Here is a 72089-nt window from a genome sequence, read left to right as displayed (position 1 = left end):
TCTGATAAAGGGAGCCCCGGGGTGGTCCCGCCAGTACATTTTCAAAGGAAAAAGTCACATTACCATGGCCAGAATTAATTGTCCCTCCAGGTAGGCGACCAGTCACTGCTTTGACCCTATATATTCAATCGTTTGCTCCTCAAATGGAGATTTTGCTACTCTGAGTAACTATTTCTTCCAAAGAACTTGGTTCTTGGTGCTAGTTCTTCCGTTGTTTCAACTCAAAACCCTTTCCCAAATCTATACCCTCTTTTTCTTGTTTTATCATAGTCATGACTGCTACGTCGACATCTGCCCATCAAGAAGAGGGGAATTCTGCCTTCGTTCCGCGTCCGTTCGGTGGTACACCACCGGTGCCCGGCGAGCGTTTTTCGAGGTGCTTTGTCTCCAGGAGAGACTTTCCGTTGGAGAAACCTCCCAACATTCAAGGACATTGGGATCATGCGCCAAAGTTTATTTCATCAGTAGGGGAGGGACACCTCGAAATGATCAGAAAAAATTTGTGGATGGGGAGAGGGAGTGGTACTGCAAGTACCTTCCTCTGAGGAGAGCATCATGACCCACGTCGAGGGATTTTTGAACGTGTATACATGTCTCTGTATGTCGGGTCCCCCCGACTGGGTCGTGCTTGAGTTATTTTGGAGATACTAGGTTACTTTGGAGCAGGCTCACCCTTCCCTTTCGAAGATAGCCCAGACGATAAAGTATTTTGCAGATAAGGCCGGGCTCGAGTTCACCCTGAGTCATCTCATGAGGTTATATCGCCCATTGCATTATGGGGGTTTGGTTACCCTACATCGTCGATCCACCCGGTCCCCTGCTGTTAACCGCGAAGAGGATGAGGACCGGGGATGGATGAGGTAGTTCATTCGAGCATGGACGATCGATATCATCACCAAAGAGTTTCTGTCCTTTCTTGATAAATGGAATTTCACATGTAAGTGGTCTACCTGTATTTTTATCACTTTGTCCATAGTGGAGGCGGGCTCCATAACGATATTTTTCTATTTCATTTTCTGTAGCGACTCCTATGTTGCTGAACGAAGTCCCTGATTTGGCCGAGTGGTCTCGTAAGCCGGCAGCTTGTTCGACTTATGGTAAGTGCAGGTGGCGAGACGTGTCCAAGGGGAGATGGGAGGCAAGACATCATGGTAGGCGCTTAGTGGCTTATTTCCCCGGAATGGTACTTTTCGTTTTAGCATACTATCTAAGTCGTCGCAGGTATTGGAGATTTTTTCGAGATGAGGTTGTGCCCCCTCGGGAGAAGGAGAGACTGCTGACCTTGGGGTCGAGGGTCAATGATAAACGAGAAAGGCCTCCAAGGTTTGAGGAGGCTCGCAGCGGGGCGAGTCCTTATCAGAGGTTCAATAGAGGCAATTTGACCAATCATCTGGCTTCGGAGGCCTCCGTTCTCGAAAGAACATTCCCTATTTTTGCTGAGAGTACTTCGAAGAGCGAGGAGCACATGGTGCCTTCTTCTTTTCCTACCAAAGGTGCTTCGAGGGACACTAATACATCAGACTTTGGCTCAGACTTTGGTGAGGCTCAGCGGCTCGGTTTTTCGGTAAGCTTCGGTAGCTGGCATAGGATTATTCCAAATTCACACACTCCCTATATTATTGATTTTCCTTTTGCAGGCCTTTGACAGGCTTAAATCCGAGCTACTTCGCTATGAGGCTAGGTTTCGGAAAGCATCAGATAGCGAGAAATATCTTAAGCTTCTTTGTGCGAGAAAGGAAAATGAGTTGGTATCCTTGCGGTGTGAGGCGGATGCCTCGAAATACATGTATCTCGTATTTCATGTTTATGTATGCTCGTCCTTTCATTTGCGGGGATTAATGTTTTGATATTTCAGTTGGAGAGCAAAACGGAGGAGCGGGAACGACTTTGGAGCGAAATTGGTCGGGCCGAACGTGAGTTTAACAAGCTGCAGGCTCATGTATATGTCCAAGTTGCGGCCAAAGAGAGTGCTTTAGCTAAAGCTTCCACCCTTGAGATGCAAATCTGGATCACTTGTGCGAATGATTCTGCACGAGCGAACATGATCGCAAGGCTCGAGTCCGAGTTTTCGAAGGTGAAGGCCGAGGTGGTGAATGCCCGGGATAAGGCTGTGATGAGCAGCACTAGGGTAGACCAAAAAGCGGCAGCCTATTTGAAGAGCGCTGCCACTGCTAGAGATGAGCTGAGGAAAACTCTTGGTCATGTGAGCAGTAGTAAAGAGTACGCGAAGTGTAAATATCGTAGGGAAACTCTCAAGGAAATTCATGCCAGGGGTTTCGATCTTTCAGAAGAGATTGAGAAAGCCAAGGCGGATGAATATGATGCCAAGTTCCTTCTATCCGATGTCGATGGTGGCGAGGACGGGGCCATAGTCCCCAAGGAGGATATTTATTTCTTTCTCTGTCTTTGTATATAGTACTTTAATAGTATGTTGTAAATGGAGCTTGTATTTTATTACTTGTGTGTATAGGGGGGGTACCTCGTGATTTTGTATCTTCTATGCTTTAGTTTGCCTAGATTTTAGCCAGATCAATTGGCTTTTGAGTTGGTAGGAATCCTTAGATTCTTGATATGGCCTTGGGGCTCACTAGGTTGGCTTGTAGGCTCTTACGCGCTTGGTTGATGCGACCTTTTAGATGGGTTGGTGAAAATGGCTCTTGTGCCTTGGGTCGGAGCAACCTTTTAGTGTAAGCTGGCGTTTGAGCTCTTACGCTTTTGCTCTTGGGCATTATAGTTAACTGTTTTAGGTTCAGTCTCCGAATAGGGTTTCGACTCGAGCTCATTCGACCCTCAAGTTTTGTATTTGTGCCGGCTGGCGACAATGGCTCTTATGCATTGGATCGAAGCAACCTTTTATAGGCTGGTTTTCCCTCGTTAAGGAATTTTTGAAATAGTTTTTGCCTGATTCTTCGACAATTCAAGAAGAACCTCGATTACGAGTCATTATGTGGCAATGATTGAGCACCTCGGGAGGTTTGGCTCGGAGTCTGAGTATCTCGAAGCTTGGGATTTGGAGCTGACATGGTCGAAGCCATTTTGCCTATGTAGAGTGTAGCCTGTTTAACCAGTTCTTTTCGAAGTAGATTCAATGTAATTGAAGGCCTGTAATTTTGTAGCGATGGTCGGGCATCCCTGAGTCGCGTTAGTTTGGCTGGTACAACATTATGACCTTAGTCATTTGTGCTTGGCCGGAGACATTTTTGATCACTAGTGAAGTAGTTTCGGCATCTCTATCGAGGGTATGCCTTTTAGGGGTCTTACAAGTTTGATATATAGCTTTAATTTTTAGATAGGGTTTATGCCTTTTGTAAGGTCTTACAAAAATTTTATGCCTTTAAGGTCTTACAGTTTTTAGATACTTGGTACAAGTATGGTTCATGCCTTGCTTGAGGTCTTACAAATAATGTTACTGCCTTATGTAGGTCTTACGAGATTGAGTCTTCCCGCTTGGGGTCTTATGGCCTCGGGTTTTTAACAAATGGTGATTCGCGAGAGTCCTCGAGTCATCGAGGATATTCTAGCTCGGGAGTCGTTACTTTGCAAACTTGATATTTCCTTATTGAGGGCTTACGATTTCGGAGATTCCGACCCTAAGGTCGTGCAATATTTGAGATTTTGACGCCAGTCCCCGAGTGTTCAGGACACTTTCGGCCTTAGAGACGTTTCGTGATTTTCATGTTGCCTCGCTTGAGGGCTTATGAGTTTGAAGTCCCGACCCGGAGGTCGTTCAGGTGTTGTATCATTGTCGCCAGTCCCCGAGTGCTCGGGACGTTTTGTCGGAGGAGTCATTTTTGCAAAGGTGCCGAGTTTCTTTTGGAGTGTGAGATGCTTTGATAAAATATATTCTTCGATTAACTTAGTACAACGGTACATGTTTTTGCCGTCGGGGGCCCAGCTATATAGACACAGTTCGTTCGACCGTTTGGCCCAGTGTACCATCATCCTATTGGGACCCCGTTATGTGTTTCTTACCTTTTCAGAGTAGATGGCCTTCCAGAGGGATGCCCCCCCAGTGTTCGAGGTTGATTTAAAAAGAATCCTTGAATACTTGTTGAGTCTTACTTAGGTAGCATGTGGATGTTGCCTCATTAAAAACCTTGCCGGTAAACCCCTTTTTAGGATAAAAACTCGGTCAAAGGAAAAGAGTGCAACGGATGCTTTAAACCCTTAAGGTCTTCGGGCTGGGTTAGCACTTTGACTGCTTCGGTCGGGCGCCTGCATAAGGGTTAGTGTGAAATATAAAATGAAAAAGGAGATGGTTATGCCTCGGTGGCAATGTCGCTTTTGATCCTTGTTTTTCGCTCAAAGGACGCGGTACGGTCCTCGGTTCGGATATAGCCGAGAATGTGTCTTGTGGTTGCTATCTCACCGTTGGTTCATTTTTCAGTCGCTCTGCTGGTAGAGACATTGGTGTTTTGGCTAGTGGCGACTATCTCAAAAGATCGTGTGGATGACATGTTGTTACTCGTCCGCTTTGTTCTTTTTGGTCATCTCTCTTTCTCGAACCTGATTTTTGGCTCGGTTGCTGAGGAATTCCTGGAGGTGACCATTGTCGAGTAATCGGGACACTTCTTCCCTGAGTTGCCGCCAATCTTCAATCCTGTGTCTCTGTGTGTTGTGAAACTCGCACACTAAGTTATGGTTCCTCTGTGAATGATGGAATTGTACAGGCCTAGGCCTTTTGGCGTCTCTAATTTTGCTGATGACGAACACGACGTCTGACACATCGACGTTGAAGTTGTACTCTGATAAGCGAGGTGCCTCCATTGGCCCTCACGTTCCTATCGAATCCAGCTTTGTTGATGAGTCCCCGAGCATTCTGTCATCGGTCTATTCTTCGATCATTGCAAGATGGGTTACACCTCAGAGCATTCCTTCAGTCTTCGGTGTATGGCTGATATCTTTCTTTATTTGGCTTTGACTCCTTTGCCAGGAGACTGCTTGGGTATACTGAGCCCAAGGGGGCTCCCAGCTAGTCATCTTCGACCCTGATTTTCAACTGGTATCGGTTGTGGACTTCCGACCAGGTCACGACGGGATATTCGACTAGATTCTCTTTCAACTGCTTTGAAGCCACTAAGCTTCGTTCATTCAGACCTTGAATGAAGGCTTGCACTACCCAGGCGTCAGAGACCGGTGGTAGTTCCATTTGAAAGCGAGATACAAATTCTTGCAGCATCTCGTTCTCCCTTTGCTTAATTTTCAAGACGTTGGATTTCCTCGTGGCCACCTTGATGGCTCTAGCATGTGCCCTTATGAAAGAATTCGCCAGCATGGCAAATGAGTCAAAAGAATTTGGGGCCAGGTTGTGATACCACATCATTTCTCCTTTAGAAAGTGTTTCCCCAAATTTCTTTAGCAATACGGACTCGATCTCGTCGTCCCTTAGGTCGTTGCTCTTTACCGCACAAGTGTAGGCGATGACATGCTCGTTGGGATCCAATGTTCTGTTGTATTTCAGAAGGTCTGGCATTCTAAACTTCTTTGGGATGTGTTTTGAAGCTGCCTCCTCTAGGAATGGCCTTTGTATGAACTTCTTTGAATCTACCCCTTTTAGGATCGGGGGTGCGCCCAGAATTTGGTCGACCCTGGAGTTGAAAGTTTCGACCTTCTTACCGTTGGCTTCTATCATTTTCTCGCCTGATTCGATCCTTCTGGTGAGGTCCTCGAGCATTTTTACAATGACGGGATCAGTCTTTGACTAGTTATTGCTCGATCCCTCCAATACCTGTTCAACTGGGGGAGCTGTCCCCGGTGTTACTGTGATAGGAGTTTTCTGGTGACTTTGCAGCTGAGCAATAGCCAATTGTTGTGCCTGCAACATTTCTAAAACAACATGAAGGCTAACCTACCATTCTTCCCTAGCTGGGGTTTTCTAAACTTCTTGTTGATCTCCTTGGTGCACACTCATGTTGGTATGCGAGCTTATATCGACCTGTTGGGTGTCGCTCGAGGCTGCATCCGCCAGAATTGGTCTTGGTGCGTTCTCAGGATTTTGTGGTGGCACACCAACACCTGGAACACCCACACCATTTTCTCCGTGGTCCTCAAGATTGTTGTTTTCACCTCCATTTCCCGAGTTAGACATTTCGACCTGAAATCAAAGATCGTGGACAAGAAAAAGCATGAAAGATAGCTTGCGTTATGTAGTAAAATCGGCAAGAAAATAATCACTATTATTTTTAGCCCCACGTTGGCGCCAAACTGTTACCGTGAAAATGGTAATAAAAATTAAATTTGATTATGGTACTCTAAAAATACGTGATCTATTTTTATGCTAGTTGTTAAAAATACGTGATCTATACGTGATCTAGGTTTAGAAACGAGATAATAGAAAGGAGTAAGGTGATAACCAAACCGATAGGTTAACAATCGGGGTCTCGAGCTTGTCTATTCGGGGGCTTCAAGGTCGATTCCGGAGCTTGTCTCGGAGCTATCTAAGGTGGTCGAAGTATGACTAACAGTTATAATAAGATCAACGAAGGCACTTTATGGCAAATGATAAGAAATAAATAATGAACAATAATAAAGATAATAAATGGAAGCAATAATATTAAAAGAATGTGTTAGAGAGCACAAAGAATGTTCTTGTATATTTTGTGTGGAGCAACTGAAGCAACAAGGGTTTAGAAAATGACAAGGATCCCCTTTATATAGGGAGGAATCCCAACATTGTACATAATACATTAATGACAAAAAAGCGGATATGGGATAGCTAGATGACACCCTGATTCAGGGTTAGGGCAGTCCACTAGGCTCTGTCAATCTTACCCGTGTACCTTGGGAACTTCCCATTTCTACCATAGTCATGGTCAACATTTTCCCAAGGTTAGGCGTCGACGAACCTCTAGGGAAGAAACTGGGTCGTGGCCTCGAGCCTTCAAGGTGATCTTCCAAAGTGCCATAATGGCGAGAAATATGACCCTCCAATTTCACCGTATACAGAGATCGCACATGCAAAGGGATTGGTCGTAGGTGCGAGACTGCAGGGGCATATTTGGCATCACAGGAGCATAGTTCTGCTAGGTAGAGGTAATGCGCAGGTGCAAGGTTTCTGCTGCACTTATGAGATCGTAGATACAGGAAAGGATGTGCATGTGTGAGGGGGCGTGAGGTCATCATTTCCGAAGAAGCAAAGCCCAGGCCGGAGGTGCGACTCCGCAGAATTGGAATTTTAGACGCACCTATGGGACCGCAGATGTGGTAAAGTGACCGCAGGTGCGATGATCGCTTGGCAGATGGCCTTGTTAAGTACGTCGGTTTGGCTTATCTTTATTTCATTTCTTCCATAGGAGACGACCTTGGAGCAATTTTTGAGCGCCATTTTCATCGTCAATCATGAGCTAGGTAATGTCTACTAGTTGTGAGTTAAATATACGAAGTTGGGCTTGAAAATGCATGAAAAAATTGTGGAAATTTTAGGATTTTAAGAGAAACCTACAAATTAGTTTTTTTTGTATTTTTTCCACGAAATTAGATGTGAAATTAAGAATAAAATATATAATTGAGTTCGTGGTGTTATGGGTAATGATAACCTTCAAATCAATTTGGAATCCAGGCTCGTGGGCCCCAGGGTTTGACTTTGTTGATTTTTCGAGCAGAGTTGAAAATCATTATAAATTGTTAAATTATATGCATTGGAGTATATTTTTATGGAGTTGTACATCATTTGATTAGTTTCGGATAGTTTGGATTCGAATTAAAGAGTCGGAAAGGCGTGGAGCCGGTTATGGAACTTCGAAGCGAGGTAAATCTCTTGTTTAACCTTGTGAGGGGGAAACTACCCTCTAGGTGATGTAATTGTTACGTGCTACTAGTTGTGGGTGCTATGTATGTACGAGGTAACGAGAGTCCGTACGTAGCTAAAGCATGTTTATGTCGAACTTTATCATATAATATTTGAATTATTTGAACTGATTCTACTAGCTTAATTAATTGATTTTACAGTTATAATTGCTCTAGAAATATAATTATATATTAGGTCGAGCCTTATCACCTTGAGTTGTCGCCATGTTATTTGAGAAAAGGCAAAGGTTATATTCACTTTTGTGTTCATGTACTGTAGTGTAAGCATGCGTCTTGTAATTCGATAATTTCCTTCCTTTTTGTGGAGAGGTACGAATGCCTCGGTAGTATAATATGTGCATATATGGTTCGTGTCACTCGACCCTCGGTAGTTTACGCATTATTCTGGATCGGGCGGGACGAACTCGGCATAATCATGTGATATATCGCTGGCAATCAGAATACTCACGCAATTATCCTTTCTCTGATGCCTCGCATTTTATATGGTATTCCTTATCCATTTAGTAGTGGCACTCGATACATATGAGTTGTTGATGTAGAATACAAAATTGGGAAATTCATACCTTTAAAGGAATTTTTTGGAGATTATGTAATTTACATATTTACCTCATTATTGTTTTGTGTCTCATATCTATTTATGATTTATTATATTGCTTTATTAGATCTCTAATAAGTGTTGATGTCAACCCCTCGTCACTACTTCTCCGGGGTTAAGCTAGATAATTACTGGGTACGCGTTAATTTACGTACTCATGCTACACTTCGGTAATAAATGTGCAGGATTTGACAGGTTCAATTGGTGGTTATCTTGGCGCGTAGGCGCAGCTATTGAAGATATTTTAGGGTGAGTTGCATTCAGGCCACGTATCGCAGACCACAGAGTCTCCATCGTACTATTTACTCTATCCTGTCTTATTACATTCTGGACAGATACTGTATTATTATCCTACTCTTTAGTAAATGCTCATGCACTTGTGACACCAGGTTTTGGGATGCTATAGAGGTTGCTTGGGATTTTGCTCTATATGTACACCATTTTATTATCTATTATATTTAAGGTGAAAGTTTCCATGACTTGAAACTCAATTTTGCTTACTTTGATCATGTTATTCATGCTTAGACTAGTTATTTGTTAAATTGATCATTTTTACCGTATTTATGGGCTTTTGAGATAATTGAGTATTGATCCCAAAGTTAAGATTGGTGTTGTGGTACCGTTGTTGAAGTGAGGCTTGTACGTGTTGAGCCTATCTCCCTGTTATTACGTGTTCATTGTTATGTGGTAAGGGGAAGTGTTAACGTATGAAGGGTGATGTCGTTCCATATTGTGAGGGTTTATGCACAAAGGGTGATGTCGTGACTTGTTATGAGAGTTAATGCACGAAGGTTGATGACGTGCCATATCTACTGATTTGCACTGAGAGTGAGACTAACAGCACGAAGGGTGATGTCGTGCATAATCATTGTTTCATTGGGATGTTGAGGGTAAAAGCACAAAGGGTGATGCCATGCAATTTTCTTCATTGTGCGTAATTGTTTTTACTTGTTAAAGGAATATTTACTATTCTGGTTATGATTTCCGTTGTATCTTTCGTATCTTGTATCCCCTTGGCATGTCCCCCTCCTAATAGTACATGTTTAGCTTTTATTTGTTGTTATCTTGTAAATATATCGTTATCTACATAGGTTCATTATGTGGGTGTCTTGTCATAGCCCCGTTCACAACTTCGCCGAGGTTAGACTCGACACTTATGAGTACATGGGGTCGGTTGTACTCATACTACACTCTACACTTCTTGTGCAGACTTTGGTATTGGCCCTAGCTGAACGTGAGGTGTAGCAGCTTGGATTTTCTCTTTGAAGACTCGAGGTAGATCTGCTAGTGTCTGCAGACCTTGGAGTCCCCTTCTATTTTCCTACTTTTACTGTTTCTTTTCGTTCAAAACAATTGTATTCCTTTCAGACTCTATTTTTAGAAAATCTTAGAAGCTTGTGAGTTGTGACTCCAGATCCGGATTGTAGTTGATATTATGGGCATTTATGTTATTCCGCACTTGGTTTTACTTCATTTTGGCTTAATTGATTTTATCTATTGAAATTGAATGAAATTAACTTAATAGTTCTCTAATGTAGGCTTGCCTAGCAAGTGAAATGTTAGGCTCTATCACGGGTTTGGGTGGGAATTCCTGATCGCGACAAGTTGGTATCAGAACACTAGGTTGCCTAGGTCTCACAATTCACGAACATGCTTAGTAGAGTTTGGAGGATCGGTACCAAGACGTCTATACTTATCTTCTAGAGGCTATGAAGTTTAGGAACAAATTTCACTTCTATTCTTCTCTATCGTGCGATTTTGTTCTCTCATTGCTAATTGAACTCTTATACTCTTGTTCTGTCGTAGATGGTGAGAACACCTACTGCCCTAGTGGCAGCTCCAACGAGGGGCATAGGTTGAGGTCGAGCCAGAGGCCGAGGTAGGGGTAGAGCTCAGCCTAGAGCTTGAGCAGCAGCACCAGCAATGGAGCCTTAAGTGGAGTTTGATGAGGAGGTTCCAACCCAGATTGTGCATGTTGGACCAGCTAAGGTCCCGGAGGGTTCATCACTACCCTAGTGCTTCAGGGCGCTTTAGTGCGTTTAGTGGGCCTTATGGAGAGTATGGCCCAGGCCGGTCCATTCCCTATGGCACCAGCCATCTCTCAGGATATGGGAGGAGCACAGACTCCCGCTACTCACACCCTAGAGCACATGGCTCCTCAGTATTAGACTCCAGCAGCCCAGCCAATGGGGTAGTTCAACCGATTATTGCAGCATAGGCTGGTGATGGACTAGCCATGTCTTATGAGGCATTATTGAGATTGGACAAGTTTGTCAAGCTCTTTTAAGTTCACTTTAGTTGTGCACCTTATGAGGACCCACATGATTTTCTTGACCGCTGCGATGAGGTGCTGCGGAACAGGGGGATATTTGAGACCAATAGGGTCGATTTTGTTGTATTTTATATGACGGGTTCCGCCAAGAGATGGTGGAAAGATTTTGTATTGACCAGACCAGTTGGGTTGCCTTCTCTTACTTGGGACCAGTTCTCTCAGATATTTCTTGAGAAGTTCCTTCCTATCACACTAAGAGAGGATTATTGTAGGCAGTTTGAGTGTCTCCCGTAGGGCTGTATGTCAATCACCCAGTATTAGACCCGTTTTGTTGATCTGGCCGGTCATGCTATTCTTCCGCTTCCTACCGAGAGCGAGGGTGAGAAGGTTTATTGAGGGACTTCCTCAGCCTATCAGGTTGTAGATGGCCAAGGAGACTATGAGTGAGATTACTTTTCAAATGGCTGCTAATGTCGCCAGGCGAGTTGAGATGGTTCTTGCACAGGGGTAGGTTAGGAGTCTGATAAGAGGCCTCGTCATTCTGGCGGGTTTAGTGGTGCCTCATCTAGACGCAGGGGTACTTTTAGTAGAGGTTATTCTCCCAGGCCATTTCATTTAGCACTCCAAGCATCTCACAGTGCTTCAGGTGGTCATGGACCTTATATACTTTATTTCGACCAGCTAGCCTACAGTGCACCATCAACTCTTATTAGTGCACCTCCGATCCAGAGTTATTAGGGTGGTTATCCAGGTCAACAGGGTCAGTTTTAGGGTTAGCAGTCACAGCAATTGAGGTCTTGTTATACTTGTGGTGATTCGAGGCACATTGTTAGATTTTGCCCTCTGGCATCGAGTAGCTCACAACATCATGGTTCTCGTGCCATGGTTCCGGCAGCGGGGGCTTTATTGACCACTCATCCAGCTAGAGGTAGGGGTTAGGTAGCCAGAGATAGAGGTCAAGTTGCTAGAGGTAGAGGCCAGCCGACTAAGGGCCGTCCTAGAGATGTATTTTAGAGTGATGGGCCGCAACCCCGATGTTATGCCTTTCTAGCAAGGCCTAAGGATGAGTCATCAGACGTTGTTATCATAGGTATTATTTCAGTTTGCAGTAGAGACGCTATTGTTCTATTTTATCTGGTTTCTACATATTCCTACATGTCATCCTATTTTGCTTTATTTGGTTGTGCCTCATGATTCTTTGAGTGCTCATGTGTAAGTGTCCACACCTGTGAGGGATCCTATTGTTGTAGATCGTGTTTATCATTTGTGTGTGGTTACCATTGGGAGTGTTGAGACTAGTGTAGATCTTCTACTTCTTGATATGGTAGATTTTGATGCTATCTTGGGTATGGATTGGCTGTCACCTTTTCATGCTATATTGGATTGTCACGCCAAGACAGTGACCTTAGTCTTGCTGGAATTGCCTCGATTAGGTTTGAGAGGGACTCATGTCTATTATACCAGTAGGGTTATCTCTTATTTAAAGGCTCGACATATGGTGGAGAAGGGGTGTCTAGCTTATCTGGCTTATGTCCGTGATTCTAGTGCAGAGGTTCCTTCCATGGATTTTGTACCAGTTGTTCGTGAATTTGCAGAGGTGTTTCCTGCAGACCTGTCGGGGATGCCACCCCATAGGGATATTGACTTCTGTATTAATTTTACTTTGGGCACTCAACCCATTTCTATTCTGCCATACCGTATGGCCTCGCTAAAGTTGAAATAATTGAAGGAGCAGTTGCAAGATTTGCTTGATAATGGATTTATTAGACGTAGTGTCTCGCCCTGGGGTGCGCCCGTGTTGTTTGTGAAGAAGAAAGATGGATCGATGAGGATGTGCATAGATTACCGACAATTGAACAAATTCACTATCAAGAACAAGTACCCATTGCCTAGGATTGATGACTTATTTGAACAACTTCAGGGTGCCAAGGTGTTTTCAAAGATCGATTTGAGGTCTTGCTACCATCCGTTGAGGACTAGGGCATCCAATGTCCCTAAGATAGCTTTTCAAACTCGGTATGGGCATTATGTGTTTCTAGTTATGTCATTTAGGCTGACAAATGCCCTAACAGCATTTATGGATTTGATGAATCGGGTGTTCAAGCCATATCTAGATTCTTTTGTGATTGTGTTTATTGATGATATCTTGATCTACTCCCGCACTCGAGAGAAGCATGAGCAACATCTTCATATTGTACTTCAAACTTTGAGATACAGTCAGTTATATGCTATGTTTTAAAAATACGAGTTTTGGTTGGACTCAGTCGCTTTCTTGAGGCACATTGTGTCAGTAGAGGGTATTCATATGGTTCATAAGAAGATTAAGGTAGTTTAGAACTGACCTAGGCCCACTTCAGCCATAGAGATCCAGATTTTCTTGGTATTGGCGGGTTATTACTGTCGGTTTGTGGAGGGGAGTTCATCTACAGCAGCCTCATTGGCAAGGTTGACCTAGAAGGGTGCCCCGTTTAGATAGTCAGACGAGTGTGAGGTGAGCTTTCAAAAGCTCAAGATTGCTTTGTTTATGATGCCAGTTTTGGTGTTGCCCACAGGTTTAGGATCGTATACGATATATTGTGATGTATCTCTTACTAGACATGATGCGGTATTAATACAAAATGGCAGGGTGATTGCATATGTTTCACGACAACTAAAGGTTCACGAGAAGAATAACCCTGTATGTGACTTATAGTTGGTATCCATGGTCCATGCGGCAAAGATTTAGAGGCACAATCTTTATGAAATCTCGTGTGAGGTATTCACGGATCATCAGAGCTTGCAGTACTTGTTCAAACAAAAGGAGCTCAATTTGAGGCAGAGGAGGTGGTTGGAGCTATTGAAAGACTATGATGTCACTATCTTGTATCATCTCGGGAAGGCCAATATGGTGGTCGATGCCTTGAGCAGAAAGCTAGTGAGTATGGGCAGCCTTGCATACATTCTAGTCAGTGAGAGACCGTTTGCATTAGATGTTCAGTCTTTGGCCAATCAGTTCATGAGGTTGGATATTTCTGAGCCCAATCATGTTCTAGCTTGCACTGTCGCTCGGTCTTTATTATTTGAGCACATCAGGGAGCGACAATATGATAAAACTCATTTGCTTGTCCTTAAGGACAAAATGCATCAAGGTGATGCCAAGTAGGTTGCGGTCAGAGATAATCGAGTTTTGAGGATGTAGGGTCATGTTTATGTGCCTAATGTGGATGGGCTTCGTGAGTTAATTCTTGAGCAGGCTCAGAATTCCTGTATTCTATTCAACCGATGCTGCCAAGATGTATTAGGACTTGTGGCAGCCTTATTGGTGGAGGAGGATGAAGAAGGACATAGTTGAATATATAGCTCAGTGTCTAAATTGTCAACAAGTAAAGTATGAGCATCAGAGACCTGGTGGTTTGCTTCAGCAGTTAGAGATTCATGAGTGGAAGTGGGAGTATATCACTATGGATTTCGTTGTTGGACTCCCACGGACTCAGAAGAAGTTTGATGTAGTTCGGGTCGTTGTGGACAGGCTGACCAAGTCAGCATATTTCATTCCTGTGGTAGTTACCTACTCTTCAAAGCGGTTGACTAAAATTTACATCCGCGATATCATTCATCTTCATGGTGTGCCCTTGTCTATCATTTCTGACCGAGGTACGCAGTTCACTTCACACTTCAAGATGGTAGTACAGCGTGAGTCGGGCATGCAAGTTGAGTTGAGTACAGTATTTCATCCTCAAACAGATGGACAGTCTGAGCGCACTATTCAGATATTGGAGGATATGCTCCATGCTTGTGTTCTAGACTTCTGACGTTCTTGGGATCAATTCTTGCCACTTGCGGAGTTTGCCTACAACAATAGCTACTAGTCGAGCATTCAGATGGTTCCCCGTGAGGCATTATACAGTAGGTGGTGTCGATCGCCAGTTTGATGGTTCGAGCCAGGGGAGGCTCGATTGATGGGTACAGATTTAGTATAGGATGCTTTGGATAAGGTATAGATTATGTAGGATCGACTTTGCACAGTTCAGTCCATGTAGAAGAGTTATGCCGATCATAGAGTTTGTGATATTGCCTTCAAGGTTGGAGAGAGGGTATTGCTCCGGGTTTCACCTGTGAAGGGTATGATGAGGTTCAGAAAGAAGGGAAAGTTGAGCCCTAGGTATATCGGGCCTTTTGAGATTATTTTGAGAGTGGGTGACGTAGCTTACAAGCTCGCATTGCCACCCAGCTAATTAGCAGTTCATATTGTATTCCATGTGTCCATGCTCCGAAAGTATCACGGCGATCCATCCCATGTGTTAGATTTCAGCTTTGTCTAGTTGGACAATGATTTGACTTATGAGGAGGAGTCAGTGGCTATTCTATCCCAGCAGGTTTGTCAGTTGTGGTCAAAGATTTATCCTTCCATTCGAGTGTAGTGGAGAGGTCAGCCCATCGAGGCAGCTACTTGGGAGTTCGAGCCGGACATGCGGAGCAGATATCCACACCTTCTCACCAGTCCAGGTTCTTTCCGTTCGAGGACGAACGGTTATTTTAGAGGTGGAGAATATAATGACCCGATAGGTCATCATATGTTTTAGAACCCAATTCTTCACTTTGAAGCCTTAAATACTTCATATTAGCCCTCTTCGATTTAAGTGCGCACTTTGGGTGTTTTTTCGGGAAGCGTTTATGTTAAAAACTGAGAAAATATATAATTCTTGTCTTAAAATCCATTTGAGCTGACTTCTGTCAACATTTTGAGCAAACGAATATGGATTCGTGTTTTAATGGTCCTAGTGGGTCCGTATTGTTGTTTGGGACTTGGGCGTATGCCCGGAATCGAATTGGGAAGTCCCTAGACCGAGTTATCGCACATTATTGAAATTTGGAAGTTAAAAGTTTAATGACATTGAAATGTTTGACTTTTTGGATATCTGGTCCGTATTTTTGTTCCAAAACCCAGTATAGGTCCAATGGCGGTTTTATGCCATAAGCAACTACACTTCAGGTATTATGACTTGTACGCGTGGTCGGAATTGAATTTCGGGAAGTTTGAAGTTGAATTGGAAAGACAAATTCTCATTTCGAACGCTTTAAGTTGGAAGAATTGATTAAGAATGGATTTTTGTAAACGACATTAAAATTGGAATTTAAAGGTTCCAACGGGTTCGTATGATGATTTTAGACTTGGGCGTATGTTTGAATCGAGTTTTGGATGACCCGGGAGCGTTTCGGCACCTATTGTGGAAGTAAGCTTTTTGGAAGAATTTCATAAATTTGGGTTGAAGTGAATTTCAATGTTATCGATGTCCGTTTGAGATTCTGAGTTTGGGAATAGCTCTGTTTGGTGATTTTGGTATTGGGAGCGCGTCCGAAAGTGGATTTGGAGGTTCGTAGGTCATTTTGGGGTCATTTGGTGAATGTATGAAATTTAAAGGTTTTTGTGAAGTTTGACCGATTGTGGACTTTTTGATATCGAGGTCGGATTTTGATTTCGAAAGTTAGAGTAGGTCCGTAATGTTGATTATGACTTGTGTGCAAAATTTTAGGTCAATCGGACGTGATTTGATATGTTTCGGCATCGAATGTAGAAGTTTGAAGTTCAAAAGTTCATTAAGCTCGAATTGGGGTATGATTCATGATTTCGACGTTGTATGATGTGATTTATGGGCTCGAGCAGGTCTGTGTTATGTTTTGGGACAGGTGTGATTCGGGATGGTCTCGAACCATTTTCCTTAATTTATTGATTGCTGGTTTCTGGTGTATCGAGTATGCATCGCGATCGTGGAATGGAGGATGCGATCGCGAAGAGAAAATTGGACTGGAGGAAACAGTTGCTCTATGCGATTGCGGAAGTGGACTCGCGATCACGTAGGAGGGAGTTCTGAGCTAGGGGATTTTTCCTTCCGTTCGCAAAGCTTGGATTGCGATTACGTTTCTCTAGATTTATGCATATCGCGAACACGTGGGAACGTTCACGTTCACGAAGAAGAAGCTTCTAAGGCAATGGACTTGGCCTTTGCGATCGCGAGTCCTCTTATGCGATCGCGGAAAAGGAAATTTTGGACAGTGTTATTTTAAATTGAGGTTTTGGCCCATTTTCACCTCATTACTTCCATGGGAGGCGATTTTTGGAGCAATTTTGGAGTGCCATTTTCATCACCAAGCATGAGATAAGTGGTTTGTACTAGTTTTGAGTTAAATACAAGTTATATACGGATTTAGACATGGAAATTAGTAGAAATTTGGGATTTTGCAGAAAAATCTAAAAATTTGTTTTTTTGGGATTTTTACCATGAAATTGGACATGGAATTTGGTATACGTTATATATTTGAGTTCGTGAGGTTATGGGCAAATTTTATCTTCGAAAAGTTTCGGAATCCGGGCACGTGGGCTTGAAGGTTGGTTTATCGACTTTTCGAGCATAGTTGTGAATTCATTTAAAATGAATTGTTGTGAGTATTAAATTATATTTTTATGAGTTCGCACATTTCTTAGAGCTTTGGGCATCGGTGTGAGTTGCCGGATGGGCTTGGGAGCCGGTTATGAAGCTTCGGAGCGAGGTAAGTCTCCTTTCTAACCTTTTAAAAGGGAATTAGCCTCATAGGTGAAATAATTAAATATGTGCTTCTATTTGTGGGGAATACGTATGCACGAGGTGATGAGAGTCTGTGCGTGGCTACTATTATGCTTAAGACCGTGTAGTCTAGGACCCCAAAGCATGTTATACTTGCGATATTTGTAATCTTATTATCCATTTAAATTGCTTAAATCATATTGAACTTGGTAAATGAATTTCTAAAAGGTTAAACTTCATTTTCTTGACCGTTAAAAGGGGATTGCCATTTCCATGGTTAATTGCTCCTTGATAGATTCTTGAATGACTCTTTGAATGAGTTTTTCCTTTATGGAACGGGCCAAATGCCTCAACAGATTTAAATAGATGCATCTATGGTTCGCGTCGTTCAACCCTCCAGTAGTGCACGGTTTAAATATTATGTTGGATCAGGCCATACGACCTAAGCATAATTTGCACATGACTCAATTGATTGTTTTGGAATTATTGATAACTGATGTGGCCTCATTGGCGGGAGATAGAAATTGCTAAAAGATGAAAATAATTTTGAAATCTCCTATTAACAAAAGAATTGTTTACCTGCTTCATGCTATTGAGTTTACAGTCATCTTATAAAACCTATGATTAATCGTGTTATCGCTATATTATTGTTGGCCATAGTAAGTGTCGGAGTCGACCTCTCGTCGCTAGTTCTTCTAGATTATACTGGATACTTACTGGGTATGCGTTGTTTTCGTACTCATAGTATACTTGCTATACATTTTGTTATACATGCACCTGTATGGCTAGTGGCATAGTGGGTGCGATGACATGGTTGACACGAGGACTAAGGTGAGCTACATCTTATCTTATGATCCGCAGCCAGTAGTGTCTCCTTCGGAGTATTTGTATTTTCTTTTCTATCCAAATTTCTATTCCGAACAGTTATTGCATTTTATTTCCACGTAAATGCTCATGCACTGTGACACCAGGTTCTGGGATGATTATGGGATATTCGATATTTAAATTTGGAAAATATTATTATTTATTCTTTAAAGTTCATCCTTTACTAGTTAAATTGAAGAAAATTTATGATTTAAATAATATTGAAATGAGAATTCAAGTAAATATTTAGTGTTGGCTTGACTGACAGTAGTGTCCGGCTCCATCATGACCTTTAATGGATTTCGGGTTGTGACAACATGGTATTAGAGCACTAGGTTCAGTTAGGTCTCACGAGTCATGAGCAAGTCTAGTAGAGTCTTAAGGATCGGTATAGAGACGTCTGTACTTATCCTAGAGAGACTACAAGGCTGTACTTATCTTTCTTATTCAATCTTATGCGACGTGAAGCGCTTGTTATCAATCGGGAATTGAGGAATTGTAATGGTACTGCATATGTAGTGCAGGATGTTTCTCCCTGCGTAATTGATTGTGCCATTGTCATCGCCTTGCTGAAGATCGTCCTATCGTTTCAGCTCAGTATCAGTACTACTTAGCATTTTTATATTTGAAATTTATTGTTATGACGAATTCGTGCGTTGTTATCGCACAGTGTTGTGTAATGGTAAGATGCTTTTCTATGCACCGAAGCAGTGAATGACTTGTAATAGTTAGACCATGAATGCTCGGATTTGGGTTAATGGGGTAACGAGACTTGGTGTTTTCGAGCATGGTAGAATTTTCATCGGTAATGAGGTATTGTTGTTCTTGTTTGAATATATTAAGTTCGCCAGTGTTATGGTCTTCATCTATTTGACTTCAGGGCAGGGTATCATGAAATATTGTCGGAGAAGCGGGTGTCGGAGATAACAAAGTGTAGCAGTTTCAGAATCAAATGGATATTTCTGATGTTGACGGCTCAAGAAAGATGATCTTCGGGAAGGTCTAAATTTAGTAGCAATCTATTGTTCAAGGGCTACATGGATAGATTTTTATTTAAGGCAACAACTAGGTAGCGAAGGATGAGGAAGGACATGTGGGAGGTGTTTTGCTGTGGTTAACTTCTAGAAGGCCTAGTGTGAGAAACAGGAATTGAGAAGTCGCTTAAAAGAGTGAGTTTGACCAAAGTGGAGAGTAGCAGAGTAGCATATAGCTTTTGTTGGTAGGATGAATACACACCTTGAGAACAACTTAGAGTGGTTTCGGATTCATGGTAGACAGTGACTAGGTCTACGGACTTAATTTGGAACATTGGCTATTATACGGCACAAGATTTGATACGACAGAAGAGAGTTGCTTGATATGAAGGAGGACACAACATGACTCCGATTGGAATGTATTTTCACATCTTTAGTTGTCATCTACAAGGAGTGAATGGACTTGTATGACCGGTGAATGAGCACGGGCTCAGGATGGTTTAAGGATTTCATAGTAAGGTACTCAGTGCAGCATTGTTGGAAGATGTCGGCATGTAATTTCAACAGGTGGGTTATCTCCTGTGATCAGATTAGTGGTCACGTGGTGTTGACGCAGCTTCTACGAAGAATTCTACTGGCTATCGGGTAGGAGGTTGAATATGTAAATGTGGCTACGGAGTCAGAGTGTTCAGGAAATGCTAACAGAAGGATTTCGAGGAATTTGGCGGGTTCATTGTGCAAGATAATGTCAATGGGGGATAAGGAATATTGGTGGGATCCAGATTTATGGAATGGTAGCTTCAATCTATTTGGGAGAACCCCCCCCCCCCCAATTGGATTGTATGGTTATCTACTTGTGAGGTTTCTGGTTATCGGTGTATTGTGGGTTATTACACTAAAGAAAGAAAACACCAGTTGTAATTTGAGTAAAGGATTGAGGAATATGTGCTATATTGGGCCTTATCGGTTCATGTTCAGGTTTTGGGAAGACTCAGGATTTATGCTTCGTATGGAGGTGATTTGCAAGAAAGGTTATTTAGCTGATTGTCTCTTTGAGAGGGTGTTCAAGTGCTAGCAGAGCCTTGGAGTTGATTATATTCGGGACCAAGTGAGAGTGGGTGACTCTTAACAACAGTCCTAGTGAATTCAAAGGTTAAAATGCGGTGCCAAACGATTTCAAGCCCGTAGTATAGTTAAGGATCGAACCTTTGCAGTGGATTATGAAAAGGTGCCTTGGAGTGCTCTATGTTACCTTCGGCTTAATGTAGCATTTAGAGGAATGAGGGAAAATGACTTCGGATTCGTAGAGGAATTATTAGAATGGGTATACCAGTTGAGGATGCGAATATTCGCATAAAGAGGGTATTAGAGGGTTTCTGGGATTTAAGACAGCATGGTCTCGTGATATAAGGTCACTCTGGATGAGTGTAGATTTGGGTTCGTAATATTTTGAATGAAGCTATTGTTATTCCTAAGGCAAGTGCAGAGTAAATTAAAAGAGTCGGATTGGTTAGCAATGGTTGGATTGGCATGATGGTGGCAATAACCAGTTTCTTTAGAGTGTCGAGTTATACATATGCTTTGTGGCATACGTGCGAGGCTTGACGGCCACCGTAAATAATTTTATGTGGAGGCATTCGGGTGTTATGGCCTGTTATGTGTAGATGAATCCCGGAATGGTTATGGTGGTTTAGACCACTACTTGAGGTTGGTATTTCTTGCGGTTATGAGAATTTAGTCACGTGTTGCAATGGTTCTCTTGAAATGATCTAAGTATAAAGGTTTCTATATGATGAAGTGTCTACCTTATTAATGGTTTGGGAGTTATGAGGTAATTCATGTACTATCGTGTATTGGCATGTAGGCACAATGTACGGGATAGGAATGGGAACTTGAGGATCAAGGTTGCCATTTGGTATTGATAAGAATGTCACAAGCTCGGACGAGCAGAAAAGGATTTAGAGCTTTAAGGCAAGTTAGTATTGTCCTTAACATCACCTAAAATCAGTGTCATGTGTAAGAGGCTTTGTGCATTGATCTGTAATTCCTTGAAAGGTTATTAGCCTAGTGCGGTACGATCTGAATCGGCTTGAGGTTTGTGAATGGATCTAAATGCAAATGTGGGCTCTATATCATGCCGGATGTATTCATTTCAGCATAGCGCTCCTTATGATGGATTGTTCAGACATTGGGTGTTGTTTCATCGTCGGTTATTTCATGTAATACTATATTGTGTCGTGTGAGTTGTGAAACGACCTGATAAATTTCACATATATTGAGGTTCCGCGTAGCGATGCTGTAACGTGAGCAGATGGCTCTCGAGATTTAGATCATATATCGCACCTTAGTTGTGCTTGAGTTTTGTAGCGTATGGCGCTATCTATCTCCCTAGGGATGGTATTATGCACTTGGCATGCTTGTGGGCGATATTCAGGTATTTTGTAGTAGTGAGCATTCTAGATCGGTAAGTATCTCCTTATATAGATTTTATGTGTAGATTGGGTGGCACGCCGCCAAGGGTAAGTTGTTTGTATCGGGTTGCACGCCACAACAGTGTGATGTTGAGTACAGTCCCCTATATCTATTCTCGTATGCTTTGTTACCCATTTTCTAAGGAAGGTTCATAACACCTTTTCGGTTGTCTAATTAGTTACGTAGGTTGAGTAGTCCTTTCCATAGTTCATTTTCCTTATGTATCACATTCAAGTTGGTAGCTTGTTGGCAAATTGTGGCATCATATGAGACTTTTGGTCGTGTTTGAGGTGGCTTATTGCCTGAACAACATATACTGGGTGAGACAAAATTATTGGATCTGGGATCAGTGCGATCAGATTATATGAATCATATTAAAGAGCAAATATTGTTATTTTGTTCATAACGGGGTAATGGTCTCTGTTAGGAGGAGAGACTCAGCGATTTGTTGACTCGGCAGTTGGTTATGAATTTCTATGCATCTCTTCCATCGTGGTAGTATCGCGAAAGTTGGAACAAGACTTGTATATATCATGAGGTGCATTGTGAGCATCGGATTCGTGAAATTTTGGTTATTATTATTGGAAGATGTCATTATGGTCATGAGAGTTATGCAATGCATAGGGTGGATTCAGCAAAGGTATGCAATCATGTATTGGTGCATCGCATGGAGATTGATACGGTGCTCGTATGATGGAAGCAGACCTGGCAGAGAATTCCAGATAATGGAATTGGGCACTAAGTCTTATTTTGCTAAGTTAAAAGAAAGAATCTTCAAATTGGTTCGAGCAAATGTGCTCAATTGAGTTTTGATAGCATGGGTAGGTGCTCGAGATGTTAAACAGTGATTTCAGACTACTCCAGAGAAGTTCTTAGTACATTCGAGGACGAACGTATGTTTAAGTGGGAGATAATGTAACGACCTGCCTGGTCATTTTAAGAGCTAGTGCATCGTTCGCCGGTTTGAGGCCATAAGCAGCTTCACTTCAGTTATTATGACTTGTACGCATGGTCGGAATTTAATTTCAGGAAGTTCGAAGTTGGATTGGAAAGAAAATTCTCATTTCGAAAGCTTTAAGTTGGAAGAATTGACTACAATAGGATTTTTGAGTAAACGACCTTTGAATCGGGATTTGAATGTTCCAACAGCTTCGTATGATGATTTCAGACTTGGGTGTATGTCCGGATCGGGTTTTGGATGACCCGGGAGCGTTTCGGCCCCTATTGTAGAAGTTAGCATTTTGGAAGAATTTCATAAATTTGGGTTGAAATGCATTTCAATGTTATCAATGTCCGTTTGGGATTTCGAGTCTGGGAAAAGCTCTGTATGGTGATTTTGGTATTGGTAGCGCATCTGGAAGTAGATTCGGATGTCTGTAAGTCATTTTGGGGTTATTTGGCAGAAGTTAGAAATTTGAAGGCTTTTGAGAAGTTTGACCGGAAGTGGACTTTCTGATATCGAGGTCGGATTCCGATTCCGAAAGTTGGAGTAGGTCCTCGAGCATGAAACACAGCATCCCCAGGCAAAAGGGACGTCAACACAAAAAATGTACTAAGTATGTAAGGCACATAAATAAGTACATAACAGACATGGAAGAAATATAGAGTAATTGACTCAACCTGCAAGTCTGTATAACTGTGTAAATCATGAAATACTTTTAGCATCATGAATATGCATATGAATGTCATATCGTGCATAGGTACATTTTTCATAACATTATCAGCTTCTGAGGGCAACCCATCATATTATATCGGCCACTATGGGCAAAATCATCGACGTATACTAGCTGATCAAGTGGTGGTACGTATATAACGCCATAACCTTTCCCATATCGCATATACATATACATACATACATATATATACATACATACATATATATATATATATATATATATATATATATATATATATATATATATATATATATATATATATATATATATAACACCATCTGGTCACAGGTTAATGTACATGAATGCAATGCATGAAAAGTACGTTAATAAAATCTTTCATAATATCATAAGACCATTTTGCCTTTGAGTAATATCATAAAGTAAACTCTTTTCAACTTTCGTATTTTTTGAGGCCCGTGAACAGATGATAAAATATTATGACACATGGAAATTCAAGAACATAGATATCTCTAATACTTCTATGAATAAAGTCATTTATGGAATTTGTGCATTTGAACGTTTTGTTTGTATTGTATGGATCATGCCAAAAGAAATAAGGGATAGCCTTAACATACCTGAGCCGGTTCTCTTAACAATCTTTCAACACACGTTAATTGCAATTCCTTTCTGTCTTAGTATAAACTAATACAGGTTATATATTGTTATGCCCCATCGTAGTCTCGTCACTACTTCATCGAGGTTAGGATCTGTACTTAATAGTACATGGGTCGGCTGTACTGATACTGCACTCTGCACTTTTTGTGCAGATTTCGAAGCTGGTAGTGGCTGATCGAGAGGTCGGTTGCTGATACTACATTCAGGAGACCCAAGGTAGTCCTGCAGGTGTCCGCAGGCCCTGGCCTCCCCTCCAATCTTTACTTCATTTCTGTTTTACTTTCTTTGAGACAGATGTATTTTCTTTCAAACTATTACTTGTAGTATTCATAGAATGTTTGTGAGTTGTGACACCAGTTTCTGGATGGTATCTATTTTGGCTTTCGTTAATAGTATATGAGTAATTAGTTGAATTATTTACTTCCACTTTTATTTTCGCTGATGTAGTTTTTGTTAAATTTTAATTATAAAAGGATAAAGGAAAGAGGTGTAATAATCTATAACGTTGGCTTGACTAGCGAGTACAATGTTAGGTGCCATCACGGTCTCGAAGGTGGGAAATTCGGGTCATGACACAAATACTATATTTATGACTTATCTATCAAATTTGGTGAGAAACAAAGTTGGTTTGACGTGATTCGGATGTCCGGCTGTTAATATAGCAATTGTAAAGTTACTTGAAAATTTCATTTGATTTTGGTGTCTGATTCATAGTTATAGGTGATATTTTTGTAATTTGATCGTGCGAGAAGATTCGTATAATGTTTTTTGACTTATGTGCATGCGTAGGTTGGAGCCCCTAGGGCTCGGGTGAGTTTCGGATAGGATACAGAGTTAAATTTGGTCTTAGAAATGTGCTGGTATGTTCCAGATCTGGTACAGGCCTCAGACCTTGCAATTGAGAGGTCAGGCTTTGCATTTGCGAGCTCTGGTAGGTTTCACATTTGCGAGCAACTCATGGCATTTGTGAAGACTAGGTGGGCACCCCAAGTTCGCATTTGCAAACAAAGCTTCGTATTTGCGAAGTGGGACAGAGGGGTACGGTGATCGCAATTGCGATCAAAAGGTCGCATTTGTGGGAGATCGAAGTTCACATTTGTGAACCAATCATCACAAATGCGATGACACAGAAGTGAGAGAACTTCTCATTTGAGTGGTTCGCATTTTTGAACCCCGGGTCGCAAATGCGACATCTGCAACTGATCAAAATAGGAGTTAGATGGGATTTTTGTTGATTCTTCAAATTTTAAAAAATAAGAAAACCCTAGAGGCGATATTTCAAAGAATCCTTCTTCCCTAAATCATTGGTAAGTGATTCTAATCCATTTTCTTTCAATCATTCACTACATTTCCTAAGATTTTAACCAAAATTATAGTGTTTTCATGGTGAAAATTGGGGGTTTGCGTAGACTCACAGATTTCTGTAAAATAGAGATTTAGAACTCAAATTGAGGTCAGATTTCAAAATATATTACATATTCAGGCTCGGGGGTGAATAGGTAATCGGTTTTTGGTCTGAATTTCAGGTTTGGACCAAGTGGGCTCGGGAATTCACTTTTATTGACTTTTTAAATAATAACCTAAATTGAATCCTTTGCAATCATGGGTAGCTCCTATGGCTTAATTTGGGTTGAAATGCATTTCAATGTTATCAATGTCCGTTTGGGATTTCGAGTCTGGGAAAAGCTCTGTATGGTGATTTTGGAATTGGGAGCGCATCTGGAAGTAGATTCGGATGTCTGTAAGTCATTTTGGGGTTATTTGGCAGAAGTTAGAAATTTGAAGGCTTTTGAGAAGTTTGACCGGAAGTGGACTTTCTGATATCGAGGTCGGATTCCGATTCCGAAAGTTGGAGTAGGTCCTCGAGCATGAAACACAGCATCCCCAGGCAAAAGGGACGTCAACACAAAAAATGTACTAAGTATGTAAGGCACATAAATAAGTACATAACAGACATGGAAGAAATATAGAGTAATTGACTCAACCTGCAAGTCTGTATAACTGTGTAAATCATGAAATACTTTTAGCATCATGAATATGCATATGAATGTCATATCGTGCATAGGTACATTTTTCATAACATTATCAGCTTCTGAGGGCAACCCATCATATCATATCGGCCACTATGGGCAAAATCATCGACGTATACTAGCTGATCAAGTGGTGGTACGTATATAACGCCATAACCTTTCCCATATCGCATATACATATACATACATACATATATATACATACATATATATATACATACATATATATATATATATATATATATGTATATAACACCATCTGGTCACAGGTTAATGTACATGAATGCAATGCATGAAAAGTACGTTAATAAAATCTTTCATAATATCATAAGACCATTTTGCCTTTGAGTAATATCATAAAGTAAACTCTTTTCAACTTTCGTATTTTTTGAGGCCCGTGAACAGATGATAAAATATTATGACACATGGAAATTCAAGAACATAGATATCTCTAATACTTCTATGAATAAAGTCATTTATGGAATTTGTGCATTTGAACGTTTTGTTTGTATTGTATGGATCATGCCAAAAGAAATAAGGGATAGCCTTAACATACCTGAGCCGGTTCTCTTAACAATCTTTCAACACACGTTAATTGCAATTCCTTTCTGTCTTAGTATAAACTAATACAGGTTATATATTGTTATGCCCCATCGTAGTCTCGTCACTACTTCATCGAGGTTAGGATCTGTACTTAATAGTACATGGGTCGGCTGTACTGATACTGCACTCTGCACTTTTTGTGCAGATTTCGAAGCTGGTAGTGGCTGATCGAGAGGTCGGTTGCTGATACTACATTCAGGAGACCCAAGGTAGTCCTGCAGGTGTCCGCAGGCCCTGGCCTCCCCTCCAATCTTTACTTCATTTCTGTTTTACTTTCTTTGAGACAGATGTATTTTCTTTCAAACTATTACTTGTAGTATTCATAGAATGTTTGTGAGTTGTGACACCAGTTTCTGGATGGTATCTATTTTGGCTTTCGTTAATAGTATATGAGTAATTAGTTGAATTATTTACTTCCACTTTTATTTTCGCTGATGTAGTTTTTGTTAAATTTTAATTATAAAAGGATAAAGGAAAGAGGTGTAATAATCTATAACGTTGGCTTGACTAGCGAGTACAATGTTAGGTGCCATCACGGTCTCGAAGGTGGGAAATTCGGGTCATGACACAAATACTATATTTATGACTTATCTATCAAATTTGGTGAGAAACAAAGTTGGTTTGACGTGATTCGGATGTCCGGCTGTTAATATAGCAATTGTAAAGTTACTTGAAAATTTCATTTGATTTTGGTGTCTGATTCATAGTTATAGGTGATATTTTTGTAATTTGATCGTGCGAGAAGATTCGTATAATGTTTTTTGACTTATGTGCATGCGTAGGTTGGAGCCCCTAGGGCTCGGGTGAGTTTCGGATAGGATACAGAGTTAAATTTGGTCTTAGAAATGTGCTGGTATGTTCCAGATCTGGTACAGGCCTCAGACCTTGCAATTGAGAGGTCAGGCTTTGCATTTGCGAGCTCTGGTAGGTTCACATTTGCGAGCAACTCATGGCATTTGTGAAGACTAGGTGGGCACCCCAAGTTCGCATTTGCAAACAAAGCTTCGTATTTGCGAAGTGGGACAGAGGGGTACGGTGATCGCAATTGCGATCAAAAGGTCGCATTTGTGGGAGATCGAAGTTCACATTTGTGAACCAATCATCACAAATGCGATGACACAGAAGTGAGAGAACTTCTCATTTGAGTGGTTCGCATTTTTGAACCCCGGGTCGCAAATGCGACATCTGCAACTGATCAAAATAGGAGTTAGATGGGATTTTTGTTGATTCTTCAAATTTTAAAAAATAAGAAAACCCTAGAGGCGATATTTCAAAGAATCCTTCTTCCCTAAATCATTGGTAAGTGATTCTAATCCATTTTCTTTCAATCATTCACTACATTTCCTAAGATTTTAACCAAAATTATAGTGTTTTCATGGTGAAAATTGGGGGTTTGCGTAGACTCACAGATTTCTGTAAAATAGAGATTTAGAACTCAAATTGAGGTCAGATTTCAAAATATATTACATATTCAGGCTCGGGGGTGAATAGGTAATCGGTTTTTGGTCTGAATTTCAGGTTTGGACCAAGTGGGCTCGGGAATTCACTTTTATTGACTTTTTAAATAATAACCTAAATTGAATCCTTTGCAATCATGGGTAGCTCCTATGGCTTAATTTGAATCGTTTGGTTAGTAATTTGCTAGATTCTATTGGTTCAGAGGCTTGTTTGAAAGGCAAAGTTGTTGTTGAGCTTTGAGTGGACCTTTGGAGTGAGTTAAGTATCGTGGTTAACCTTGACTTGAGGGACTAGGATTTGTTTGTCTATTTTCTACATGTTTAGATGTAGGGTACAACGTATATATGAGGTGATGAGTACTCATGCATTGTTGTCAGGTTAAAGCATGCGGGTGGGACTTGTTCCTTGCAATTATTGCTTACTTTGATCATGTTATCCATGCTTAGACTAGTTATTTTTAAAATTGATCGTTCTTACCGTGTTTATGGGCTTTTGTGGTACCGTTGTTGAGTATTGATTCCAAAGTTGAGATTGGTATTGTAGTACCGTTGTTGAAGTAAGGCTTGTACTTGTTGATCATATCTCCCTGTTATTACCTGTTCATTGTTATGTGGTAAGGGAGAGTGTTAATGCACGAAGGGTGATGTCGTGTTGTATGTGAGTGTTAATGCACGAAGGGTGATACCATGCCATGTTATGAGAGTTAATGCAAGAAGGGTGATGTCGTGTTGTATCTACTGATTTGCACTAAGAGTGAGAGTAAAAGCACGAAGGGTGATGCTGTGAAGAATCATTGTTTCATTATGAGGTTGAGAGTAAAAGTACGAAGGGTGATGCCATGCAATTTTCTTCATTGTGCTTAATTATTTTTACTAGTTAAAGGCATATTGACTGTTATGGTTATCATTTCCATTGTAACTCTCGTATCTTGTATCCCCTCGGCATGTGCCCATCCCAATATTACGTGTTTAGCTTTTATTTGTTGTTATCTTGTACATATACTGTTATCTGCACAGGTTCATTATGTGGGTGTCTTTTCATAGCCTCATTCACAACTTCGCCGAGGTTAGACTCGACACTTATAAGTGCATGGGGTCGGTTGTACTCATACTACACTCTGCACTTCTTGTGCAGACTTTGGTACCGGCCCTAGCTGTTCGTGAGGTGTAGTAGCTTCGATTTGCTCTTTGGAGACTCAAGGTAGATTTGCTAGCATCCGCAGACTTTGGAGTCCCCTTCTATTTTCCTATTTTTACTGTTTCTTTTCTTTCAAAACACTTGTATTCCTTTCAGACTCTATTTGTAGAAAATCTCAGAAGTTGCTGAGTTGTGACTCCAGATCCGAATTGTAGTTGATATTATGGGCATTTATGTTATTCGGCACTTCATTTTATTTCATTTTGGCTTAATTAACTTTATCTATTGAAATTGAATGAAATTGACTTAATGGTTCTCTAACGTAGGCTTGGGTATCAAGTTTTAAAAAATTAGAAATATTTTCCAGAGTAAGAAAATATATATCTATGTTATATTAAAAAAGAAGTAGTGACAAAATATTAAGCCAACTGGCAAGTTAATAAAATGTCACACTATAAAATGTATAGTACCAAGTACTTGATAATTTAAATAAAGGATAAATAAGGAATTTTGATTGTTATATGATGTGTATCCTTTGATTTTTTTATAGATTTGTTATATTTCTACACATTATATTAAATAATAAAATAACAACTAAGATTTAATAAAATAATTTGATATATTAGATCATAAATTTATAAGATTAATATTTTATCAAATTATGCACGTGTTCTAACACTATTAGTTAGAAAAGAAAGAACAAGATAATTGCTTAAAATACTGCAGACAGTAAATTAAAATGATAGCGGTCCAAGAGAGCTTGGTACGAATGATCATCATTGAGCCAAATGAGTTTTTGGTTGGAAAGGCAAATATTACAAGCACAAATCAGCCAATCTTTAGATTTAAGGACCATTATTTATCTATGCTTCACTGTCCAACATGTTATGTCCGCGTAGTTGATGTGATAGCAGCTTTTGGGCGGACCTTGTATATATTTTAAAAAGAACCTAAATACATTTTTATACTGCATTAAAGTTATTATACGAACCCATAAATTTTAAATACAAAAGTCGCTTAATTGATATAACAAGAGGAGGGAATAAAATAGTCCATGAGAAATTTTGGTATGGGTGGACTCGTGGTTGAATGAATGCCCGAATTTTTTGACTTTTATCGAATTCTGAGACTTGGGCTCAGGGGTCGACTTTTTGACGTTTGATTAAGAACTTAGTAATTTCATACGAAATTATTCCTTTAGCTCATGTTGATTGTATCGAATTATTTGTTGCTAGATTCGAGGCATTCAGAGGTCGTTTTGCGAGGCAAAGAGCATGTTAGAGTAGATATTTGCACGATTTGTGGTAGGTAACATTTCTAAACTTGGTTTTGAGGGTATGATTCCAGGCCTTCAAGAGGCTCTGCTCAGATTTTTACTGTGTGCACTAGCCTTGCTTAGGATGTTTCTGTTCAGATCGCGCCAGCCACTTCTCAGGCCGGGGGAGGTACTCAGACTCCCACTGCCCATATTACAGAGCATGTGATGCATGGACTTTAGACGCTTGCAGTACTACTAGCCCAATTGGTTGTAGTTTCTCAGGCCTAGATGGGTCCTGATATGACTAATGATGAGCATAGAGGCTTGAGATATTTGTTAGTCTCTAGCCTCCATCATTCAGTGGGGCGTCAGAGGATGCCTAGGACTTCTTGGATAGGTGCCAGTAAATTCTTTGCACGGCGAGTATTCTGGAGACCAGGGGGTTCTCATTCACTACTTTTCAGTTTACTGGGGCTGCCTTCAGATGGTGGAGACCTATGAGAGGCGCAGGCCAGTTGGTGCAGCGCCACTTGCATGGCATGAGTTCTCCGCTCTCTTCTTAGAAATGTTTTTGTCACAGACCTGCAGAGAGGAGCCGCGTCTGCAGTTTGAGTAGCTACGTCAAGATGGCATGTATCAGACCCAATATGAGATGAGATTTTCAGAGTTGGCTCATCACGCAGTTTGATTGGTTCTCACTGAGAGGGAGAGGATTAGGAGGTTCATTGATGGCCTCTACTATCAATTCCGTTTTGTTATGACTCGGGAGAGCGTATCAGGTGAGTTGATACTGCTTGGCGGCTAGAGATGGTTCATAGTCAGGAGCATGAGGAGTGGGACGCCAAGGCCTTGTGGTTCGGGTGGTTTCAGTGGTGTTCCCTCTAGAGGGATAGTCCTACCACATCAGGGGTCATCCTTATAGACCCTCTCAGATGGCTCATCCAGTTTATTTTGGTGCATCATTTAGCCATAGTACGTACAGTGCCAGACCAGGTCAGTCATCTCTTAGTGCTCTCCCAGCTCAGAGTTCATCTCGTGCATCTTCAGTTCAGGATTCATCTACACAAGGTTCATCTAGTAGTTATTCTGGTTCTCGGGTTCCGCCTCAATACTTGCCACCATTTTCCGAGAGGGGATGTTTCATGTGTAGAGATTTGGGTCATGTGAAGAAGTTCTATCCCCGTCTTATAGGAGGTCCAGTTTAGTAGAGGAATCAGGCCACGACTTCAGCACCATTTACTTCACCACCCGCCCAGCCAGCTCGGGTAGGGCTCAGGCAGCTAGGGTCTCCCAAGAGGGGGAGGCCGATCAGGTGGTGGTCATGCTCAATTATATGTTATTCCTGCCAGGCCAGATACTATTGCTTCAGACATAGTGATCACAGGTATTGTCTTAGTATGCCACAAGGATGTTTCTGTATTATTTGATTCTGGTTCTACTTATTCTTATGTGTCATCGTATTTTGCTCGTTATCTGAATATGCCTAGTGAGTCCTTAGTTTCATCTATTCGTGAATATACGCCAATGGGGGATACTATTATTGTGCAACTGTATATCGGTCATGTGTAATGATTATTGGGGGATTGGAGACTATAGTTGATCTCTTATTGCTTTGTATGGATTTTTCGACATGATCTTATTTATGGATTGGTTGTCTCCATGTCATGCTATTATAGATTATCATGCTAAGACCGTGGTGTCAGTGATGTCGGGGTTGCTAAGGATCGAGTGGAGAGGTTTTCTAGATTATGTTCCTAGTAGGGTGATTTCTTATTTGAAGGGGTGTCTGTTGTATTTGGCCTTTGTGAGGGATGTGGATGCTGATACATATACTATTGATTCTATTCTGGTAGTGCGAGACTTTCGGGATGTGTTTCCTGCAGATCTCCCGTGCATGCCGCCCAACAAGGATATAGACTTTGGTATTGTCTTGGTGTCGGGCAATCAGCCCATTTCCATTCCTCCGAATCGAATGGCACCAGCTGAGTTGAAGGAATTGAAAGAATAGTTTTATGAACTTTTTGATAAGGGCTTTACTAGGCCTAGTGTGTCACCTTGGGTTGTGTTGGTTTCGTTTGTGAATAAGAATGATGGTACTATGAGGATGTGCATTGACTATAGGTAGTTGAACAAAGTTACAATCAAGAACAAGTGTCATTTCTTACGCATTCATGATCTATTTGACCAGTTTCAAGGAGCAAGGGTGTTCTCTAAGATTGATTTAAGGCCTGGATATCACCAGTTGAAGATTCGTGACTCAAATATTCTAAAGACAGTATTTTGGACCCGTTATGGTCCTTATGGGTTCCTTGTGATGTCTTTTTGGCTGACTAACACCCCAACAAAATTCATGCATCTGATGAATAGTGTATTTCAGACATATCTCGACTCGTTTGTCATAGTACTCATTGATGATATCATCGTGTACTCGCGTATCCAGGAGGAGAATGCCCAACATTTGAGGATTATACTACAGCGATTAAGGGAGGAGAAGCTTTATGCCAGGTTTTCCAAGTGTGAGTTTTGGCTTAGTTCGGTGGCGTTATTGGGGCACGTGGTGTCTAGTGAGGGGATTAAGGTGGATCCAAAGAAGATAGAGGTAGTTTAGAGTTGGCCTAGGTCATCCTCAGCTACTGAGATTCAGAGCTTTCTCGGCTTGGCCGGTTACTATCATCGCTTTGTGGAGGGTTTCTCATCTATTGTATCACCTTTGGCCAAATTGACCCAGAAGGGTGATCCTTTTAGGTGGTCGGATAAGTGTGAGGAGAGCTTTCAGAAGCTCAAGACTGCCTCGACCACTACTCCAGTTTTAGTTTTGCCTATAGCGTCAGGCTCTTATATAGTGTATTGTGATGCTTCTCGGATTCGTATTGGGTGATGCAGGAGGGTATAGTGATTGCTTATTCTTCACTCTAGTTGAAGCCCCATGAGAAGAACTATCATGTCCATGATTTGAAATTGGCAGCCATCATTCATGCATTGAATATTTGGAGGCACTATCTCTATGGTGTGTCTTACGAGTTATTTACAGATCATCGGAGTCTCCAACACTTTTTCAAACAAAAGGATCTAAATTTGAGACATCGGATATGGTTGGATCTGCTAAAGGACTATGATATTACTATTCTGCATCATCTCGGGAAGGCCAATGTGGTGGTCGATGCCTTGAGTAGGAAGGCGATGAGTATGGGTAGCCTTGCATTTATTCCTGTTGGTGAGAGACCACTTATAGTTGATGTTCAAGCCTTTGCCAACCAGTTCGTGAGATTAGATGTTCTAGAGCTAAGCCGGGTTCTAGCTTGTGTAGTTTCTCGGTCTTCATCTTTTGATCGTATCAGAGAGAACTAGTGTGATGATCCCTATTTGCTTGTCCTTAAGGACACGATTCCGCACGGTGATGACAAGGATGTTACTATCAGGGATGATGGGGTGTTGAGAATGCATGGTTGAATATGTGTGCCCAATATAGATGGGTTACGTGAGTTGATTCTTGAGGAGGCCCACAAATCGCGAATATTTATCAGGACATGAGGCAGCACTACTAGTGGAGGAGAATGAAGAAGGATATAGCGGGGTTTGTAGCTCAGTGCCAAAACTGTCAGCAGGTGAACTATTAGCATTAGAGACCTGGCGAATTTGTTCAGATGCTTGAGATTCCGCAACAGAAATAGGAACGTATCACCATGGATTTTGTAGTTGGACTCCCACGAACATCGAGGAATTTTGATGCTATTTGGGTAATTATGGATTGGTTGGCCAAGTCCATGCACTTCATCCCTGTTAGGACTACTTATTCTTTGGAGCGGTTGGCAGAGATCCACTTCTGTGTGATTTTTCACCTTCACGGTGTGCCGTGTCCATCATTTCAAATCGGGGCACGCAGTTTATATTGTAGTTTTGGAGAGTCGTGCAGCTAGAGTTGAGCACACAGGTTGAGTTGAGTACAACATTTCACTCTTAGACAGACGGGCAGTCCGAGCGCACTATTCAAATATTGGAGGATCTGTTTCTATCGCTCGCAGAGTTCGCCTACAACAACAGCTACCAATCGAGCATTCAGAAGACTCTGTACGAGGCTTTGTATGGGAGACGGTGTCGGTCTCTAGAAAGATGGTTTGACCCGGGTAAAGCTAGGTTATTGGGCACTGCCTTGGTTCAGGATGCTTTGGACAAGGTTAAATTGACTAAAGATCGGCTTCGCAGGGTGCAGTCTAGATAGAAGAGTTACGCCAATCGCATGGTTGGGGAGAAAGTATTGCTCAAGGTTTCACCCATAAAAGGTGTCATGAGGTTCAGGAAGAAGGACAATCTAAGCCCTTGGTATATTGGGCTGTTTGAGGCGCTTCAAAGGATTGGATAGGTGTCTTATAAGCTTGCCTTGCCACCTAGTCTATCGAGTGTTCATCTAGTGTTTCATGTATCTATTCTCCAAAGGTATGTCGGTGATCCATCTCACGTTGTGGATTTCAACACGATTTAGTTGGATGGTGATTTGACTTAAGATATGGAGCTAGTGGCCATTTTGGGTTGGTAAGTTCGAAAGTTGAGGTCAAAGGACAAAGCTTCAGTAAAGGTGCAGTAGAGAGGTCAGCGAGTTGAGGAGGCTACTTGGGAGACTGAGTAGGAGCTGTGGATTAGATATCCATGCCGATTTGGAACTCCAGGTACGTTTCTAAACCTGTTTGAGGACAAATAATTATTTAAGAGGGGGAAGATGTAACGACTCAGCCGGTCATTTTGAGAGTTATATCCATATTCCCCCATTCACTACTCATTTTATGCTTCATATTTGCTATGTGAATTGTCGGGTAGTTGGTTTAGTTTTGGGGATGTTTCGGAATGGGTTGAGACACTTAGTCTTAAGGTTGGAATCTTAAGTTGAAAAGGTTAACCAGATGTTAAACTATGTGTAAACGACTCCGGAATGGAGTTTTGATAGTTCTAACAGATGCGTTGGGTGATTTTGGACTTAGGAGAGTGTCCGGATAGTAATTTGGAGGTTCAAAGTTGAATTGGGATTAAAATGGAAAAAGTTGTAAATTTAAAAGTTTGACCGAGAGGTGACTTTGTGATTATCCGGCTCGGATTGGGGTTCTGGGAATTGGAGTAGGTTTGTTGTTTCATTTTTGACTTTTGTGCAAAATTTGAGGTCAATCGGAAGTGATTTGATAAGGTTTGGCATCGAATGTAGAAGTTAGAAGTTCAAAGGTTCATTAGGCTTGAATCGATCCACGATTCGTAGTTTTAGTGTTGTTAAATGTGATTTGAAAGCTCAGCTACGTTTGTATCATATTTTAGGACTTTTTAGTGTGTTTTGTTGAGGTCCCGAGGGCCTAGGTGGATTTCAGATGGTTAACATGTCAAATTTTGGACTTGGAGATTGGCTGAAGTTTTCTAGTTTCCTCTTACACGATAGCGTGGATAGGTCCGTGATCGTGTATGCTTAATTGGGTAGTGGAGGTCTTTGTTCTAAGCTTTCGCAAGATGGGGATTGCTATCGCATAGTTGTGGGATGCAATGAATCGCGAACACGCGATTAAGGTCACGTTCGGGTAGAGTATAAGAGGCAGTAGTTGGGGTAAGGCATTTGTTCTTTGCGATCGCGTGAAGAGGGCTACAATCATGTAGTTTGAGGAATCAGTTCTTCGCATTCGCATGGGGATTTACACATTCGCGTAGGGTTAAAATTCTTGGCAACTAAGTTGTGTTTCACGATCGCGAGGCAATTTCAGCAATCACGATTAAGGATATCTGTGCAGACTTAAATATTTCAAAAAATGAGGGTTTGAGTTCGTATAGACATTGACTCTCCTACCCTATCTTTCAGTTTATTTATTCAGTATACTTTATAGATAATGTACCGGACTCTGTCATTATGTAGATGCTCACGTACTTAGTGACACCCTAGTTTTGGAAAAACTTATGTATTGATTTATGATTTCCTATCCAGTTTTATGAGATTTTTATTTATTTAAACTGTTTTAATATATTCCAAAATGAAAATGTTTGAAATGTCTGAGTTGTCGTCTTGCCTAGTACCATGATAGGAGTCATCATGACAGTTGGATTTTGGGTCATCACAAAAATACTATTGGTAAAGGAACAACAACAACAACAACTACTATGTAGTATAATCCCACCAAGTGGGGTCTGGGGAGGGTAAGATGTATGCAGCCTTACCCCTACCCTGGAGACTGTTTTCGAATGACCCTCGGCTAAAGAAGGTGAAGGAAGCCCTGATAGCAAGTGATAGCAAGACAAATAGTTAGAAAACTAAATCGAAGATAACAACAAACAATAGCAAGATAGTATCAACAACAACAACAACAACAACAACAACAACAACAACAACAACATACCCAGTAAAATGCCACTAGTGGGGTCTGGGAAGAGTAGAGTGTACGCAGACCTTACCCCTACCCCGAAAAGGGAAGAAAGCTGTTTCCAGGAGACTCTCGACTCAACATGAAAGGCAATAATATCAGAAAAGAAATAAGAGAAAAGATATGTAACAATAAAAGATACCAGAAAGAAAATAACCACAACAAATAAGTGAAAGGATAATAATACAAAACTATGCAAAACACCAATGTGAATACAACAAAGACCGCTAACAAACATAACGAAACTCTAACAGACTACCCGGTACAAAGAGGGAAGAACTCTCGACTACCCCCTAGCCTACCACCCTAATTCTCGGCCTCCACATGTTCCTATCAAGAGCCATGTCCTCAGAAATCTGAAGTCACGCCATGTCCTGCCTGATCACCTTGCCCCAGTACTTTCTAGGCCGCCCTCTACCTCTTCTCGTACTTGCCAAAGTCAACCGCTCACACCTACTAAATGGTGCAACTAGGCTTCTCCTCCACACGTGTCCGAACCATTTAAGTCGTGCATCCCGCATCATGTCATCCACGGGAATCACGCCCACCCTCTCCTGAATATCTTCATTCTGAATCTTATCCAGCCTAGTGTGCCCACACATACATCTCAACATTCTCATTTCTGCTACTTTCATCTTCTGGATATGTGAATTCTTGATTGGCCAACACTCAGCTCTATATCGTTAACAAGTAATATCTAGATAGTATATTTAGACAGATAAGTCCAAGGAAGCACACGAGAATATGACAAATTCCTGTTAGCAAACTACAGAACTACCAAAGGTAAGTAGTAAGAGAACAAGACATGCGGCTATAGAAAACTAAGGAAAAAAAGGGTACCATACTAGTGATGTGCCGGAGAATTTCGGCACAACTAATATAAATTACTTACATTTTAGCTTGTTTTAAATGCAATAATCTTTTATATTTATGTAATTTTAGTTTTTTTGTAGTGAATGAGGTTTAAGTACCTAAGAGCATGGAAATAAAATAAAAAAGCCACAAAAAGACAAGAAAAGAGCAAAATGCATCACAAATGTGGAAATGCAGACCACAATTCCAACATGTGGGCCGCATAATGCTCAACGAAATCGCAAACCCCAACAGTTTGTTGGCCAAAGTCCAGTGCAAGAAATTCGGTCCAATATGCAATCGCATAACAGGTTTGCGAGCCGCATAATGGACCACAAACTTGTTGTGAAAATTGCTGAAGGTGCAAAATGCGTTGAGAAATGCGATCGCATATTTACAATGCGGACCACAGAATGTGAATGCGATGAAGGTCTAGGAACTAGGGTTTGAAGATGCGATGGCCATAACGAGAATGCAGACCGCATGTCTGTTATGCGACAGATATGCGGTCACATAATTGACAGAAAAAGGTATTTTTGTCTGATTTTTGTCCCTAGTTTTGACTCACTATAAATAGATTTATTTGGGTTTTGTGGGGGCATCTTGTCTTGTTTTTGAGCTACATTCCAAGTATTTAATATCCCTCTCTTTTGGATACTTTTGAAGGAAGAATCTTGCACTTTGTAAGTTTTATGACATTAAATATTCTCATCTTTTTGTATTTAAGTACGTGTAGCTAACTTTAAATACTAAGGTTGTGGACCCTAAATGGGTATTATGTTAATGGGTATTTAACATTGAATATATGTATAATGGTTGGTTGATATATATTTATTTCTCATTTTTCATTTATTGTTGGTGGTTGCAAATATTAACAAGAGCCATTAAATTCTTTCTTTACTTGGAAAAGTGAGTTAGGATTTGGTAGAAGTAAATATCAAAGACTCAAGGCTTTAAACCTTGTTTAATAGAATCACTTAGGAATAAGTGAGTTTTATTTGGCATATATTGATTGTTCTTAATTGCAACTCTTTTATATTTGAAAAAATCATAAAGAGGAAATACTACCCAACTATTGGAAAATATTGGGTAGTCATTTAGAATTCATTTTCATATCTAAAGAACCTTCCATTAGAAATATATCATATTAACACCGATAGCATTACACTTCATTGAAGGGGACACAACCTTGGTTTCCTTAATCAAATTATTTACATTCTCAGCGTTACAATTAGTTATTTCTTCAAATCAAAATCATATCATACTCTTGTTACAACTAACCGAATAGAATTACGACTTAAGTCAAGTAACACACTACTCGAGTAACCTTTTCATGCCTACTCCCTATGGGATTCGACCCCAATCTTGTTGGGTTATTATATTTGAAACCGACCGCTTTACACTATTTAGTTAAAGTGTAATTTTAGCGTATCAACTAGAACTAATACTATCAAACTAAGGAAGACAAAGGGAACCGCCCGACTACCTACTAACCTTCCACCCTAATCTTCCACTTCCACACCCTTCTATCTAGGGTCATGTCCTCGGTCAGCTCAATCTGCGCCATGTCATGCCTGATCACTTCACCCTAATACTTCTTAGGTCTACCTCTACCTCTCCTCTCGCCTCCCAAGGCCAACCTCTCACATCTTCTGACTGGGGCATCTGTGTTTCTCCTCTTAACATGCCCGAACCATCTTAACCTTGCCTCACACATCTTTGCCTCCATAAGGGCCACTCCCACCTTGTCCCGAATAACTTCGTTCCTAATTCTATCCAAAATAGTATTCCCACACATATATCTCAATATCTTCATTTCCGCTACTTCATATGCTGGACATGTGACTTTTTGACAGGCCAACACTCTGCCCCACACAACATAGTCGGTCTGACCACTACCTTGTAGAACTTACCCTTAAGTTTCAATGGCACATTATTATCACAAAAGACACCAGAAGCAAGCCTCTACTTCGTCCATCCTGCATTGATACGGTGAGTAACATCCTCATCTATCTCCTCATTCATCTGAATTATAGATCCTAGATATTTGGAACTCTCTCTCTTGGGAATGACTTGCGTATCGAGTCTCACATCCACGTCCATCTCCTGGGTAACACCACTGAACTTGCACTCTAAGTATTCTGTCTTGGTCCTGCTCAACTTGGAACCTTTAGACTCTAGAGTATGTCTCCAGACCTCTAGCCTTTCGTTAACTCCACCTCGCATCTCAACAATCAGGACTGTGTAATTCGCAAATAACAAGTACCAAGGCAGCTCCCCTTGGATGTGACGCATCAAAGAATCCATCGCCAGGGAAAACAAAAATGGGATGAGTGTTGATCCCTGATGCAACCCCATCTTAAGCGAAAAGTAGTCAGAGTCTCACCGTCCTCACCCGTGTCTTATCCCCATCATACATGTTCTGAATCACTCTAATAAATGCTACAGGAACACCTCCCGCCTCCAAACATTTCCATAGAACCTCTCTCGGTACTTTGTGATAAGCTTTCTCCAGGTCAATTAACATCATATGCAAATCCTTCTTCACCGCCCTATACCGCTCTACCAATCTCCTCACAATGTGAATGGCCTCAATAGTCGACCGTCCCGGCATAAAACCAAACTGGTTCTCATAAATAGACACACTCCTCCTCAACCTCCCTTCAATCACTCTCTCCCAAACTTTTATCATATGGATTAACAACGTGATACCCATATAGTTGTTGTAGTTTTAGACATCCCCCTTGTTCTTTTACAACGGGATTATCGTACTCCGCCTCCACTCTTCCGGTATCTTCTTCGTCCTAAAAATGACGTTAAACAACCTAGCAAGCCATTGCAAACCCTCCTTGCCCACACTCTTCCAGAATTCCACCAGGATCTCGTCCGGCCCAGTCACTCTAACCCCTACTCATCCTGTGTATAGCCTCTTCCACCTCCCCCATTCGTATGCACCTACAATACCCAAAATCTCGTTGATGCTCCGAGTACTCCAAATCCCCCAATGCAATGCCCCTATCTCCCTCCTCATTCAAGAGTTTATGGAAGTACGCCTGCCATCTCTACCTGATCTGTTCCCCCTCCAATAAAACTCTTTCCACCTCATGTTTTATGCATCTCACTTGGTCCAGATCCCAGGCCTTCTACTCCCTCACATTAGCTAGCCTGTACAATTTCTTATCCCTGCCTATAACCCCAATTTATTTGTATAAACGACTAAATGCCACGGCCTTAGCTGTCGTAGCCACCAACTTCACCTCTCTTCTAGCTTTCTTGTACCCCTCCCTATTGGCACTCTTTTTCCCCTCGTCTATACTCTCTACTAGCTTCAAATATTCCGTTTTCTTTGCTTCGACTTTTCCTTGCACCTCTTCGTTCCACCGCTAATCCCTTTTATGGCCACTAGAAAAACTCTTCGATACCCCGAACACCTCTCTCGAAGCTCTCTAATACAATTTGCTGTCATTGACCACATACAGCTCGCGTCCCCGCTACTCCTCTAGGGCCCCCAGAGCCAGCAACTTCTCCCCCAACTTTTGGGCCTTGTCCTTAGTCAATGCACACCACCTGACCCTAGGAATACCAAACATAGCCCTCATCTTCCTCATCCACCTGATCTCTAAGTCCATTATCAAAAGTATATGCTGGGTCATAAGGTTCTCACTCGGGATGACCTTACAATCCGTGCATAGACCTCTATCATATTTCCAGAGAAGCAGATAGGCAATCTGGGTCTTGGCCACCGTACTCCGAAAAGTTATTAGGTGCTCCACTTCTTCGGTAAACACGAGTTAGCAATAACTAGCTCAAAAACTTTAGTGTACTCTAGCAGCGCAGTACCTCATCCGTTTCTATCTCCAAAACTGAAGCCACCATGCACACCGGCTTATCGCCTAGGCGACCTCCCTATGTCCCCTATAATAAGCTTCTCGGTGGATGGTATATCCCGCACCAACCCATCCAAATCCTCCTAGAATTGTCTTATAACCTCCTCGTCCAAACCCACCTGAGGCGTGTTTGCACTAACTACGTTCAGAGTATACCTACCCATGACTATCTTAACGGCCATCAACCTGTCTTTTACCCTCTTCACCTCAACCACTAGCTCCTTTAGGTCCTTATCAACTAAAATGCCTACCCCGTTCTTCCCTTTTACCCTCCCTAAATACCATAACTTAAACCCATCAGCCTCTCATGCCTTGTTCCCCACCCATCTAGTCTCCTGGACACAAGCTATGTTAATCTTCCTCTTATGGAGATTCTTTACTAACTCTATTGACTTTCCCATTAGAGTCCCTATATTCCATGACCCCACTCTCAAACGATAGCAGAAAGATGCATATACTAATTAAATTTCTCATGTAGGAAACTTTAGTTAATAAACAGAGCTCATAACTTCATAATAAAAAATACAAAAATATAAAGATACTATCAGAATATTATACATAAGATAAACACACGCACGCACACACACATATATTGGTAAGTTTTTTTATAAAAATAATAAAAGGCTTTATCTTTTTATACTTTTGATGAATTCAGAATTATAATTTAGTAAAAAATTATTATATTATTTAAATTTTCACTAAAATACAAATGAGAAAACTAATCAAATATTACAGTTAAAAAGAATGTACGAAAAGAGGAGGATAAAGATAATTTTATGATATTTATATTTGAATTAACTAAAAAGAAAAGATAAATAAATAACACTCAAAAATATTTATTGATAAATTTAGACTATTGAAGAATTTTTAATAGTATAATATATGTTTTAAAAATTAAAAATATTTTCAGAGTAAAAAAATATATATCTATGTTATATTAAAAGAGAAGTAGTATCAAAATATTAAGCCAACTAATAAGTTAATAAAAAGTGACATTATCAAAATGCATAGTACTAAGTACTTGTTAATTTAATAAAATATAAATAAGGAATAGATAATTTATTTGACTGCTATATGATGTGTATTCGTTGATTTTTTTATAGCTTTGTTATTTCTGCATATTATATTAAATAATAAAGTAACAACTAAGATTTATTAAAATAATTTGATATATCAGATCATAATTTTATAAAATTAATATTCTATCAAATTATGGGCGGGTTCTAACACTATTAGTTTGAAAAGAAAGAACAAGGGAATTGCTCAAAATGATGCAGACAGTAATTAAGATGATAACGATCCAAGAGAGTTTGGTACAAATGATCATCATTGGACCAAATGGGTTTTTGGTTGGAAAGGCAAATATGAAAAGCATGGATCATCCAATCTTTAGATTTAAGGACCACTACTTGTCTATGTTTGACTGTCCAACATATTATGTTCGGTAGTTGATGTGATAGCAGCTTTTGGGTGGACCGTATATATATATATTAAAAGAACTTAAATACTTTTTTATACTACATTAGAGTTATTATACGAAATCATAAATTTTAAATCCTGAAGTCGCTTAATTGATACAACAAAAGGAGGGAATAAAATAGTCCATGAGAAAAACAATGTTGACGGGACTCCAAAGAGGTAACAAAAGGATCGAGACTGAAAGACCAACCACATAAACAATTCCTCTTAATACAGAATTCCCCTTCACCCTCCCTTTGAACTCCGATATAACTAAAGCATACAAAAACAATAATACCATGTCTTAACCATAAATAAATTGCTAGAAATTTTGTCTAAATATTTGATTATCAAAAGCTTACCAAACTCTTTGTTTAGGATATCAAAGAATCGGAGGGTTATATTACACATCGGTTGAACATCAGAGGAAGATAATATTTGCATTTTTATGATAGGTGAATGTGATTTAAGAATAGGAGCTATTAGATCCCATACTTTAGTATTAGGATGAGTCGTAGTAATCCATATGAGTTTGAAGTGATTAAGACCACCCATGAGGTTATAAAGGATTTGTGACTATATTATTGTAAGACCTCGTAAGTCTAACAACCTTGATACCGTTATATACGTTTGATATGGTATTTTGGGTGGAACATTTTTGTAAAAAAGTTTGAAAAATATAATTTTACATAGTTATTAATATTACTACATTCGAATATACTTTAAATTTTACACATAATATGAGAAATTTTATGAGATGTTTCTTTATTGTAAAGATAGAAATTATTCTCTCACCAGAAAAGAAGGTTATCTTTTTAACATTTTAAAAATTAAGCGTACGAAAATTTATATTTTTTATATGAGATTAGGAAAATTAGAAATTGAGAAAACATATGTAATTTTACATGGATGTTTTAATAAAATAATAGGGTATGTATTGATTTTATATGGTACTACATGACCATTATAGTAAAATATATAAAGTGTATTAAAAGTGAGTAGCATTTTAAGTAATTTGAGATAATTCTTAGTTATGTGGGTAATTATGAATTTTTAGTGGGGATTAATTAAATAATTAAGATATTTTGGATAAGCTCTTGAACCCCGTACGTCACAGCTTAAGGAGTCTGGGTTAAAGTGACTCTTAATTCATATTTTAAAGTGGCAAAGTTAGGGTGTTTAGTGGCTTAGTCATCCCAAAGAAGTGGGGCCCACAAACCATGATCTTAAAAGCTTTAAAAAGAGCTATGAATCCTTCAATATAATCCTACGATATTAAATGAGTTAGATTGATGGGATTCTCAAATATGATTTCATACGAATCCTTTACAAAGTAAGATAGATTGGCAATGTGATTTTGCTTCAATAAAATTTCATACGAAGTTATACTGTGTAATAGCAGCGTGAAAGGTAAGTCTAAGAGAAAACGGTACAATGTTTCTCAAGAATATCGTACGAATTTTTTCCTACTTTGATCCGCTGTTGCGTGCTTTTACGCAAAAAGATGTGTGTTAGAGGGATTGTCAAGAGAATTGGCTCAGGTATGTTAAGGCTAATCCTTCCTTCTTTTGGCATGATCCAAGCAACGATACATAAACGTGACGTTATTTCATAAGTGGTTCTACTCTTACTAGTTAAGGATGTCTATATTATTCATTCTTGTAAAGTGATATTCAAGCATGTTTAAGTATGTTCCTAAGTCTCTATTGAGATATTTGATAAAGATGTTAATGGTTAATATAGTGATGCATGCATCTTCATGTGTTTACCACTGAGCTATGATCGATTGGACAGTTACACATTTACTATCGAGCTACGGCCGGTCGGGAAGTCATGCATTTACCACTGAGCTATGACTGGTTGGACAGTTATATATTTATCACCGAGCTATGGACGGTTAGGCAGTCATGCATTTACCACCGTGCTATGGCCGGTCGGGCAGTTACCACTGATCAGTTGGGCAGTCATGCATCATACGATATGGATAATAGTCTCAAAGAGAAGCACTATATATGTAAGGATAATAAGTATGCATATACGGTGGCACTTCAAGAATTCAAGATTGGTTCTTATATGTAAGGATAATAAGTATGCATATCGGGGATTTTTATCTATATTTCCTCACTCTTTTGACTATACACTTCAACTCAGTCATGTTATTTTCCATTGTTTTCGTACTCAGCCCTGTTTACTCAATTTTAATACTTAAATGAAATTTTTTAAATGATGTTTGGGCTGAGAAACATTATTTTACTATACCTCGAGTGGCTTGTGAGGATTTTTGACTGAGTGAGGCCGAGGGCCTATGTTGGGAGGAAACATATGATACTGATTATAAGGTCGGGGGCCTGAGATATGTATGCCACGAGGTGGCTTGATATTGCACTTGGGCCTAAGGGGCCCTTCCAGGAGTTTGTACACCCCCAGTGAGCGTGGGTACCCATTGTGATGTGAGATTGAGCCTGGGGGGCTGGTATTGTTCTATGTGATTGCCCGAGGGGCTGGTACTTTTCAGAGATGTTGCCCGAGGGGAAGATTTGTTGATACTGTGCCCGAGGGGTGAGACTTTATGTGTTTACTTTTCATAATTGACTGTCAATTACATGATTAATCATTGAAAACAGCTTTTAATGAAACTAAATTTGACTTAATGAATTTTATCTATCTTTCACTAATTTACTGATTTTAACTGGTTTTACTGCTTCAGTGTAGAATGCTTTGTGCCTTATGTGATTTCTTGCTTTTAGTCTTTATTTACATTTGTTAGTCCTTGAGTTGGAGTACTCATTTTACTCCCTGCACCCATGTGTGCAGATTCAGGCGTTGTTGATCCTGCCAGTGCAAGTTGAGAGCTCCCTACAGACATTCGGAGTTCACGAGGTAGCTGCTGACGTCCACAGACCCGTGTTTCTCCCTCTTTATCATTTCTATCTCTTATCAGACATTTGTAATAGTTTGTAGACCTTTCAGACTTGTATTAGTTTTTTTATAGATGCTCATGACTTGTGACACCCCAGTTAGGGCTATGTTGGGTTGTTCTTCCACGTATTTATGACATTATCTGCTACTCTGGATTTATTTTATCATGTTATAGACTATTTTTCCTATTGTTTAACTATTTAACATCGAATTGGGGATAGTTGGCTGGCCTTATCTTCACGAGAGGCGCCATCACGACCAGGTCCCGGTTTAGGGTCATGACACTAGATTACTCTCGTTGTTTCTCCTTAAGACTGATGGTGTAATCTCATCTCACACTGTTTAACTTTTATCCATCTATTGTTGATTTACCTTAATGTTTATTCATCATCTACCACTGATAACTTGATCATTTATGTAACACCGCCGTTAGGACTCGCGTCTCACCGGGGACATATGGAGTAATTAGATTAATCCATGTAGGGGTGATACTATACTTCCATAATCGTACTTTATAGCATCCTAATGTGACTCACCTTATATGGGTATTTTAGTCCCTTGCAATTCATGAAATCCTCTTCCCCCTTTTTTTCTTCTTCTTCAAATCATTACTCAAGCGAAGGCCCAAACGTCATCCTTTATTTATTACAATTATACTCTCATTCTACTACCAGGGCAGCATCCCATTTCTTCTAAATTCTACTAGTCTTAGACTTATTTGATTTCATTCAGGCAATATTGAGCTTTCTATAACATAGAGGAACCATCAGCTCCTTTGTTTTCACGGGCTTAATCCCGAGGACTTATCCATTTTCGTCACCTTCTCACTTCCCTTCTTCGTATACTTACTCTTGTTTTTATAAAACCTTGTCGTTCTATCATACTTTAGCTTGTCATTGATTCCCTTATGCTTTTCTGGAATATCAAGTGAGACATCGAATCTCTCTAACTCTTCTTTTACTGTACAATTAGACATTTCGGTAGTTAGAAACCATAGGATGGAAGGTATTCCACTGACGATGTCGCTATTATTCCTGGATACTGAATCCCAGTGCTTCTAGTCCTTTAACTGAAGTATGGACCACTCTCATCCTTCTATACTTGAGTATTTCATATGTTGTTCATTTTTACATTACATACCTTAAAATCTTGTATCGTATCTTCTTTATCTCTCATGACCTCCATTCCACATAGGTATAATTACACTTTCACGACTTGAATCTCTATTATGATACTTGCACCTCTGGGGCATACACGATTTAGTGGGAGCTTCATACTAACTTTTTCTGAGGATGGTATTTTTCTAACTGGCTTTATCTTAGAGCCATTAAATAGTATGGTTGTTGTGTTATTTCTCTTACACCTCTAATATTAAGAGTGATTCTGCTATGTTCTCAATCATGATTCCTATAACTTCTGGGTCCAATAATCAGATTCCTGATTTACTTCGTTGATGTAACTCTTTCGTTTCCTTCTTCTTCTTCTGATCGGCCTTTATGTCAGCTTAAGTTATCTCCTGATCTAGGTTTCATGGTATTAGTTATTCTGTTTAGCCTTTTATGGGTGCTGAGGAATATGCATGATACAATCCTTTAACAATTTAATCCTTCATATATAACCTAGGCTCAATTCTTTCTTTTAGCGTATACCAAAATCTTCTACGGCTATACATGTTGTGTGTATAAGACTCCGAACCCTTAAGTGCATTCATAACGTAACCCATTCTGGATCATTAATCGAATAATTTCTTTCGTTCCATCTTAGCTTTCTTTCAATGTAAGCTATTTCTTTTCCTGGTCTTTTTGCCCGCTTGTTGTGTCCATACATAGCTTATCTTTGTGCCCATACATGCCAAAGTTTTCATGCAACTCATATGATCTCGAATATTACTTTTAATTTTACTTCCCGTTCATTAGCCACGGTAGGTTCCACTTTCCTTTGGAGTGGTTACAGTCTTGTTCTAAGACTGTTGTTATATGATCATTTCCTCTTTAGGTCGTTGTACTTAGGTTGAAGCCTTCTTCCTTATTTCCTCAGCTAGCCTTTAGTTGTAGTATTAGGGAGAACCCTTGACTCTCGTAAAGTTGTGAGCTTATTACAGACCTTTTGATATCCTTCCTTGCCTATAATCATCCGTAGTTGCTTACCTCCGTGCCCTTGTGCTTGTACGGTTGCTTCTGAAATGATATTTTGACTGCCTTCCTAGTGGCACTTTCTTTTATCCTTATAACACATATACGGTACCTTTAACTAGACCGACTCCTATTTGAATAAATCTCAAGTATTATAATGACATTACTGCGAGGCTAAATTCTCCATGTTGGGGTTTACTACATTTGTCTTGCATGATCTTCTAATTTGGTTGTAACTTATTGTCTAGTCATGACTAGGGTCTTCCTGAATCAACTACTAACTACTCATCGACTCATTCTCATATCCATGTTCCGCGTAATCTTTCTTGGGTTATTTCCTTGTCTTAACTTACCTTACATACTGGCTCCTTATCTATTAATAACATCCCGGGCAGGAACCCTTACTTCTTTTTTTTTGACGTCGTGCTTACATAACATTCTGGAATCGTAGCATATTTGTAGGACTTGGATAAGTGCAATCCCATCCCTTTCTCATTTTTATCGCATTCTTCCTTTATCATTCAATATCCCTCCTTTAGAGGAGTACTAAGAGTTGGAGCTGCGATGACCTGCCTATAGATGTTTTTTCCCCCCATCTTTTGCGTCCTTTCGCATTATCAATGACCCTCACATGCTTTGCGATAATCCTTCTGCACCAAGGATACAAAATTCCCCACTCGCAATGGTGACACTTAGTGTAACTAGCACATACAGTCCCTTAAGCTTAACTTTGCTCATATTGCTTGCTTTACGAAGGCGTCTTCCTAAATGACTTTTAAAGGCTATTCTTCTGTGGTCCTTTCTATTATTGCTGGAACACAATCTGAAGTTCTCATGATGCTGACTATTATCAAATCACTCAATTCCTAATTCTTGTTTAGTTTATCTTGTTCACTAGTCCATATTGATTTCCATTACTCTGGGGTCTAAATTTTCCTTCTATTAATCACGTTAGAGTCGTGAACTTATTTCTCGAAATGAGGATGTTATTGTATGGCATATACTCTTTTGTTGTCTTAAGGCCCATTACGTCTTGTCTCTTTCTTCATTTGACTATAGATTATGTAACACTCTACCGTTGCCATCCATGTGTCACATCTCACTCATAATCCTTCATCTATTGGCTCATCGGACTGCATAACATTCTCCATCTACTAGGGACGGGACCCAAACTAAGGTAATATTTATATCTTCAAGGTTTCCAGTTCCTATCTTTGTAGTACTCATATCTAATTGTACTATTTTAGAGTGCACCATCTGGGTGTCTCGTAAGGAGATCTATTAGCATATTTGCAATATCCTTTGTCATGATCCAAAATCCACCAGTCATGATGGCACCTAACCCAACCCGCTAGGTAAGCCAATTAACAATTATCCAGTTTCATTTAACTTATTAAAACAATTAAATAAGAGAATTATCTAAATCATATATATTTCCCAAGGACTGGTAGTACAAATTATGAGCTTCTACGAATGGAGTTTACAAAGCAATAATGGAACAATTACATAGTCTGTTTGAAAAGTACATAAACATAATTTTTTAGTCTAAGCTAACCGTGAACAAGAGGCAGCTACAGCAGGAACGCGAGTACGCATTCAATCCACCAACTATTTAACGTAGTAACATCGGCATTCAGGATCTGCATGTACTGTGTAGGAAGTGCAGTATGATTACAACTGACCCCATGTACTCAAAAAGTAACAAACCTAACCTCAGGTTGAAATCAATGATGAGCTAACACATGATCGGGTCCAAAGCCAATATTTCCACAGCAGGTCATAACAACATAAATACATGTATAAAAGAGATATCTCAAAAGTAAGATACTCAGCTCGTTCACAGTTCCAGAAAATGGTCATGCTTTTCAAATATCTTAGTGAAAGAAAATCCCAGATCTCTTACCGAAAATGCCAAAAGCACGATTAAGTTTGAAAACTGTAATTTTCCAAATATCCTTTTCACAATAAATAAAATATTTCATTTTCTTTCCAAATAACAAGTATAAAGTGCCTCTCCATACCCACATATCAATGTATATAATAAGTCATAAATGACGTGATACTATATAGCATGAGGAAGAATGCATCTCTATGCCTGTATATCATGTATGCATGTGAATTCCATGTATCTCAGAGATGAATCATGTACTCACACTCTCAGAGTACTTAATCTCATTACATCGCATCCTCTCTTACTAAGCTCAATACTCAGCACACTAAATCACTCAACGTTGTATAATAATTGTTGTCGCGTGCAGCCCGATCCACACACACTTATATATATATATATATATAATCAAATGCACTCACTAGGGGTGTACAGACTCCGGAGGGGCTCCTACAGCCCGAGCGCTATATCTTTACAGCGTGCAGCCCGAACCATATATCGCTGTGTGGTGCAGCGCAATCCGTATATCGCTGCGGCGTGCAGCCCGATCCATTTATCGTTGTCGTGTGTAGACCGATCCATATATATATTTATATCATCACAATTAGGCCATTGGCCTCACTCAGTCATCACTCTCTCCAGTCTCTCTCATGGGCTCAAAGTGTGGTTAAACTAGCCCGACAACATTGATATTTGTACAAAATTCAAAGCTTCTATGAGAGTGTTACTTCTTCCTCAAATCTCTTAGAATCAACCTTAAGATTTCTATAACCGAACCCTGGAATTTAATTCATCTTACAGCTCTCAGAAACATCAACTATAGAACACAATGCAGGTAACCCACCACCACTGCCTCTTCTCTTCTTCTTTCTCCATTTGATCGTCAAGAACCCGAAACTAGGCCAAGAACTGCTACCACCTGAATTTATTTCCACTGTACTCTTCTGGGATTTGTTATTAGAATTTCCTCTACAATCCGGCTCGAGTCTTCTAAAATACTCAATCTCCTTCTTTAAAAGTAATCCTACAGTTCCCCTTGTGCCTACCTCAACCGGCACACTTGCACTCATTTTATCAGAGAACCTACTGGTGATGCTGCTAGCTCAAAATATTGGAGGAAGAAGTAACACTCTCATAGAAGCTTTGAATTTTGTACAAATATCATTGTTGTTGGGCTAGTTTCATGACATTTTGAGCTCGTGAGCGAGACTGGAGAGAGTGCTGACAGAGTGAGGCCGAGGGCCTGATTGTGAGGATATAAATATATATATATAGATCGGGTTGCACGCCAAAGCAATTTAATGGATCGGGCTGCATGCCGCAGCGATATATGGATCGGGCTGCACGCCACAACGATATATAGATCGGGCTATACACCGCAACAATATTAGATAGGGTTGCACGCCGCAACGATATAGCGTGTGGGCTGTAGGAGCCCCTCCGGAGTCTGTACACCCCTAGTGAGCGCAGGCGACTATATATATATGGATCGGGCAGCATGCCGCATCAGTTATTATACAGGACTGATTGATTTAGTGTGCTGAGTATTGAGCTTAGTTAGAGAGGATGCAAGGTAATGAGATTGAGTACTCTGAGAGTGTGAGTACATGTTTCATCTCTGAAATACATGGAATTCACATGCATACATGACATACAGGCATAGAGATGTATTTTTCCTCATACTATATAGTATCACGTCATTCATGACTTATTATATGCAATAGAAATCAGTGAGATAACAATAAGAAATAACCACTATGGGTACAAACAATATCAGCATAAAGTCTAAACATGATATTTGGCATGATTGACGGCATAATTACTTTATCACATGATGAAAACACAAATATCAACAAAATAGGGCTACTATACAGGGCTATGGGAACAACAGAGTCCCATTTCACAAGGTGCACGCCCACATGCCCATCACCTAGCATGTGTGTCACCTCAATACCAATCACATAACGCATAGTTTGGGGTTTCATGCCCTCAGCACTAAGCTTAGAAGAGTTACTTATCTTAAACAAGCCAATTCCGACACCGAGCAAGCCAAGCGATGCTCCAAGAATTATGTCACGTGCGTTCCGACCCCTGAATTGCTCGAAACTAATAAAATATAACTCAATTACATCAAACAATGGTAAAGGAACAAATCCCAATCGGAAAAGGTCAAATCTTTAATCAAAAGCCCAAAATCGGCCAAAAACCCAACTCGGGCCTGCACCACGGAACCCGACAAAACTTACAAAATCTGTCAACCCATTCAATTACGAGTTCAACCATACTAGGTTAACTCAAATCCGACTATGAATCGGTGTTAAAAACTCAAAAAATCATATTATGAAACTTTAGGTCAAAACCCCCAATTTCTTCTTTAAAATTCATCAACCAAAAGCTAAAATCGAAGATAGATTCATGAAATATAACTAAAACCGAGTAGATAACACATAACCCAATTCATATGCTGAAAAGTGCTTCAAAAATTGCCCAATTCCGAGCTCCCCAACTCAAAATATGTTATATGCATAAAACCCACATTTTAACACTATTCTACCTTGTTCTCGTTCCAAAAGATCTCAAAACTCACTTTTGATATCACCAATGGATTCCTTGTGAAAATCTAGGCAAGATAGGCTATTGAATCACTCCATTTGACCTTATATATTGAAGGAGATATGTTGGTTTCAATATTTGGAAATAGTGTAGATTTTTAAATACGCAGCAGTGGCAATTTCGTAATTTATATAAAAAATCTAGTAACTCAATTCTTAGTAAAATATCCATAAAATCTTCATACGATGTGCAAATTTGATGATTCGTTTGCAATGGTTACGATACAGATATAATACTTCAATAAAAATAGAAATCGGAGCTTATTTGTTCAATGTGGTACCATTTATGCTTGAAAAACGACGTGTAAACATAAGAAAAACGAGCACAACACAACCCAAACATATCTGAAACTCACCTGATACCCTCGGGACCTAGTCTAAACATACCAAAAAGTTCCATATCATAATACAGACCTACTCGAGGCCTCAAAATACACATAACAATATCGAAGCGACAAAATGCACCTCAAATCAAACATAATGAACTTTCGAACTTTCAACTTCCAAAAACCCACGCCGAAACATATCAAATCTACCAGAATGAACCCAAATTTTGCACACAAGTCCTAATACATCATACAAAGCTACTCGTGCCCCAAAACTACAGAGCGAAGTTCAAATGCTCAAAACGACAGGTCAGGTCGTTACATTCTCCTCCACTTAAACATACGTTCGTCCTCGAACGTGCCCAGAGTTGTTCAAAAAGCCATCAAATCGCCGTGTAGCCTCACTATGCACATACCCGGGGTGGATCCCACGTCACCCTATCCCATATTGGTCTGATAACACAACATGACTAAAATTTCCTAATCCAACCTAACCCATAAGCCTTAGAACCAAAATTTTCACGTCCGAAATTTTCCATAAAATCAGAATCTCGCATCTACTCACTGTCTAAGTCTGAACAAGCTGTATCAAGCCGTATCGGTAACCCAAGATGAAATCACATGACATACCATATAACTCAAACACTCATAGCAATAACTTCTAATCATAGTAGCTGCTCAAAACAACCCAATACCGGTAATAAACCTATTATGAAATAGAGCCTCGTTCTAACACCTTCATATACTGCCAACAATGAAATAAACACGCATAAACTTATAACGATTCGTCAGGCAACCAAGTTGTGGAACTCCCTCTCCCTTGATAGGAACTATAGTAAATTTCTAAGTCGATCAGCATTAATATCCTTCCAAATATACCGCAACCTGATCCGATAGCACCCATTCTAGGTACGATGACCTCATCCCATCTAACCTAATCACTCTAGTGACATGACACATTAATACAGTCTAAAGCCGCAACTCTTGAAATTCGTGCACCAATAAGCAACATTCCAAATGTACTGAATCATGGAAAATGACTCAGACGAGGGAATTATCTCTCAAGCTCAACAGGTACCGCTACAAAGCAATGATAAGAACCTATCACACATCGTATAACCAAAAGACACGAATCTAACACAAAGGATCATATCATAACTCCGCTACAATACGTCACACATCCAAATGTTGGTCCATATTATTTACCTCGAGCCACCCTGCTCAAAATCAATAACCACGCAAAATTCGACATCAAGCACCCAAAGTGCATTACCATAACTATGGAGAGAAAATAACACAATACCACAATCAGGAAAGAACATAGCCAACATGCAATCAATCATGCAATACCCAAATACCCATCTCACTCAAATTCCTCTATAAAGCTCAAATAGAACCGCACTATATGTGCATATAACCAATGAATCACCACTTCCCGTGGCATAGAAGAGTAACTCGTAGATCATTTTACAATACGAATAAGCTCAACAACAATCAAATGTCACATCCCTCAGCAATAGAAGTATGGAGCCAACTAATCCGACTCGGTGTAGAATACACATCCTAATTGGGCCTACCAAAGGACCCCCAAATCAACTTTGGTCACCCACAAATAGATAAATAATCCTCTAAAAGTCCACAATGACATAATCATGACACATACTATCACCTGGCTAGCTTCAACCACACTTCGCAGTCCACAATCATGCAACAATTTGCTCCTGAGATCTCTCAGTCTCCAAATCCATAGAACATATGAATCACCATATCTAATCCCAACTCCATTGCCTAAATATCTAACACATCTCTCATACACGATCATCCCGCGAGGAATAATTCTATAATTCTTCTGTGCCGCAAAGCAAAATTTGAACACCAAAAGTCGATCAACTAGGAGAGTGTCACAATGCAAATGAAACATCCATAAATAAAAACACATCCCCCCTTCTAAAATGTATACTCTCGTCAAGCCATACCAAATAGTAATGTTATTTATCTAGTCATCTGAAACTATCCATATTGCCTAAGGACTCATGACCTCCCCTTCAAAACTGGAACATGATCTTACACATGCATATATCAATCTTACACAACACACTGCATATACTATGCCATCATACGAAAAAAACAAGAACTTCATAATCCACTCTAAGTCACAACCAACTACTCACTCAATTAGCCAAGAACTTTCCATTAGATTTCATCTGGAGAAAATCACTATACATCACATGCTCCTCACGCTAGTAGTAAATATACATCTCAAACTGTGGTAGAAACCATCGAGAACTCTCCAAAACCTCTTTGCACATAACCAAACAAGTAGAACTAAATATCTCTAACTCAACGAAGCCACGTAGGCCAGCAAAACCTAAGAGTACCGCCACAAAACACCTGTAGAAACTCACTACCTCATAAGGGCCAAAAGAGCCAATCGCATCCATTACCATGCCGATCCAACCTACTACCAAACTATCTTAGTTATCCTAGTTCCTTCTGAATTACCTTCAAATTGATACTTCTCCTTGCCATAATACCACAATCCTCAACCAAGACTCACCACACGAGACCCTAGTATAAACCACACTGTCCTAAGGCTCATAAGCTGCTGAATGCTCTCTTAATCACCCCAAAAGTATCACAACTAAGATACTCACTCTGAAGAGACCTTTTCCAAATATAAAGTCATTACCTTTGCCTTCCTGATACTGATATGTAGAATCTATAATGATATAGAAATGGCACTAGTCCTGATATCCTCTAATATAAATCTCAGTTTCTAGCCAAATACACATCCTAAAGATTCTCAATTGCCACACACAAATCTTGAATTCATTTGAACCATTCTCAAGAGTCTTCCACTCTACTCAAATCTCAATTAGACTGACCAAATAGACTGAACGACCGGTGCCCTATTAGCACTCCAATACCCAATGAAGTAACTCCACCTTAATGCAACCAAATAAATTCCTGCTCCATAAACATTACATTATTTACCAATAACAACTCAAATCGTTCTGTGATTTTTATATACTCATAAAGTTTACCCAAAATTTCCTTTATTCAAGTCATCGTTGGTCTCACCCTCTCTAGAACATAACACATTCACAAGTATACATCAAACCAAAACCAATACAACATATAACTGTGAAATCAGCTTGTCAATAGCGGATTCCTCCACTTCGCTCAAAGCCGTATATCAAAGCATTCAAAAACTCACAATGCCCATACTCTATTACTGCCATAATACCATAGTGAGATTCAACTAAATTCTTCATAAGCTCATACAACACAAACCATCTAGTATTCCAGATCATCTGCAAATCTCTCGTTCACCCTTGTAATAGTCAAGCCCACTCTCATAAGCGATCCCAACTCAAATTGCGACACATATATTTCACTAGTAAAAGAAAAATCCTAACAAACAACATAGGGGTCACAAAAACCTCAGGACACCCCGCAGGAGGTAACCCACATGCTTCGCCTCAAACTAACATCTCCTTATACCCTTCAACAGTCATAACCATTATGCAATCACTTAATCTTCCTAAGTTTGAACTCATATCACGACATGAAATCTACTTCACTCCTCAACTAAATATCATGAAAAGACCCTTCAACACACCCATAACCCAGGACTATACATTAAATCAAGATGGAAATCAAACACCAAATAGTTCTTTCTACCCTCCAAGCAGACCCTTCTCGTCATATTCAACCATATGAACACATCTCACAGTCACATCATACACATCACGTAGCCATCTAGCCATAAATTCTACGAATAGGGACACTGTCGGACATATAAATCCAAAAGCACATGTTCACACAATCAACACCTCTATGCTCAAACCATAGTAAAAACCTGGCCTCAAGTCCTCTAGACTGGCCCATCATCAGCAAATCGAAATTACATATCGCACCTCTTACATAGAATCACAAGTCGTTGATGTACAATTGATACCGAGTGCTCACATGAATGCACGGAAGGAATTCAAAGAGTCACACTTCAAGTTGAATCAATGTCGCACGATAAGGAAAGAATGATGGGACGTATATCCTAAATGTCCTGTAGCCTTTTGAAGATAGATATGGATGTCATCATATCGATCCGCAAGACTCTACTAGACATTTGTTCATGACTTGTAGAACCTATGAACCTAGAGCTCTGATACCAGCTTTTCACGACCCAAAATCCACCAGTCGTGATTGCACCTAACCCAACCAGCTAGGCAATCTAATTAACAATTATCCAGTTTTGTTTAACTTAATAAAACAATTAAACAAGAGAATTATCTAAATCTTACACATTTCCCAAGGACTGGCAGTACAAATCATGAGCTTTTACAAATGGAGTTTACAAAGAAACAATGGAACAATTACACAGTCTATTTGAAAAGTACATAAACAGAATTTTATAGTCTAAGGCTACCGTGAACAAGAGGCAGCTACACTAGGAACACGGGTACGCCTTCAATCCAGCAACCATCGAAAGTAGAAACATCGACATCCGAGATCTGCACGCACTGTGTAGAAAGTGCAATATGAGTACAACCAACCCCATGTACTCAAAAAGTAACAAACCTAACCTTAGGTTGAAAGCAGTGGCGAGCTAACACAGGATCGGGTCCAAATCAAATATTTCCACAACAGGTCATAACAGCATAAATGCAAGTATAAAAGAGATATCTCAAAAGTAAAATACTTAGCTTGTTCATAGTTTCAGAAAATGGTCATGCTTTTCATATATCTCAGTGAAAGAAAATCCCAGATCTCTAACCGAAAATGCCAAAAGTACGAGTAAGTTTGAATATTGTAATTTTCCAAATATCATTTCCATAATAAATAAAATGTTTCATTTTCTTTTCAAATAACAAGTATAAAGTGTCTCTCCATACCCACATATCAATGTATATAATAAGTCATGAATGACGTGATACTATATAACATGAGGAATAATGCATCTCTATGCTTGTATGTCATGTATGCATGTGAATGCCATGTATCTCATAGATGAAACATGTACTCACACTCTCAGAGTACTCAATATCATTACCTTGCATCCTCTCTTACTAAGCTCAATACTCAGCACACCAAATCACTAAGTGTTGTATAATAATTGATGTCGCGTGCATCCCGATCCATATATATATGGTCGACTGCATTCACTGGGGTGTACAGACTTTGGAGGAGCTTCTACAACCCGAGCGCTATATCGTTGCGACATGCAGCCTGATCCATATATCGTTGCAGCGTGAAGACCGATATTGCGGCATGCAGCCCGATCCATATATCATTGTGGCGTGCAACCCGATCTATATATATATTTATATACTCACAATCAGGCTCTCGGCCTCACTCAGTCATCACTCTCTCCAGTCTCGCTCACAAGCTCAAAATGTCATGAAACTAGCCAGACAATAGTGATATGATTCATCAACAACAACAGATGAGACTGATATACGATATGAATGCATGAATATGACTGAGTACAAAATATCAATGAAAATCAGGGAGATGACAACAAGAAATAACCACTATGGGTACAAACAATATCAGCATAAACCCTAAACATGATATTTAGCATGATTGACAACTCAATTACTTTATCACATGATGAAAACACAAATATCAAAAAAATAGAGCCACTATACAGGGTCGTGGAAACAATATAGTCCCATTTCACAAGGTGTACGCCCACACGCCCGTCACCTAGCATGTGCTTCACCTGAATACATGCCACAACCCTAGTTCACCAACCGTGAACATGTCATGACGGCACCTAGTCTCTGTGACCAGGTAAGCCTAACACTTGCGGAAACATAATAATTGCGGAAAAATAAAATACCATATTTAATTATCTAAAAAGGAAATTTTACTGAATGTCGCTCGGCATATACGACTCAATATCTCAAGACTAAAACAATCCCAAAACCCGGAAGCTCATGGGAAAACACAGGCTAGAGAAATGTATAGTGAGGCTCCAAACTCCATAATATCTAACAAACGGAAGGAAAGAGAACTAAGTACTAAAGATAAAATAAAGACGGAGAATCGTTGGTCTGCGGACGCAGCAGATCTACCTCGAAGTCTCCATAGTCCTCCTGCCTCACTGATAGTGCGCCTGAGTAGAGGTACCTGGATCTGCACATGAAAAAAACATGCGCAGAAGAGGCGTGAGTACACCACAGCGGTACTCAATAAGTGCCAAGCCTAACCTCGGTTGGGTAGTGACGAGGAAGGTCAGGGCCCTACTGAGGTTATATAAAATATAAAGATGTCAGGATAAGATAAGCAGTGCAATTGAGAACCTACAGTAAGAATCTATGCAGGATAATAAGAGTACAATAACGGAAACAATGATGAAAGCAAACCATAAGGAAAGTAACCGGGGATCTCTAAGTATCCCGAGGATCTCTTAGTATCCTCGACATGTACTAGGGATCTCTTGGTATCCCGAGGATCTCTCGGTATCCTCAATATAAGCCAGGGATCTCTTGGTATGTCACGACCCAAACTGAAGGGCCATGACTAGCACCCGACCACACTTGCCGAGAACCAACGCACATTTCATCTAACCTTCATTATTATCTTTTAGGGCTGACGAGATCAATATAAATGGTAGACCTAGATCATGGACAACCAGCAATAAAATATGATGGCATGAACATACATAGTAGGGGATGAACAGACAATCAAGAAACTACATATAAGGTATGAGCTACCACGCTACTATGAAAGACTATACAACAAAAACTAGCCGACAAGGCATACCAAACTATACATGAGCCGACACCTGTCTATGAGCCTCTAAAAGAACATAAGTGTTGCAACATAGCTAGATCAGGGCCCCGACATACCCATAATGTCTATAACAAAAATTGCATACCAAGACCAAGGCAAGTCCGGAGAAGGGATCTCGCCAATCACCGCTGAACTGGACAGTCTACTGTGGTGGGGGAGCTGCACCTGCCTGTCTATTAGGACCTGCAGCACGACATGCAGCGTCCACAAATAAAAGGACGTCAGTACGAATAAAGTACTGAGTATGTAAGGCAAGGAACCATAAATACGATCAGTAATGTAAGCAAGGATAGAAAATATACAACCTGTAACATCTTAGTACCTCTGAGGGCTACTTACATGAAATGCATGATACATATGTATAAATACATAAACCTTTAAAGCATTCGCCTATGTGGGCATCATCATCATCATATCGTACCCGGCCATAATAGGCTCGGTAGAATCGTACCCGGCCACGTGGAGCTCGGTAAAACCCAACTGATCAGTGGTTGCACAATAGGTGTCGTACCCGGCCAACTATAGCGTGGCTCGGTAGAGTAAAATAGATACATATATATAATGCATGCTCGACTCATGGAATCACATTCTAAACCTTTCGGAGTGACGTAAGGTCGGTATCCTCTATACACGTTATTAGGACTAACTCTTCACTATGAACCTTATAAGAATCAGGAAGTACCAACAACATTGATAACATAAGACTAAGAGAAGCAACATTAACATCAATCGTTCCATAAGAGGAAAAACAATGTAAGTACTGCTAGCTTCTAAGAGTAGAGTATCTTGGAAGATCGTTCATTACATTATGTACAATCGGAGTCGTGCAAAAGAAGGAAAGGAATAGCCTAACATACCTTGTATATACTGCCCCAATCTCAAGCTATGCAATTGTCAAAACTCCTTAGTCTACAATAAGAGAAACGATACTATCGTTATCATTTAAGCGTCATAACTATTATGTATCGACCACAACCTATTTTACGATGAAACGGACAGCACCTACCCTATATATATGACCTCACACCATTCAAAACAATCACCAAACAGCCCAAACAACATCAATAATAAACATATTGAGCCTCCCAAAATAGTCCACACACAGCCTAATCACTCCATACATACGACGACCACCATAGTCGTGTCAAACAACCTGGAAATGTTACGAATAACTATCAGCCCATAACCCTACATATATATGGTGTTTCTCCACACCCTTCCTCATCCAAAACTCCACAAGATAGTAGTAAAATACGCAGCCCAACAACAACGCAAAACAGTCCACAAAACAATAACATTACTACCAAACCTTTCGATATATATCTCACAAGTTCTAGCTTCAGTGGCTTAGCCACAACTTGGATAATCTTAAATACATATAGAGTAAGAGGTTATTTACCTTTATACAGAAATAAAAACTCCAATTTGACCTTAAATTTCCATGAAATATCCCTCCAATGCTGCCACAACAACAAAAAAGCGAAACTAGCGATCAATTAGTGTTTTTCGGCACTAGAATCACTTTAGAAGGCTTGAAATCACCTAGGATTGATATTAAGAACATGAGGGAGTATTTAAAGAACATAAACCCTTTAAAAAAACCTCCCACACGAGCTGGAACAACACAAAAATGAGCAACAACAAGAAGAACGAGAGACTTACTAGCGCCACGGAATTCCCAACACTTGATTTGTGTTGTTTGCCCTTTTTTTGGGTCTTGAATCTTGAGAGAACCTTGAGAGGTTGTTCCTAGGGTTATAAGGTCTGAAAATAGTGAAAAGAAATGACTTAAAACGGGTTGGAGTCATCCTATATAGGTCCAAATATCTTAAACCGACTTAGTGGGCCCCATAGAGAGGTGCTTGGCGCAGTCTCGCGAAAACGCGAATATCTCTCTACTCCGAGATCGTATCGATGAACGGTTTAATGCGTTGGAAACTAGACTCCTAGATCTTTAATTTTGTTGCTAGATCACCCCGTAATTCCTTGTAAATTATGAGAAAAGATTAGAAACATTTGACCCAATGTTTAAGTAAAATTATGAACCTAAGTTGCGACAACTTTTGTCGACTTTTGTTTCATAACTCGTTTGACTTCAAGACTTATAATACGGATATTATATGACTAAAATACCTTAATAAATGACCTCTTGAGTGTATTAAGCACCGCTAGATTACCTGAAAATACGAGTTACAACATCCTTGATTCGTTTAACTTCTAATACTGGTTAATCACCCTTATACACTCTTGTATCACTTAAGACCAATAGGATTGACTTCTTATCATCTCAAAGATAATTCCTTCTTGGATTTATGTTAACTAATATATGGCATGAACTAACACATGTGGATATGGGTTGTAACATGGTATCCCGAGGAACTCTTGGTATCCTCAATATGTACTAGGGATCTCTTGGTATCCCGAGTATCTCTCGGTATCCTCATTATATGTACGGGGGATCTCCCGAGAATCTAATCCATAGTCCCAAAGTAAATGTGCATGGGGAATCTCCCGGGATCTAACCTGTAGTCCCAAAGTAAATGTGCAGGGGGGAATCTCCAGGGAATCTAACCCATAGTCCCAATTTAAAACACAGAGCAGCAACACAAGAATATTAAATTAAACGCTAATTTCGTACCAAGTAAACATTTACTTCTAGCCTAACATGCTTCACGTAATGCAATTTAGGCAATTTAAGCAAATAGGCAATTAAGTCAACTAAACATGCCTTTCTAGACTAGCAACATGCTAAATTCATAAGTAGAATAAAACAAGAAAAGAACTCAATTGAAATACTTAAGGAAAAAATGGATTTTCAACAATTAGCTCAAGTATGCGCTCGTCACCTCACGTACAGGGCATTTCAATTATCAAATATAGCACATCCTAAGGGGAAAGGTCCTCCACACAAGGTTAGACAAGCCACTTACCTCGAACCGGCTCAAAATCAACTAGTAACCACGTTTTTGCCACGAGTATCCGACTCCAAATGGCCCAATCTAATCAATTCAATTGTAAATATCATCTCAAACAAATGATCCTATGTTTTAATTCAAAGCTAATACGCGAAATTATGGAAAATGACCAAAACGCCCCTCGGGCCCACGTCTTGGAATCAGTAAAAATTTATATTTCCAGAAACCTCGCACTCTCACGAGTCTAACCATACGAAAATTATACAATTCCAACACTATTTGGTCCTTTAAATTATCATTTTACATTTTTGAAAGGTTTCACAATTTTCTTCCCAAATTCCCTCTCAAATCACGAATTAAATGATGAATTCAGTGTTAGATTCATGTATTCTAGCCAAATTTGAGTTAAAATCACTTACCCCGATGAATTTCTTGAAAAACCTTCGAAAAATCGCCAAAATCCGAGCTCTCTAGGTCAAAATATTAAATAAAACCCAAAACCTCGTATTTATAGGTACCCCTCAGGTTTCCAGCTACTTCGGGCCGCACTAAAACTCATGCGGTCCGCGCAAGCCAGTGCGGTCCACGCAAAGGCAACGTGCAGCCGCACAGGCCTCCCTCTGCAGTGACAAGCTTTAGTATTTTGGCCCGCGCCCGCTTTTGTTCGGTCTGCACAGCACTCAATGCGGGCGCACTAATTTTTGTACGGACCACGTGAGTGAGTTCTGGGGCCTGCAACCCCTGTAGACCTGCTACAGCTATGATTTTTGCACTAAAACATCTCGGAACCTACCCGGAACTCCCGGAACTTCAAACCAATTATACCAACACATCCCATGACATCGTTCAGACTTGATCAACACTTCAGAATGCTTATAACAACATCAAATCACCAATTTCACATAGGATTCAAGCCTAAGAACTCCAAAAACTCTTAAATTATATTTTCGATCAAAAACTGTATCAAATCTCATCCGAATGACCTGAAATTTTGCACACACATCCCAAATGACATGACAGAGCTACTGAAACTTCCGGAATTCCATTCCGACCCTCGGATCAAAATCTCACTATCGGACCGGAAACTTCAAAAATTCAAACTTCGGCATTTCAAGCGTAAATTAGCTAGGAACCTCCAAAACACATTCCGAACACGCTCCCAGCCCCAAATTCACCTAACGAAGCTAACAGAACCGTCAGATTTCCATTCCGAGGCTGTCTCCCTATTACTCCAAATTCGGTCAGCTTTCTAACACTTAAGCTCTCATTTATGGACTAAGTGTCCCAAAACTCCTCAAAACTCAAAACTGAGCATCCCGACAAATCACATTAGCAGAAATAAACTTGGGGAAAGCAGTTAATAGGGGATCGGGGCATTAATTATTAAGATTACCAGCCGGGTCGTCACATCCTCCTACACTTAAACATTCGTTCATCCTCGAACGAGCATAGAGACATACCTGAAGTAGTGAAAAGATGAGGGTAATGGCTGTGCATATCCTGCTCGGTCTCCCAGGTCGCCTCCTCGACCAGCTGTCCCCGCCACTGAACCTTTACTGAAGAAATCTTCTTTGACCTCAACTTTCTTACTTGCCTGTCCAATATTGCCATTGGCTCCTCAACATAGGATATATCCTTGTCCAGCCGGACTGAACTGAAATCCAGCACGTGCGACGGGTCACCGTGATACCTCCAGAGCATCGACACATGAAATACTGGATGCACTCCTGCCAAACTGGGAGGTAAGGCAAGCTCATAAACAACCTCCCCAATTCGCCTCAATATCTCAAAAGGGTCAATAAACCTTGGACTCAACTTCCATTTCTTCCCAAATCTCATGACGCCCTTCATAGGTGAAATCCGAAGCAGAACCCGCTCACCAACCATATAGGAAATATCATAAAATTTCTGATCCGCGTAACTCTTCTGTCTGGACTGGGCTGTACGGAGTCTGTCTTGAATTACCTTAACCTTTTCCAAGGCACCCTGAACTAAGTCTGTGCCTAATCCCAACTCAAACCAACCCACCGGAGATCTACACCGTCTCCCATATAAAGCCTCATATGGTGCCATCTGAATACTGGACTTGATAGTTGTTGTTGTAAGCAAACTCTGCCAATGGCAAGAACTGATCCCAAGACCCTCCAAACTCAATCACACACGCGCAGAGCATATCCTCAAGAATCTGAATAGTGCGCTCGGACTGTCCATCCGTTTAAGGGTGGAATGTTGTACTCAACTCTACCCGAGTACCTAACTCATGCTGAACGACCTTCCAGAACCGTGATGTGAACTGAGTACCTCTATCTGAAATGATGGAAACCGGTATACCATGAAGACGAACAATCTCCCGGATATAGATCTTCGCCAATCGATCTGAGGAATAAGTAGTACACACAGGAATAAAGTGAGCGGACTTGGTCAGCCGATCCACAATCACCCAAATAGCATCAAACTTTCTCAAAGTCCATGGGAGCCCAACTACAAAGTCCATGGTTATCCGCTCCCACTTCCACTCCGGAATCTCTTTCTGTTGAAGTAACCCACCTGGCCTCTGGTGCTCACATTTCACCTGCTGACAATTGAGGCACCGAGCTACAAATCCAACTATATCCTACTTCATCCGCCTCCACCAATAGTGCTACCTGAAATCCTGATACAGCTTTGCAGCACCTGGATGAATATAATACCGCGAACTGTGAGCCTCCTCCAATATCAACTCCCGAATACCATAAACATTGGGTACACAGACCTGACCCTGCATCCTCAATACCCGATCATCACCAATAGTCACATCTCTGGCATCACCGTGCTGAACTTTGTCCTTGAGGACAAGCAAATGAGGGTCATCATATTGCTGCTCCCTAATACGGTCAAACAAGGAAGACCGAGAAACTACGCAAGCTAGGACTCGACTGGGCTTCGAAAGGTCCAATCTCACAAACTGTCTAGCTAAGGCCTGAACATCCATTGCCATAGGCCTCTCTGATGCTGATAGATATGCCAAACTCCCCAAGCTCTCCTCCCGGCGACCACATTGGCCTTGCCCGGGTGATACAGGATAGTGATGTCATAGTCCTTCAGCAACTCTAACCAGCTCCTCTGGTGCAAATTTAGATCTTTTTTCTTGAGCAAGTGCTGCAAGCTCCGATGGTCAGTATAAATCTCACAAGGCACACCATATAAGTAATGGCGCCAAATCTTCAGGGCGTGAACAATGACAGCTAACTCAAGGCCGTGAACAGGGTAGTTCTTCTCATGTATCTTCGACTGTCTAGACGCGTAGGCAATTACCCTACCATCCTGCATCAACACCGCTCCAAGGCCAACCCTCGAGGAATCACAATAGACTGTATAAGACCCCGAACCTATAGGCAGTATCAAAATTGGGGTTGTGGTCAAGGCTGTCTTGAGCTTTTGAAAGCTCGTCTCACACTCCTCCGTCCACTGAAATGGAGCACCCTTCTAGGTCAACCTGGTCATAGGGGCTGCAATCGATGAAAACCCCTCCACAAAACGATGGTAGTAGCCAGCCATACTAAGGAAATTGCGGATCTCGGTAGCTGAGGATGGTCTGGGCCAACTCTGCACGACCTCTATCTTCTTCGGATCCACCTGAATACCTTCACTCGATATCACGTGGCCTAAGAATGCCACTGAATCCAACCAAAACTCACATTTCGAGAACTTAGCATATAACTTCTTCTCTCTCAGAGTCTGAAGCACAGTTCCCAAATGCTGCTCATGATCTTCCTGACTCCGGGAATACACCAGAATATCATCAATAAAGACAATGACGAACGAGTCAAGATATGGCTGGAACACACTGTGCATCAAATGCATAAAGACTGCTGGGGCGTTGGTCAGCCCAAATAATATAACAAGGAACTCGTAATGGCCATACCGAGTCCTGAAAGCAGTCTTCGGGATATCTAGTTCTCGAATCTTCAACTGATGGTAACCTGAGCGCAAATCAATCTTAGAAAACACTCGTGCGCCCTAAAGCTGGTCAAACAGATTATCAATAAGAGGCAAATGATAATGGTTCTTAATTGTAACTTTGTTCAATTGGCGATAATCAATACACATACGCATAGAACCATCCTTTTTCTTCACAAACAAGATAGGAAGACCCCAAGACGATACACTGGGCCGAATAAAACCCTTATCAAGCAATTCTTGTAACTGATGCTTCAACTCCTTCAACTTAGGAGGATCTATACGATATGGGGGAAAAGAAATGGGCTGAGTGCCCAGCAACAGATCCATGCAAAAATCAATATCTCTATCAGGCGGCATGCCTCGAAGATCAGCTGGAAACACATCCCGAAAATCCCGTACTACTGGAACTGAATCAACTAAAGGAGTATCAATACTGACGTCTCTCACATAAGCTAAATACGCGGCACACCCCTTTCCAACCATACGTTGAGCTTTAAGAAAAGAGATAACTCTACTAGGAGTATGATCAAAAGTACCACTCCACTCAACACACGGAATACCTGGCATAGCCATCGTCACAGTCTTGGCGTGACAATCAAGAATAACATAATGGGGTGACAACTAGTCCATGCCCAGAATAATATCAAAATCAACCATGTTGAGTAACAATAGATCTGCTCTGGTCTCAAAACCACGAATAGTAACCAAACACGACCGATAAACACGGTCCACAACAAGAGAATCTCCCACAGGAGTAGAAATATAAATAGGAGAACTCAACGAATCTCGGGCTACACCCAAATACAAAGCAAAATAAGAAGACACATAAGAATAAGTGGAGCCTGGATCGAATAGAACCGATGCATCTCTGTGACAAACCAGTATAATACATGTGATGATGGAATCGGAGGCAACAACCTCGGTACGAGCAGGAATGGCATAATATCTGGCTTGGCCTCCCCCTCTAGGGCAACCTCTACCTCCCCGACCTCTACCTCTAGTTGGCTGAGTAGGTGGGGTAGCAACTGGAGCTGTAATCATAGCCTGAGAACTCTACGGGGCACCCCTCCCAAGTCTGGGGAAATCCCTCACCAAGTGACGTGTGTCACCACACTCGAAACAAGCTCTGGGAGGACGTGGTGGCTGTGACTAGCTAGGGCCAGGTCTGCTAGACTGACCTTTGAAAGCACCCCGCGCAGGAGGCGCGCTAGAAACCGGAGGTGCATAATATGGCTCCTGAGATCTGGGAAGAGTTGGAGCATTGCTGGCTGCTGGAAGAGCTGAATGAATGGGGCGACTCATATAGCCCCTACCATGACGACCTGCAACTGGGGTACGGGCACCAGAATAATGGTCCGACTCGCGAGACCTCTTGGCCTCCCTCTCTCTCTCTCCTTAGCATGTATACCCTCAATCCTCCTAGCAATGCTCACCACCTGCGGATAAGAAATATCCATCTCCAACTCACGAGCCATGCTAGATCTGATAGGAGGAATAAGCCCCTCAATAAACCGGTGAACCCTCTCACGGATAGTAGCAACCAAGACTGGTGCATGCCTAGCCAATTTGGTGTAACAGATAGCATACTCTGAAACAGTCATAGCTCCCTGGCGCAAATGCACAAACTCTGCGTGCCATGCGTCCCTGAGGCTCTGAGGAACAAACTCTCTCAAGAACATATCTGAGAACTGGGTCCAAGTCAGTGAAGTAGCCTCGTCTGGATTGTCTAACTCATAGGTGTGCCACCACTCATAGGCGACTCCCCGAAGTTGGAAAGCAATGAAGGAAACCCCGCATAATTCGGTAATACACATAGTGCGAAGAGTACGGTGGCAATCCTCCAGAAATCCCAAGGCATCATTTGTCCCTAGTCCACTGAAAACCGGAGGATCATACTTCTTGAACCTCTCGAGTCTCCGCTGCTCATCCTCAGAAGCAGCTGCCCCATCCTCGGGCTGTACTATTTACTGCAGTCTGTACAGGAATGATCTCTGGGACCTGCTCAACCTACACTCACTGCTCAGGAGTGCGGGCGGCGGGAGTCTATGCCCCTCCCCCGGCCTAGGATGTGGCTGCAGCAAGGGGAAGCAACCCTGCCTGAGCCAGCATAGTGTACATACTCATAAACTGTGCCAATGTCTCCTGAAGGGCTGGAGTAGTAGTGGTTGTAGGCGTGTCGGGTGCCTGAACTCCAGCTGGATCTGCTGGTGGTACCTCAGCGGCAGCTCGCGCAGGTGCTCTGGCTGCACCCCGTGCGCGTCCATGGCCTCTGCCCCGACCCCTGCCTCTGACGGCTGCACGAGGGGGTGCGGGTGCTTGATCGTCCCGAGTAGCACGTGTCCTCACCATCTGTGAGTGAATAGAAGACATAAGTTTAGAATTGATGTCAAAAATATCGCACGACAAGGAGATCAATGAAGTGAAGAATTTTACTAAACAGTTACATAGCCTCTCGTAGATAAGTACAGACGTCTCCGTACCGATCAACGAAACTCTAATAAACCGGCATGTGTTTCGTGACTCCTATGAACCTAGAGCTCTGATACCAACTTGTCACGACCCTAGTTCACCAACCGCTAACATGTCATGACTGCACCTAGTCTCCGTGACAAGGTAAGCCTAACACTTGCGGAAACATAATAATTGCAGAAAAATAGAATACCATATTTAATTATCTAAAAAGGAAATTGTACTAAATGTCGCTCGGCATATAGGACTCAATATCTCAAGACTAAAACAATCCCAAAACCTAGAAACTCACGGGAAAACACAGGCTACAAAAATGTATAGTGAGGCTCCAAACTCCAGAATATCTAACAAACGGAAGGAAAGAGAACAAAGTAATAAAGATAGAATAAAGAGGGAGACTCATAGATCTGCTGCATCCGCAGACCGAAGAGTCTCCCTCTTTATTCTATCTCTAGTACTTAGTTCTCTTTCCTTCCGTTTGTTGTATATTCTGGAGTTTGGAGTCTCACTATACATTTCTGTAGCCTGTTTTCCCGTGAGTTTTCGGGTTTTGGGATTGTTTTAGTCTTGAGATATTGAGTCGTATATGCCGAGCGGCATTCAGTACAATTTCCTTTTTAGATAATTAAATATGGTATTCTATTTTTCCGCAATTATTATCTTTCCACAAGTGTTAGGCTTACCTGGTCACGGAGACTAGGTGCTGTCATGACATGTTCACGGTTGGTGAATTAGGGTCGTGACAATACCAATCACATGACTCGTAGTTTGGGGTTTCATACCCTTAGCACTAATCTTAGAAGAGTTACTTATCTTAAACAAGCTAATTCCGACACCGAGCAAGCCAAGCGATGCTCCAACAATCCCATCACGCTCGTTTCGACCTCCATATGGCTAGAAACTAATCAAAAACAACTCAAATACATCAAACAATGCTAAAGGAACCAATCCCAATCGAAAAAGGTCGAATATTTAATCAGAAGCCCAAAATCGGCAAAAAATCCCAACCCGAGCCCGCACCTTGAAACCCGACAAAACTTACAAAATCCGTCAATCAATTCAATTACGAGTTCAACCATACTAGTTTCACTTAAATCCGACTCCGAATCAGTGTTCAAATCTCAAAAATTCATATTACGAAACTTTAGGCCAAACCCCCAAATTGCTTCTTTAAATTTCATCAACCAAAAGCTAAAATCGAAGATAGATTCATGAAATATAACCAAAACTGAGTGGAGAACACTTACCTCAATTCATATACTGAAAAGCGCCTCGAATAATTTCCCATATCCGAGCTCCCCAACTCAAAATATGTTAAATGCATAAAACCCTCATTTTAACACTATTCTGCCTCATTTCTTGTTCTAACAAATCTCGAAACTCACTTTTGATACCTCCAATGGATTCCTTGTAAAATTCTAGTCAAGATAGGATCTTGAATCACTCCATTTGACTTTATATTGAAGGGGATATGTTGGTTTCAATATTTGGAAATAGTGCAGATTTTTAAATACGCAGCAGTGGAAATTTCGTAATTAATCTGAAAAAAATAAAGCAACCCAATTCTTAGTAAAATAACCATAAAATCGTCATACGATGTCCAAATTTGACGATTCTTTTTTCTATGGCTCCGTAATTATGATACGGAACTAATGCTTCAATAAAAACAGAAACCGGAGCTCATTTGTTCAATGTGATACCATTTATGCTTGAAGAAATGACGTCGAAACATAAGAAAAATGAGCGCAACACAACCCAAACCTTTCCGTAAATCACCTGAGCCCTTCGGGACCCCGTCTAAACATACCAAAAAGTTTCATATCATAATACAAACCTACTCGAGGCCTCAAAACACACATAACAATATTGAAACGACGAAATGCACCTCAAATCAAACTTAATGAACTTTCAAACTTTTGACTTCCAAAAACCTACGCCGAAACATATCAAATCAACTCGGAATGAACCCAAATTTTGCCCACAAGTCCTAATACATCATGCGGATCTACTCGTGCCCCTAAACTACCTAGTGAAGTTCAAATGCTCAAAATGACCGATCGGGTTATTACATCCTTCGGCAATGTTAACTAGTGCAAACAATCCATTCACCATTTTGGGTTACTCTAACCCCATCTAGATTTTGATGCTCTGTCCTTTCTGAATTGTAGGTAATGTTCATCTCCACTAATTAGGTACTCGGTACCCTTCTTCACCTTGCTTCTCCTATTTGTTGAAACTTGTATTTACCTTCTGAATCTCTCATTGTCTTTCACCATAAAGGTGGATAGATATTCTTACCTTGAGGCTCCTTTTCAAGAAGCTCATTGGGTTGTTGTGACTCAACTCTTTCACAACCGCATTCAATCCCTTTCCAACCATTTTTCTAAATGTAGGCATTATCGTATTACGAATAAGATAGAGTGTAGAAAATTTAGTTCTTACAACTGAGCTCTACCACATGATCTAGAGTAAGAAGAAAGAGTGATAGTCCTAAATGCCCTGTAGCCTCGTACTTATAAGTGTGGTGCATGACATACCCATAAACAAGACTCTAATAGATACGGATTGTAGACTCCCTAGTACAGAACTGCTCTGAAACCACTTTTGTCACACCCCGAACTGGGGGCGAGACCGGCATCTGGTGTCTCACCTATCCTTGCGTACCAACTTGCAACTAAGGGACTCTGAACATATGATGTCATACTTTGGCCATGGGCCACATTGCAAGACAACTGCAAATGCTAAATAAATGTCAATATAAAACTTGGCCGACAAGGCCATCATAATTATTACAGCTGACAAACCAACCAAATGTACATAGAAGGCATACAAGCCTAACATACTGTACTAACTGACTGGATATGTCTACAAGCCTCTATTGATGGATATATTATGATCGGAACAGGGCCCGACCTACCTATAATATATATATATATATATATATATATATATATATATATATATATATATATATATATATATATATATATATATATATATACACACACACACACATATACACACACAAGATGTACATAAAGCTCTAGACCCGGCAACTCCGAAAGTCATGGAGCTTACCGATCAAGCTAAACTCGAGCAACACTTAATAAGGAGGCCTACTCAAACAACCCCCCCCCCCAAAATGGTATCAGAGCTATGAAAAATAAACATTTATATTAAGAAGCAAATCATGAAAAATAACA

This window comes from Nicotiana tabacum, chromosome 16, assembly GCF_000715075.1.
Source record: "Nicotiana tabacum cultivar K326 chromosome 16, ASM71507v2, whole genome shotgun sequence".
NCBI classification, from domain to species: Eukaryota; Viridiplantae; Streptophyta; class Magnoliopsida; order Solanales; family Solanaceae; genus Nicotiana; species Nicotiana tabacum.
The sequence above is the reverse complement of the archived record's forward strand: the minus strand, read 5'-3'. Positions refer to the sequence as shown.